This window comes from Populus alba, chromosome 10, assembly GCF_005239225.2.
Source record: "Populus alba chromosome 10, ASM523922v2, whole genome shotgun sequence".
Taxonomy (NCBI): domain Eukaryota; kingdom Viridiplantae; phylum Streptophyta; class Magnoliopsida; order Malpighiales; family Salicaceae; genus Populus; species Populus alba.
Genome location: NC_133293.1, coordinates 12,716,565 through 12,772,150, shown reverse-complemented (window position 1 = coordinate 12,772,150; position 55,586 = coordinate 12,716,565). Strand labels below are relative to the sequence as shown.

Genomic DNA, 55,586 nt, shown 5'->3' with positions numbered 1-55,586 from the left:
ATTCTCAATAAATCCCTGTCATGATGCAACCAACCATTTACCAGTCGAAGACTTGTGAAATGGAAACCCAGTACATAAGCACCATGACGGCATTTGAATTTTAAAATTTCTGTCCTTATTCAACTTTTATTTTTCTCATTTGGACTTATTAACAATGATACCAACCTCCTGTTTCCACTCCTCCATCAAATCAGTCGGTCAATAAAAAATAATTAAATGAGATGTTAAATTTATTTCTGCCCCTGTAAATCCAGCTACGTTACGCTTCTCCCAGGCTTGAAGTCTTCTAACAATATCCTTCTACTCTTCAAAATGATACCCTTGACCGTTAAATAATTTACCTTTTCAATTTAGATTTGTATTTATTTTAGATATTATAACCTGAATAAACCAAGAATATGCTTAACCATGATTACATTGTGCGCGTCATATGTTGCGAATGCGGTCCAAATATTGTTAGGCAAAAAAAATTAAAAAATTATTTTTTATGTATTTTTTATTATTTTAATATATATATATATATATATATATATAAATTTGTTTTGTTTAGATATTTCTATGATGTTAAAAGCACCATCATTAATGTTTTGGTATATATTTGACATCCTATTATTTCTATTTTTTTTTTTATTTTCTGGTTATTGTGCCCACCTCATTCTTTGTACCTATTTCATTTGGTCCCTTAATTTCAATTTTTATTTTTAGCTAATTTTAATTATAATATTATGGAATTAAACTAATCTTGTTAAAAAATAATTGAATAATCTTCCTTTTCTTTTATTAGTTTAAATAAAAAATAAGTTTAATTTTTTTATAAGAAAATAATGGATGAAATGATAATAATGATGGAATTAAAAAGGATAAATTATAACAATTTTTTTACGTATGATATTGTATACTAGCCAAATAATCCTAGTTTATAAACTCTTTTCTGGGAATTTTTTTTCTCCACTGTGCTGTTGGAAAAAACTTTGAATTAAAAACACAGTTTACCATATAAAAACATATGCCACATCAATCATCAATGCCACAATTTCTTGGAGCGCGTGGTTCATCTTTATAATCGAAGAAGGGTTCATACCCCCAAAAGAGACAAATGTTCTCCATTTGTGGTGCGTCATACCCACGCTCCAAAAAAAAAAAAAAAAACTGCTGTGCTCACACGTGAAAAAGATGTAAATTGTAACTTATAAAACATCAAATAATCTCGGAGAAGAAAATCAATCCATCGCGTAAAACTCCATTTTTATTTTTCCATTCATCACAAATCCAACCTAAAACCCTAACACTATTGAAAGCTTGTTCGACAGTAAATTATAAATTGTTTTAAAATTTGTTTTTATCTGAAAATAATATTTTTTTTATTTTTAAAATTTTATTTTTAATATTAATATATCAAATTTGTTTTTTAAAAAACAATTTAAAGTTCAAAAATTAAAAAAAAAAGGTTGTACCACATTAATAAATAAAGTCTAAGAGTTTATTGGAGAAAGCGATAAAAATTGTTTTTTAAATATTATATATATATAATATTTTTTTTATATTAACATATTAAAATTATTTTTTTAAAAAATTAAAAAAATAATGGAACCGTAATTCTAAACTGTGCCTGATAGTAACTCCTGCGAAAACAAGGAGCAGAGTAGCGTTGAGAGAAAAAGATTTAACATATTTATTAATGTTATTAGTCCATAGAGTTGTCTCTGTTAAAATAGGGTGAGGAATAACTTTTTTTTGCAGGTTGTTTATAATCCAGTGCTGGTCCTTTCTCTTTTTCCCCCAATATTTTTCACCGTCAGCAGTTTAACACCATCGTTCATTCATAGCTCAGAGCTCGCCATCAAGATCCCAACAAACCCATCTCTCTCAATCACTAAAGTCAATCCAATACGATTCATTTGACCGATACCCATCTCTCCATCGTGCTTCAAAACCCAAAATTTAGCTATAAAGCTCCAGTCTTTATTGATCCATACCCATCGATATATCTTTGTTTCCCATCTAATCTCAAGAAGTACAGTGAAAAAGACTTGATTTTGATGCACATCCATCTTTCTATTTCCTACCTATACCTCAAATTTAGCTGAAAGGTTTGAACTTGAGATTTGATTTGCACCACCATATGCCCCATCATAAGAAACAAGGAGCAGCTTCAACATTGGTAGTGTTGTTGGGATTATTATCATGGGAGCAGAGAAAAGATGGCTTTTCACTCTCTTCTCCTCAGCATTTCTTTCACTACTATTTCTCTTAGTCTATTCAATCTCTGCTTTCAGTTCCTCTAAACAGTTCCCTTCTATAATTCACCATGGAATCCACTACCCTCCTGCTTTTGCCTATTATATCTCAGGTGGAAGGGGTGATAAGGATCGGATCCTTAGGTTATTACTGGCAGTTTATCACCCAAGAAACCGTTATTTATTGCATTTGGGTTCAGAGGCATCTGACGAGGAGAGAATGAAGCTTGTTGGGGCTGTAAATGCGGTGCCTGCGATTAGGAGTTTTGGGAATGTGGACGTTGTTGGGAAACCTGGCAGGCTTACCTACATGGGTTCTTCTAACCTGGCCGCGATTTTGCGTGCTGCTGCCATTTTGTTGAGGATGGATGCTGGGTGGACGTGGTTTGTGTCTTTGAGTGCAATGGATTATCCGTTGGTAACTCAGGATGGTATGCTTTTTTTTTTTTGTTAATTTTGATTGTTGGTTTTGTTCCTTTCTGGATTTTTTTGGTTGAGTATGGAACTGTGACGAGATGCTGGAAAAATAACCTGGATTTAAATTCAGTGGTTCATTTAGAGTTTATCCATGCATCTATTTAAGTTTTGCTTTCTTCGTTTTGACTCTTGAATGAGGAATCTCTTGCATTTACATCTTAAAGCTCAATGGAAAGGACGCATGATGGCCTAGCCATAACCCTGAGGGTAACCATAACGCTCTGGTTAGACCAAGGATTGGGCAACTTCTGTGAGAAAGCCCTCACAAAAAGAAGCTTCTATTGAACCTGCTAGAAGGTGGTTCAGAATACAGTGAAGTAGGCTTCCATGCAGTTGTAATGAAGGTTGATTTTGCAAGAACAGAATTTTTCATCAAAGCTTGACTTAAACAGTATGCTGTTTACCAGAACAGATAAAATTATCAATATAAAAACGATGCAGCTAACCATAACCCTGCAGCTAACTGTAATGCTGTAGTTAGACCTAGGATTGGACAACTTCTGTGAGAAAACCCTCACAAAAGAAGCTTCTATTGAACCTGCTAGAAGTTGGTTGAGAATATAGTGAAGTGTCTTCCATGCAGGTGTAATGAAGGATGATTTTGCAAGAACGGAAGTTTTTATTAAAGCTTGACTTAATAATTATTGCATGCTATCCAGGACGAGGACCACCACATTATAACTTGTAACCATGGATGCACACTTATTTGTGACCTGAGCTAGAGTAGGTTGATGGAGGACCAAGTTCCAACCCCATTCTGCTTATGTGCATTGGCCTCTGAAAGGCTGTTTGAATTCTCAGTTTAGATGGAAGCTAAATACGATTTCTTCATTTGTCATTCTTGGTAGTGTAAAGCAGTTTTTTTTTTGGTGCCAGGATTAGGTTTACTTAAGTAAGGATATTTGCGTATTAGCTAAACCAGTGGCCTTTTGGATATTGCAACTCACTCACAGCACATGTTGATGGATACCATTGTAAAAAGTTGTTCCAAGATCACAAGAATTGCAGGTTTACATTTACACTGTCGTATTTACCGTGAATGGACTTTAGTGTATTCCTGATGTAGGTCTTTTGATCTCGTGTTACAAAATGCGTGCTTGCAAGGGATTTTTTTGTTTTTGGAGGGGAAGGGGTGGGGTTGACTGGTTGCTGGGAATGTAAAGCACCGAGTTGACTAACAAAAGTTAAATGAGAGAAATCATGATTTGATATTTAGGTTTACACAATTGTTTTAGTCTCACCTCCTGGATGCCCTCAGTGCATCAATTATGCTCTTTTTCTGATTCAGACCAAGATATCATTATAGGACATGCCTTAACTGGTACTCTTTTTTCATTTTCACTACCGAGGATGAGGGTGTTCAAATGACTTGTGCAAGCTTAAAGTTGCTTACCTTTTTTCAAAGAGGACTTGTGCATTTTTTTTATCTAGGATGTTATTTGAAAAGGGATTGAATAAAGGCGGTTTTGAAAATGCATATTTGATGTTTTCATCAATTTTTAGATTCATAGCTATGTCTAGACGGGCTAGTGTGTTGAATATTGCGAGTTAAGCTAGGTGACAAGAAGTGAAGGGGCCTTAGCGTAGGCTTCTTAAAAATCAAGTAGCTCTTTTTTTTTTTTTTTTTTTTTTTTTTTTTTTTTTTTTTTAACTAAAGAGCTTTTATTTTGAAGAGGCACGATAGAGCAAAGACTGATTAGAGTTCTCGTAGTGGTTTTTTGAATTTTTCAGGTTAGAGTGTTGACAGGGCATCAGAGCTATTTGGCTATGACAGAGGAAATATGTACCAGAAGCAGGTTTCAAAACAATTATGTGATTGGATAAAAGACTATAAATACTGTTTAGATTATATCCATATTTTGCATGATAATTCATACTTCTGGAATGGTTGGTGACTTCATGTCCCATGAAATCTAATGTTTAAAAGAGTTTATTGGAATCCGATCTGCGTAAAGCACATGCCTGAGGCCCTGTCACAGCTGCATAAAAGCATAATACAGTCCCATCCTTTATCATTGCAGAAATAAGGGTGTCCTTAGCAGTTTTCATTGGTATGAAGAGTTGCTGATGAGCTGTCTATACCTTTGATAACCCCTTGCTGATTTGGAGTCTGGTTCTTTTCTGGTGATACAAATATGTGGGTCAGAGAGGTTCTGAATGCATCAATGTGATGCACATGCCCTTTCATAGCTTTACAAAAGAACAATACGTTTGAAATGTGTTAGAGATTTTGTAGCATCAGCTTTATGTTCATGTGTGTGGCCTTGCCTGCTCTGTAAATCATAATGCAATGTTGTCCTTGGCCATATTGCACAATTGAATGGTTAGGAAGGCTTAAGAATGCAGATGATTGCTGTGTAAAAATTGAAGCTGATTTAACTTGTCCAATGCTTACTTAGAAACTCATCCAAGTTAGATGGGAATCTCAGCTCATAATTAATAACTGTCTCTATTTACTAACAGAATGGTTTTGAATCTGTTTTCTCCTATGTGCTTTGTATTTCACCAACATGCCTCTAGTATCAGATACACTGAAGTGTTGGAAATCTTTTAGGCTCTTGGAAAATAATTCCACTCATTTCCACTTATGACCTCACCGTGTGGTGTCATGCTGGCATATGATAGAATTCCGAGCTTCCAATATTTTCTTGTGTTATCTTGCAGACTTGTCCCATGTTTTCTCCTCTGTTAGCAGAGACCTCAATTTCATAGATCACACCAGTGACCTTGGATGGAAAGAGTAGGTCTTCTTACTAAATTTTATTGTAATTCTGCAGCACAAAGATTTAGTTATATCTGAGTTCAATTGGTTTGACTTTGTTGTAGATCTCAAAGAATTCAGCCTATTGTAGTTGACCCAGGGATTTACCTAGCCAGGAGGAGCCAGATATTTCATGCTACAGAGAAGCGGCCAACTCCTGATGGTTTCAAAGTATTCACAGGCAAAGTCTATTGTCCGCAGCGTGCTGTTTATGCAACTAAAATTAAAGTTGTGCATGTGTATGCTTTACTTTCATGAAAATGTTACGTGTGGTAACAGATATCTCCTATTGCAGGTTCCCCGTGGGTGATCTTGAGCAGGTCATTTCTTGAATTTTGCATTCTTGGTTGGGATAATCTTCCTCGAACCCTTCTTATGTACTTCAACAATGTGGTCTTATCCGAAGAAAGCTATTTCCACTCTGTCATTTGCAATGCACCAGAGTTTAAGAACACAACTTTAAACAGTGATCTAAGGTATATGGTCTGGGACAATCCTCCAAAGATGGAACCACATTTTCTCAATACATCTGATTATGATCTCATGGTTCAAAGTGGAGTGGCTTTTGCAAGGCAGTTTCAGAAGGATGACCCTGTGCTAGACAAGGTGGACAAGAAGATCCTTAAGCGTGGGCGTGATCACGCTGCCCCAGGTGCATGGTGCACTGGCCGGAGGACCTGGTGGATTGATCCTTGCTCTCAGTGGGGTGATGTCAATGTTGTGAAGCCAGGTCCTCAGGCTAAGAAGTTCAAGGAGACCATTAAAAACCTTCTTGATGAATGGAACTCACAGATGAATCAGTGCAAATGAAAAATGCATATATTAAAGGTTTATTGTCTGAGACTCGGTGCAGTTTTTTCCGCATCTGAATTTTGTCAACCACTTCGGAGAATTAACATCAATAGACGTTGATTCTTTGGTGTTTAGGTCCATTTATTGGGCTACTCCGCTCGCAGGCTATGATAGTGTTCATGGGAGTGGCAGAGTCGAAGGGAAACAAGTGAATTCACCTGGAGGTTCTTCTGAATGGTGTCCTGTCATGGGGGCTGGTAAACAGTGCGAATCAATAAGAGGACCTCCCTCTTTACGCTGCCCACAGCACGCCCTTGTATGTTCATTCTGTTCTCAGTAACTCTTCAAAAGTTGTAACAGAAGCTCATTCATTAAATTCTTATTCGCATCCTCTCTCTTTATATGCGCGTGCGCGTGTTTGCGTTGGCAATAAAGGTTCAACTCTGGAAAATTACAACTCGTTTAACCAGTTGATTTTCGTTGAGTAGGCGTAGTCCACAATCCAAACCTGATGTTTGTGCTCAGAAAATTGAGTGCATGTGAAGGAGAAACGGTGGCACTAGATATATCTGGAAATTATCTAATTTGATGCGGGGCTAGGATGCATATATGTAATAGATTTATGAGTAAATTATAAATAAGTTTGTCTAGTTTTGCAAAACGAATTGAATTAAATAGTCATTCTAGGTTTAAAATTAGTCTCTCTTTCTAAATCAATTTTGTATCCTTGTCTTGTCAATTTCATATCTTTTTTAAATTTACTTTATTTGTTTTTTTGTTTTAAGAAGTATAGATAGAAACAAAAAAAAAAAAAGATAATATGGAAAGATTATGGAAAAAAAGAAGATATTTTTCTGAAGCAAAGAAGTATTAAATTAAGCACGATCAACAACATTGACTTGGTGATTAATTAATTATTTTTTAAAATTATGTAATTTATTTTAAAAAATTAGAGGAAATAATTTACAATATACTCATGTATTTAAAGATGCCGTTTATCTGAGAAATAATTTAAATAAGTTATTTTATGCGGCCCCAGGAAGGACAGCTGTCTTAAAGAATCCGTTAAATTCCAGTTCGCCACCATAAACCCTAAAGATCTCAAGTCTCTCTCTCCCAGATTCTCAAAGTTCACTCCTTTCCTTTTGTTGTTTCACTACACTCGATTCTCTCACGATGGCTCTCTCTCGATTCTCCAGTTTTCTATCAAGAACACCAAATAAACCCTCTCTTCTCTACTCTTCCTCTCCTTTTGTCCTAAGATCACTTATAAACATCAAAAACCAAACTCTATCTCTCAATTCTACACCCAATATTGAGAATCCATTTGGGTCTATGTTAAACCCTCATTTTATCGTCCACAAGTCAACCCATACTGATTTACAACAAACCCTTGTCCTTACTGATGCCAGCAACCAAACCCCACAAGTTTTGGCTGATAAAATCGTTGAAGACGCTGAAAATATCTGCAAATTATTATCAAAAAATCCTAATTCTAGCGTTGAGGCTTTGCTCAATAAGGCTTCTATGGAAGTGTCACCAAGTTTGGTTTTTGAGGCATTGAAGAAGCTAAGCAATGCAGGTGCTCTTGCGTTATCGTTCTTTAGATGGGCAGAGAAGCAAAAAGGGTTTCAATATAGCACAGAGAGCTACCATGCCTTGATTGAATCACTAGGAAAGATCAAGCAGTTTAACGTTATATGGAACTTAGTTACTGACATGAAGCAAAAAGGGTTGCTGAATAAAGAAACTTTTGCACTGATTTCAAGGAGATATGCAAGAGCAAGGAAAGTTAAAGAGGCAGTAGATGCATTTATGAAAATGGAGAAGTTTGGATTGAAGATTGAATCATCCGATGTTAATAGATTGTTTGATACTTTATGTAAGTCGAGGCAGGTAGAGAGAGCACAATTGGTGTTTGATAAAATGAATAAGAGAGGATTTGTGGCTGATATTAAGTCATATACGATATTGCTAGAAGGGTGGGGTCAAGAGAAAAACTTGTCGCGGCTGATGGAAGTCTACAACGAAATGAAAGATGAGGGCTTTGAACCGGATGTTGTCACTTACGGTATTCTTATCAATGCCCACTGTAAATCTAGGAGGTATGATGATGCAATCGAGTTGTTTCATGAGATGGAAGCGAAGAACTGCAAGCCTAGTCCTCACATTTATTGTACTTTGATTAATGGATTGGGAGCTGAAAAGAGGTTGAGTGAAGCGCTTGAGTTTTTTGAGCTATCAAAGGCTAGCGGGTTTGTTCCAGAGGCACCTACTTACAATGCTGTTGTGGGGGCATATTGCTGGTCAGAGAGAATGGATGATGTGCAGAGGACGATTGATGAGATGAGAAAAGGTGGGGCTGGTCCAAGTTCGAGAACTTATGATATTATACTTCACCATCTGATAAGAGCTGGAAAAACTAAAATTGCTTATTCAGTTTTCCAGAAAATGAGTTGCGAGGGATGTGAGCCATCTGTGAGTACCTATGAGATTATAGTGAGGATGTTTTGCAATGAGGATAGAGTGGATATGGCAATAAAGGTTTGGGATCAGATGAAGGCCAAGGGAATCCTTCCTGTTATGCATATGTTCTCTACATTAATCAATAGTTTGTGCCATGAGAGTAAGCTAGATGAGGCTTGCACGTACTTTCAGGAGATGTTGGATGTGGGCATTCGGCCTCCAGCACAATTGTTTAGTAATCTGAAACAAAATCTTCTTGACGAGGGCAAGAAGGACATTGTTGTGGTTTTTGAACGGAAGCTTGATAAGCTAAGGAAAGCTCCATTAGTTAGTTGAGGCCAGGGAGAGAAGCTATGGGGTGTTGGAAATTGATCTGTGTCAAGGTTTTAACACTCTTATGGACATGTCTTATCTAGTGCTGATTAAGAAGATTTGGGTTGTGTATGTGGTATTAGACTGGTACTGGTATGAAATGCACTCAATCTTGGCTGAATTTTATGAAATATTCTCAACACGTTTTTCCTGATATTGAATCTGTTTAGTGTTTTATCTGCTCAAGTTTTTCTGTTTCTTATCAAATCTGTTCATGATTCACTGCCAGCGATTGTTTTATCATGCAGATGACTCTGAATTCACTATTTGATCGGGAGGAACAGTGTCCAACGCTGCTATAAATGCATCCATTTTTATGAATACGTGCACACTTAGTCTTAATGGTTTCCAAACTGGTCCCATCACTCTTCATCTTGCTCTCTTTAGTGGTTTATGCACTAGTGCTTCCTGCTCTGCTCTTCCTATATGATATCATGGTTGGGGGAAATTTCAGTTGCTCGAGTGGAAGTGAAGGCTCTTTTTTTTCAATCATTCTCTCTCTAGTTTGCGACTTTTGCAAGCTATTCTGTCTGTGTCCATGAAAACATACGGGAACCTTTTGTACATTGCAAAATGTACAACTTTCTGTGCTGAGAGATTTGCAGAGTTTGGATACTGTTGATTTTCTGGGTTGACTTGGATTGTGTACACAATATTTTGGAGTAGCCTCGAAAGAATCACTGAGAAATTCAGGAGGTTCAGTTATTATACCAGTTGGACCGAATTTCTGTCTCGTCTTAACTTTCTGAAGCTGCCAAATTTGCTCTATTTTGAGGATGACAAAATTCGAACCATTCCGTTTTTCATATTTACTGAAAGCGGGTGCAATGTCCAGAATCTTGCAAATTTTCATCTTGATAGCTAGGCTTCGGCGAGGCTTTGACTGCATCTTTCTGAGAGCGTATGGCGTGTTACTGTATTTTAAAAAAAATATAATTTTTTTTTTAATTTTTTAAATTGTTTTGATATGTTAATTTAAAAAATAAAATATTTAGATGTATTTTAGTATAAAAAAAAATCTTTAAAAAATAACTGCACTCAAAGAGAAGCTCTACTTGCCATGTACCAGCATCTAAGAAACAAAATAACAGGAGGAGAACTATGTTGCCGCCATGTTTCTTGAATATAAGACTCATCTGAGCTCCTATTCTTTAAGAACTTGCAGCACTTGATTTACCTATCTGTCCAGAAACTCCAGCTGGCCTTTTGTGGGGCGCGCTTATTTTTCACAATGGAGGTTGGATCAATGCTGGTTAATTAGATTTTCCCGTGGCTGTGGCTTACTTGTCAAGTTCCAGCTGCTCACTGCTTTTGCAGTTCTGCTTCGAAATGCAATAGTTTATGGCATAAAATTACATTCCAATAACCTTCCCTAGCTACCCTCAGTGATGAATATCTAAATTTTTATCTAATAAATAATATGTAGATAAGTAGAAATTCTATATGTAAATATCTAACCATCTATGTCAAAGAGTGGGATTTTAAAGACGTGTTGCCAAGAACGAACAAGCAACATACGTGTACAGATAAAAAAACAGTAATAAAAGAAAAAATGTGTGTTACATTGCCACATAACTGGTTTTATTTTGTTTTATGATTTTTTGGTCAGACAATATTGCGTTGAAGTAGTTTTTTGTACATAAAACTCCCTGGAAAATCCTAGCCAGCCCTCCAAACTCTTGCAGACAAGACGACATAGTTGTTTAATTAACACCAGTTGTGTAAATTTCCAGCTAGCTATTATTAAAGTGTGGGGCAGGAAAATGATTGTATAGTCTTGACACTTGACAGTTGCAATCCGCAGTGGTACGAAGAAGAGGTACAAAAATCGGAAACTCTTGTGTGTTCGGATAAACCTGTTTATTTTTTTATTTTTTTTAATTATTTTAATATATTAATGTAAAAAATAATTTTAAAAAAATAAAATATATAATATATTTTTAAATAAAAAATATTTTAAAACACAATCCTCAATCACACTCTTGAACATTTATAAGAAAGTGTTGAAAGTCACTGATGAAATGGTTGAACTGGTCAATTTATCCAATATAAAATTTTAATTTTAATGTTTATTACTATTTAGAAAACAATCATCTTCAAATGTCGAGGGTGATACTGTTTTTTAGGATGATAATGAGATTGGCTTAATGATTTTCCATCCCTTATGAAGCCCAGGATTAGTGGGCTTTTTTATGACCAAAAAGCGATTTGCCATAATGTTAAATATCTCGTGTGTGCAAGTCCACTTGTTTAAGCCACTTTTCAATCTTTTATATATATATATTATGCAGGAAGGCTATTCTTAAATCCGCTGATGTATATTAAATTAAAAGTGCATTCTCATATTATAAGAATTTAATAAATTCTACTTACCTCAAGATTTGAATTAAAAAATAAAATAAAAGAGCAAACCTTCATAATTAGGCTATAAGATTTTATTTAATAGATGATTAACTAGCCTTGACATAAATAATTTTTGAACTCTAAATCTCGAATGATAACCAATGTATTCAACAATCTTAATTGATAAATTTGAAGGGATGTAGTTAACTGATTATACTCAAAATTTATATTTTAAAGATTATTAGTTCAAGTTTTACAAACCTCAGGACTACTGGAAGCTTTATATGGTCATTAACTTCAGGAGTCTATAAATTAATTAAGATACGTGTAAGCTGATTTGGATAGACACATTAATAATAATTAGAAAAACAATCTTAATTGACATCTTATTCCGTCACAATTAAAAAATAATTATTAAACAAAGGAAATAATTTCCCATAATTTAATTTCAAGAAACTAGTGAATATCTTGTGCTACTCGCTTGATCACGGCTGTAATTAACTTGTTTTTTCACTCCGCTTTACACAAAAAAAATAATAATAATAAATTGGTTTTACCTTATATACCCACCAACATGTCAATATACAATCCAATCAATTCGGTTAAAAATTCAATAAAAAATCTTAATAAATTTTTTTAAAATATAAAAATATTATTTTAATATTTTAAAATAATATTTGACTAACTCATTCAATCCATTCAATTCTAGTAGACTCTGAAATCTTGCTTAATAACTATACGCTAAACACACATGGGATAAAATGTGCTAGAATTGTTCTACTACTGGTTACTAGTTAGAGTATAGATAGTTACTGGGTAAACTATATAGTTCCTGGATAAATTTTAAACAAAATTGAGGGTTTAAAAATGCTTTTTTTATTAACTAAATTTAGATTATCATCTGTGTCAATTCAAGAACGTTGCTTTTATTTATGATTTTACTTAAATGCCTTAAGGAACTTGACCCTATCTTTTTTTATTTTATTTTATTATTGATGTCCAGATTAATTTGCACACATTTCAATTAGTTCCACGAGTCTTCATGTTGTTTGTAATTAAATGAAAACTTAAATTTAGTTAATAAGAAATTAAGATCTGATTAAACTCTGAATTTTGTTTAGTAGCTGTTATCGTTGAATGGTTTTCCTTCTCTTCCGTCTCTCTCTGTGATAACTCAAAACACACTCCAGCGAACGAAAAATTACGAGATTCCTGATCTGTAGAAATGGAGGGCATCTGGAGGTTAATCGGTTACCATTAACAAATGTAATGATGCATGGAGTGGATCCCATGGTTGACTGGTCGTTTTGTCTAGTGGCTTCTCTCACTCTGCTAACCAAATTCATGGCTAATTATACAATTTCTTCCACGGCTAGATTAACTAATAATATATTGCATGTTTTTCAGGAAGACGTGGCATTTGTGATAATAACCCTAGAATTTTATTGTGGTTTGCAGCCCTGCCCTTGATACTGGGCAAGCTTAATGAAATCTCTTACGAATCTCATTTATTATAAAATAAATTACAGTTGCAAGTCATCTTGATGGGGATGTCTATTATATGCTCTAAAACATCCCATCTTATTTTAAACATAATGGGAGCTTGTATAAAAAAAGACTACTATATTGTAGAGTTTCTATAAGAAAGAGCATTTAAAACATATTTAGAGTTTGATTTATTTTTTAAATTTAATCTTTAAAATCGCCTTTAAAAAAGTCACATATATTTACCATATATTTTCCATCCATACCCCAAAGCCCTCTACCAAATCCCCGACCAACTCTCCCTACAATAGCTGCCGCTGGCTTCAATCACGCACCCCCTCTGCTTCCAACTTCCAAGGCCCGATGTTTCCCAACGAGATAGATTTCTTGGATCTAGCTAGCGAGAGCTGTGATCTATAAAGAGCTGTTTGGTTTGTGGGTTCAATTTATGTTTGGTTAAATTTAAAATTTTTTATTTTATAAAAATTAAGTATGGTTTGTACTTTTTGGAATCGTTTTGATGTACTAATGTTAAAAATAATTTTTAAAAAATAAAAAAATATCATTGTTATTATTGCCTGACAAGCCATTTCCATTGGTCGTGGTTTCCCTTTCATGGTTTTAAGTCACCGTAACTTCGAACAAATTCAGTTTATTTCCTGGATTACATAATTTAAGCAATTTAAGCATTTTACTTACTTTTCTGTGATAAAGAAAAGGATGTCGTAAATGACTAGGAAGTCACTGTAACAATCACCGAAGGGGCCATACATGCTTGGTGTCAATAGTCAATACACGTGATAAAGAAAACGACGTCGTAAATGACTTGGAAGTCATTGTAAGTTTGTAACAGTCACCGAAGGGGCCATACATGCTTGGTGTCAATAGTCAATACGCGTGATAAAGAAAACGACGTCGTAAATGACTTGGAAGTCATTGTAAGTTTGTAACAGTCACTGAAGGGGCCAAACATGCTTGGTGTCAATAGTCAATACGCGTGATAAAGAAAACGACGTCGTAAATGACTTGGAAGGCATTGTAAGTTTGTAACAGGCACCGAAGGGGTCATATATGCTTGGTGTCACTACATTAACGCGGTACTATACAGGAGTTAGAATTCAAATCTGTATCAGTGTGTGTGTATGCTCGATTTTTTGTGTTACAAAAATTATTCATGAATATTTATAGAATTCTACAATTATAAAATCACTTAATTTCATACATACAAGTAAGAGATTTGAATTTTTTTACGGAGCTTCGTAAGCTGCTTCTTCTTCTTCTTCTTTTTTTTTTTTTTTTTAATTGAATTGTTTTATGCTCTAATTAGATGAAATTAAACTTGAAATTATGGTGAAAATATTAATTAAAAAATAAAGAACTGATATATAAAAAACAGAAAAATATTTTCATTTTGATTTAAAAATTCATTTTATTTATTTTTCTATTTTTAACTTTGAGAAAAGAGGGAGAAAGTTGCATGGAAATAGTGAGAAGAGAGAAAATAATTTATCAGGTCATTTTATCAATTAAATTCATTATTTTTGTTGTTAACAGATTTTATTTGACGAAAGAGAAGTCCGATAATAATATATTGTTTCCTCTAAATATCATTGAAAAAAAAAATCATGTTTTGTTAAGATTTGTTTATTTGGTTTATTTTTATTTTTTAGATGTTTTTTAGAAATTTTAGAGTTATTAGTGGTTTTGGAAGGCTTTTAAGATATTTATTATTTTTAAAAAAAAACTTTTGTTCTGAGTAAAAAAGCAGGTAGAGAATTTTCAATTTTGATCCACTACCCTGAAGTTTAATGAGAATAAATTTTTTTTGTAAAACTTAAATATTATCTTTTTATATTAAAAATTCTTCAGTCAAATCCGGGAAATAACCTAGTAAAGTCTAGAGAAGTTAAAATCTCCAATAAAAAACAAAAATTACCCCCAACTAATTCATCATTAACTGATCAGTAGGTAATACCCAAAGCTTATGTAACTCATGACATCAACAAAAGACCCCTTGTTTTTTATTTCTTTTTTCCTCTACCATAAAATTGTATCTGGTGTTCTGGGTTGTCATTTTCGCAAGAAATTTCGTGATATGTGCGACTGTCAAGTGTGGGTGGGTGTCCATAGTTTATGTGAATTCTAAAATTAATTAATTGCATAAATTGAAAATCAAAACCAGTCTACCTCCGCCCATAATTGGTGGAAGAAATAATTCAATACTAGTAGAGCAAAAGTTTATCCCTGGAAAGTTCAACCATCCATACAAAATTTGACTAAATGAAGTATAAAAAAGCGTTTCACGATCGAGTGTGGTAGTGACATATTTACCATCATTTATCTGCATGCACTGTTACGTGCATATTTAATCTGCAGTCATGGTCTCGGGGAGCACTAACCAAACCTTTCTTATTGAAAGATATCCGATAACATTGTATATATTTATTTATTCACTCATGAAACTACCGAGATGCATAACTAGAAAACGACTTAATTATATACCCTTTCACAATAAATCTAGATAGGTATAGCGTAAGTAGTTAGTTTTTGAATTTTATTATTGAAAAATGGGTTAAAGTTTTTAAATCTTAAAATTATTAAAAACTTACTTGATTATTAATTTTTAGAGTTCGTAAAATTAGTTAAGATATGTGCAAACTGGTTCAAATATTTATATTAATAAAAAAAAAAAAAAAAGAAAGAAAACGACACAACACTGCTACCATGACTGAAGGTAGAGCCCGTTTGGTTAGCAGACCATAGAAATTTTCTAGAGTGGATGCCATAATAATTAATACTGTATGACTTGCCAAGAGATTGATAGGAAGAGCTGCCATCTGGGAGAGGAGTTTCACCTACAATTCTTGAATATCAGACCCCATCTCATTAAATACCTTCTCCATTCATCTGAGAAAAATCTTAGATTTATTTCGCACGCCATTGTATATATCTCTAAATTAAAGCCGAGCTTGAATTTGTTAAATATCTGGGATGATCGCGTGGGGGGTCAAAACATGAGAAATATTAACGTAGCCGGCTGTTTTTATCTTATTTTATGACACAGATCGATGGAATCATGCATGTCCTGCAGAATACCATGTTTTACACCTTGGATACAACCAATCAAAACCGTGTATGGGGGCTGTGATCGATGTAGGGTGGAAGAACCTGGCTGGATCAACTTGTTTCCATCGAGATTGCAATGGTGGAGGACAGAAGGGCTCCGATGATTAAATGTTCTTTGATCCTTTTGGAGCCCTTGCGCTTGAAAACCGACTATCTCTATCAGTACAGCAAGTGTTCATTATATCTCGAAGAAACTTAACCACGAGAATAATACTAATAAAAAATTACAATGAGCATTGATATTTTATTTTATGACAGCTTATTTGTAAGATTGACCAACGTCTACTGATAGCAGCAATAATTGTAGGTTTTAAAAAAATATGCAAAGTACATATGTTGTGGTCTGGCTTTGCGGCAAGGAGGACATCAGAGCAGTACCGAGTATTGATCGGTGCGGCTCCATAAATATCTGCCACGTGCTCATTACCTGGGGACCCCTTTGATATATTAATGATCATGATTCGCTGATCATCTCTGTGATATTGAGCGATGATTAAAATTTTTGAAGCCTTTTTGGAATTTCGTCCTATTTTTCTTTAATCTAATGCTTCTTAATATTTATTTTGTTTTTATTTTATTTTTCTCATTTAATTTTATTGGATTTTTATATCTAATTTGAAAGTAATTGTTGCTTTTTTATATCCTTTTTGTAATTTATTTTTTGATTTTATCCTTTGAAAATTTAATATAAATTTATTTGGTTTTTAATTTTTGTCCACATTTTTTTTTTATCCTTTCTTCGTTTATTTATTTTTTTAATTTAATCACTTATTAGTTTCTTTTAATTTTTATTTTTTTTGCATGGTTTAGTCTCATTATTTTAATTTTAATTTTTTATGAATTTAAAATTTTACTTTAGTAGTTTTTTCATGTTTTCTTCTACATGATAATTACAGTCATTCATGACTCGATCCACCTAATTTGATAATAAAATCAGTTTATGTTCAGTTTTTTTTTAAAATCCTTTCAAAAAATTTTTTTTTTTTTTCATCAATTGACATTGATTATTGGATCTTGAATTTTTAATTTAGTTTTTTTTTTTTTTTTGTTATCTCTATCTCATATATCTTGAGTTGCAAGTTAGTTGAAGTTAATTAGGTTAACTCGGGTTTTTTTAATCATTTGCAATAAATTATTGATCTTTGAGCATGTTTAATTAAATATTATTTGAAAAAAAAAAGATGCACGCGCTAGCGCGTCTGAATGGTTTATCCCAAATGCAAGTTGATCAAGTTAACCTAGGTTAGCTTGCATTATTTCTTACTAAGTTTTTTTTTTAGCTTTGGTCTTTTTTACTAGGTGCTTCTTTTGAAAGTTTTTCTCTTCTTAATTTTTTTAGTTTTTTTTTTTTTAATTTCATCATTTTGCATTAAATAATTTGCCATTGAAAACTTTGTCATTTTTCACTTTTCTTTCAATTTGGTTATTTTGATAGCGATTAGAAAAATTAACCCGGGTTACCTCAAGTTTTTTTTTTATGTATTTTATTGAACTTTTTTTTTTTCTAGATTTTTTTTTTTTTTAATCTTAATTTCATATAGGAGGTCTTATAAGTTTGTTAAATTAACTTTAGTTGACTTGGATTTTTTTCTTGAAATTATATTTTTTAATTTTTTTAATCTTTAACATTAGATATTAGGTTTTGAATTTTATGATCTCTTTTCACTCTTTTTTTATGTGAGTTGTTTTGATCTCAGAGTCGTGTTTTAGTAAAATTAATTTATTTTGTTTTTGTATTATCATTGCCTTAGTATTATATTTTTACATTGAAAAAAATTGAGCCAGCTCACGGTATATCGCGTGCCACCAATCTAATTTTTTATGATATTATCTCACGCATATGTTAGTGTAGACAACTGTGGAGCAGCTGTTAAAAGCAAACAGCCACACTTAACAACATTTTTCTCCCTTTCTTCGGGCACAAGAGAACATTTCCCCTGTTAGCCCATCATATAAGCAAGCCACCAAGACAAAAACTCATTCAAAATAATTTTTATAATCTAATGCAGGTTAGTATTCTCCCTCAGGCGCCAAGCAAAAACCCAAATGTGTCCAGTTGCGTTGTGCGGCCATGATTTTGAGGAGAATGGCATGATTAAGGGGCACAAGTCATTGTCATTTTTGTGTTAATTCAATTTAATAAAGACAACTTGCACAAACACGGTTCATCTCAAAATCCATCACAATTATTTTCTACCTTAGTATAAATAGATAAATATCACTACATAAATTCCCATTCTTGCAAGCCTCTCCTGCATATCTCTCTCCTCTCGCTCTCTCTCTCCCTGTCTCTCTCAAAACTTTCAGCTAGCTTTGTCTTTGAGAAGCAAATGGGTGCTCTTGACGATCTCTCAGATTACCTCTCAGACTTGTTTACTGTTGCCAGGAAGAAGAGGAAAAGAAAACCAATGCAGGTACTGATCATTTACAACAATCTGGTCTATCCCTCTCTATGTGCGTTATTGGTTTTTGGTTACTGATTTAAAGTAAACTCTCATGCTTTGTTTTTCTTCTTTTCAGACAGTTGATATCAAAGTGAAGATGGACTGTGATGGCTGTGAAAGGAGGGTTAAAAATTCTGTTTCCTCCATGAAGGGTACGAATCTTAAACTTTTAAGCTATGTTCTTCATTTTCTTTCCCCTACAAGCTGTCCATGCATAATACAAATATACAAATAGAAGAGAAGGGATTTGCCTGAAACCTATCAAAGGGTAGCTAATGAAACGATACAGGCAAAAGGCCTCTTTTGATCTTCTTTGAAAAGAATACAGTATAGAAGAGTACTTCTTTTCTTTCAATTTTCATTAAGCAAAAGGTTCAAATCTGTATATCATTTCAGGGCGTTCTTTGTGGCTAAAGTAAAGGCATGCAAGAAAAGATCCAAGCCCTTTTTAAAAAATTATATATAATCAAAACAAAGAAAAACAGAAGTCAAAGAAGCACGATCAGACTTTCTCAGCTTCCTCGTATGGGAAACTTGAAGAAACCTAACAAGTCTTTTTTGACTCTGTTCTGTCTTTGAAGTACTCTGACATGCAATTTGTTTTGCAGAGAGGCTGCTATTTCCTGACATCTTTTTGTCACTTCTATTCACTTGAAATAAATGTTTTTCTAATATGTCTCCAGGTCAAAATTTATGGAGTATTTTTTCATTGTGCTCCAAGTAATGGTATCCCTGAAATAAGCAAAATTATTGTTGGAAACAGCAGTAGTATTTTCCCTTTAGAGATTCTGGAAGCCTTTTTCCATCACTTTTACTCACAGAAAAAGACATCATTTAGAGCCCACTTTTGCAGCTCAGTGCATTTTCCATATTAAATGCCACCAACCAGATGCATATTTGTACTTTTAACTGCTCAAAAGTTCTCACCAAAAGAAGAAGAAGGAGGAGAGGTAGAAAACCGATCATAAGGTTCTAAATGAACCAGCCACATAATTTCTAGTCATTTGAGACAATAATTATGAACTCTTAACTACAATAAGTACACCTATTATTAATAGTTACTCAATTAATTACCTCATAGTAATATAATTATGTTTTTCCTTTTAAATTTCAGGTGTTAAATCAGTAGAAGTGAACAGAAAGCAAAGCCGGGTGACAGTCAGCGGGCATGTTGAGCCAAACAAGGTCTTGAAGAACGTGAAGAGCACAGGAAAGAGGGCTGAGTTTTGGCCATATGTCCCATACAACTTGGTGGCTTATCCTTATGCTGCTCAAGCCTATGATAAGAAAGCACCTGCAGGCTATGTGAAGAATGTGGTTCAGGCACTTCCGAGCCCCAACGCAACAGATGAAAGACTTACATCCATGTTTAGCGATGAAAACCCCAATGCATGTTCCATTATGTAGGAAATCTAATTTCATGTGGCCAAATGAAAGAGCAAGAGCTAGCATATATATATATATATATTATATATATATATATAGTTTGTTTTTTGTTGTAATCTTTGCTGTTTAATTAGGGCTAGTTTAGCTAGTTAGTGTAAATAGTTAAGTACGTAGAAGGGGCTTGGGTTTTCACTGAGTTTAGGTTATATATATATATATATATATATATACAGGGCATGTAGGCTCTCCTAATTGTGAGGGATATCTATCGATGTGCTGGTCATGCTTCGTTAGATAACTTCTTATCTTGCAAATCTATACTTGATGTTGATATCATAGTTTATGACGATCACATCATCAAGTTTCCAATTTTCATGAAAATTAACCAAGAGATGTAAATTAAACAGAGATGCATCAAGAAAAAACTCTGTAAATTTGAACCCATCTGATCTATATTCTGTATTTATTTGATATGGGACAAAATTACACCATTGTCTACGCCACAAAAAAAGGAAAGAGCCACTAGGCGACATCAGGTTTTCTAATTCAACGAAGGCGAACGTCATTGTACTTGCAAATTGGGAAGGAATTGGACAACGAGGAAGGCTCTTTGTCATTTTTTAATTAATAAATATTATTCTTTTTGTTTTTATTTCATGGCTCGGGGTATTTTTAAAACAGGATATTTTTTGGTTGGATCATGAAGCACTGTTGAAATCATATTAATAAAGGAATTCATGGGAATTGATTTTATGTTTCACAACTTAACATATGATCACTAAAACAAATATATATACGTGTTCCTTTGCCGTCCTCTCCGGTTAATTAGTGCCCAATATTTAATTAAGCAATCTATAATATTCTAATCAGAACCAAATTGTCAACCTATATAGTAATATAATATGAATTTAGGAAATCTGTCCCGTAAAAGAGCGCATGGAGGAATAATTGTTTGGAGGACAGGGCTAGTAAATTAAATCCTGTATATATCATCTTTCCAATAAACAAAGGCATACGTGTCTTTAGCCACACTCGACTTGTATATATTTAATGTTGAGATTTGCTAATTACGTAAGAATTGATCTGGGAGGACGATGACGGGCACCTCAACTGATCCATGCGCTGTCCAGCTTCTATTGGTACAAGTGCTTCCCATTCGGGATTTTCTTGCTGCTCATGCATATATACAAGTCTAGGCCATTTAAATAGCAAAAAAGCGCGGTGCTTGATTCGCACAGCAAAACAAATCTTATTGATTACTTTGTTTATGATATGTCTTGTAATGTTTTCCCCCCTTTACTGGGTCTAATCTAAGACTTGAATTCTGATGATTATATATAGAGAGATCACACTCTTAATCATACCTTAATCTTATACTAATAATTTAATTAGCAAAGGCTGGAAAGGAAAGCAAGATGATGATCCAATGGCCACCTGTATGTTCGTAGGTGTTAGGGTTTGAAAAAAAGTACTTTTGGTTCGCCCACAAAGATGGGACTTTATGTAAGTTTCACTGTCTCTGATCTTCTTTGGTTGCCTGTTTACTTGAAATAGTTCACTGCATGACGACGAGGCAGAGGTGTTTTTTGACACAAATACAATGCATTATCGTAACGAATTCATCAGAAAGTTGTACTCTGGTGTCGTGTGAAAATTAACCAGCGGCCACTTTCTGAGGTAAAAAACATATTTTCTTTTATACAATATCCCTGGATGATCATCAAGTTATACAAGCAAACTATATGTGTGACGTTTGTAGCAATTAATATGGTTAGGTGAGGTTTTACTTGTATGAAAAAAATATTAATTTAATGTGCAATCACGGCTCTCCAAGGGGAATGTATGGACGTCAATTGCCCACCTCTAAACTGCAAAATCAATGGACTAATATCTCCAAGACTTTTTCATCGAGGAATTATACGATGTCACTGATTTATTGTATGAAATTGACCTGGTATGTTAACTCTTTTTGTTTAAGGTGATTAGAGTCCCTCAGAGACAAGCATCAATGGCTATATTCCGATGAGAATCTCTGGATTTGTAATAATTGAAAAAGAAAAAAGGTCGAGGAAACTTGCAAGGCAGGACTCTAATTATGATTTTATATTAGAATTTCTATCATAGCCAGCTTTCTTTCTTTCTTAGGTAATTGTTTTTTGTTTTTGTGTTTTAAAAATATTTTTGAAAAAAATTAATTTAATTTAATTTTTATTTATTTTAAATTATTTTTTATATATATTTTAAAATCATTTTGATACGCTAGTATCAAAAATAATTTTTTTAAAAATAAAAATAAAATTATTTTGATATATTTTTAAATAAAAAACAATCACAACTATATTCTTAAACACTCTCATGTCATATTTATCTTGAGTCTAATTGCTCTTTTATTAATGAACTTAAACACCATTAAATAAACAACCATATCAATCCAGTTAGAACCATTAAGCAGAGCAATAATGGCTGATAGTTGCGTTTCGGTAGGCTCATTCTGGCATTTTATTTTCCCACGATGTTTGTGCTTCTTGATGAACAAAATAAAAAAGAAGAATTCATCTTATAATTACGGATAAATTAATATAAGGGTGATTGTTTTTATTTTGGTCGATAATCCTACAAGGATATCATTCAACCTATGAATTTAATTAGCCAACGTGGCATTTTCTTTAACCCGCGCAGAAAGAACATGACAACAAGGCAAGGAAATAATTATATCATCTCTGAATTAGAACAAAGAAATCTTAACCATTTGTCGAAAACTTATAAGACCACTTTTTTAAATTTAGCCCCGTGTCCCTAACAAGGTGCATGCTGTCATGTTTTCTACCATGATTTAAATTTATTAGATTTCAAAAAATAATAATTTTGATTAACATGCAATATATAATATAGTTCGAGAATATTTTCTTCATAAGAGAATATTAGAATACATAAAGCAAAATAAAGGAAAGGGAATTGACAAAGTTGCCAAGAATTTGGAGCGTGTTATTTTGCGTTGGAATTGTTAGGCTTCCCCTTTCTGGAGACTTGGAAAAGGAACCCAGAAAACAAAAGATGCTTCAATTCGTGTCGGCGAACATTTATATATTCCCCAAATAATTAAGAGCTTGCCAGCGACAGCATGGAGGGTTTCTTTTCTTAATTATGCTTACCCTTTTTTTTTATTCGTTAACTAGAATAAAAGCATCTTAATCACGATTAATTCAATTGGAAAGTACTTCCATTTTCTTTTTCGAGTTTAAAACGAAAGGATAGAAATTAAACGCTGTATAATTCGTGTAATCCAGTGGGCTGTGAGTATTGGAGGCTTCTTGTATGGGCTTGGTTTAGGGCTCTTCTCAATTGACCCATTGAGCTACATAGACTTCGATAAAGAAACTATATTTACATTTGGCTTTGATTAATATCAATTATCTGTTGCTTTCATGAACTTGATTTAAAGAAAAAGGGAGGGGGAGAGAGGGAGAGAGAGAGAACTTCAAACATTCTATTGATCCATTGATAAAAAGTATAAGAAACCAGATATAACTTAACGAAAGGGACTCCGTATAGGGTTCGTCGTAGCCAATTATGAAGAATAAACTCTACTAATGGATTCATGGATCTTTCCTGTTTTTTTTTTATCATCTATCAAAGCTTGCCTTTATCTGGACTTTTGATCGCATATTGTAAGCATGAAACATCATGATAGATGTTTCACGGGCATTGGGATATCTGCATTACGGTCGTTCAACACCCATTGTTGGCCGTGATCTGAAGCCCAGCAACGTACTGCTAGAAGAGGTGGTTGCCCATTTAAATGATTATGGCATTGCAAAGCTCCTAGGTGAAGGAGATTCTACGACACAAATCCAGACTCCTTCAACGATCGTATACATTGCACCAGGTTGTTCTTTGCTCATTGTTGCATTTTATTTTAACTTTCTTTTATTTGTCTCCATTTCCATTATTCCGTCTACAGGTTTTTTCTTTCTTTATTGGATCTTAGGGTTAATGTTATGAACAGATTATGGAAGAGAAGGAAAAGCATCAAGAAAGGGTGACGTTGACAACTATGGTATAATGTTTAAACAGAAAATTGCCAAAAGAGGTTGGTAGGCACCATGGACTTAAAAATAGAAATGAAAAAGTGAAATACGCAGTACGATCAATTGAGATGAGAATATTTAATTATCTGGGTAACTTGTGACTCTTTTCCAATTTTAAGGTGAAAAAAAAAGGCTTTCTTGAGCATAAAAGCGATACTAGAATATTATTAATTTGTAAAATCTCTAAAATACGTTGGCCTGCTTGTACATTCTGCCGACAAACTGCAGGAACTCTCAACAACAGAAGATATGCTAAAACATTGAAACTACCGTACCGGGGCTTGAAACACTCTGTTGACCAAAAACGACGAGAGAAATGCTGAAAGTAACTCATCAGTGCCTAAAGTGCCTCACATTGGTGAAAAGCAGTGAAACTCCATACTTGTTGCAGCATTCTATGGCGTCCTTATCCCTGATGCTACCACCAGGCTCTGCAATAACACCAATGCCAGCTTCACATGCCTCCTCCACTGCATCGTTCCAAGCTGTGGACAGAATATGCATGTTATTAGTATAAAAAGACACCGCCACTGCTTTTGTTTTACTAGCAAATGGATACTACGTTCTTCAAATAAAAAAATTAAAAGCAACCATAGCACTATGCTCATGCAATTGCCAATTTCTATTTCATTCCCAAGATCAAAAAATTTTAAAACTACTGTTAATTTATTTAAGCATTATTATGAATGATGTCAAACTGCAATAAATCTGACAGAAGTAGTACCAAAAGGAAAGAATGCGTCACTGGCCAAAGCAGCTCCCTTGACCTCATCTCCTGCTTTCCTCATGGATATTCTCAAGCTTTCTAAACGGTTTGGCTGTCCGCTTCCCATGCCTAGCATGCAGTTATTCTGCCCAAACAATGACAAGGATGAGATATTCTTTGGAAACTTGTCACTGGTACATTTGCAAAGAATTTTTGAATCTAAGCATCAGAGAAACACAAACCTTTGCAATTACAATGGCATTGCTCTTAACATGCTTCACGCACAGCCATGCAAACTCTGCATCATTAAGCTCACTTTCTGCTGGAGACTTGTCAGACACAACATTAAATTGGATGTCTTGGGGGGTAAGATCATCTGAATCCTGAGCTAACCATCCACCACCGACTTGTCTTAGTGAAAGCTTTCCTTTCTCATTACTTTTTGCCTCCAAGATTCTCAGTGTCTTCGATTTGCCACGGAGGATCTCGAGTCCCTTCTTTGTATATTTGGGAGCAACAACAATCTCATAAAACATCCGGGTTTCACCATCTGTTGGGCTTCTGAACTCCCTGATCTCCTTAGCAAGGGCCTATGGAAATAAATAAACAAATAAAAACCCAGACAAAATAAGGTGGTAGCTCCTTGCTATGGTTCTCATGGCTGTAATTTACACATAACTAATCAAATTCTATCTTTGTGAATGTGAAAAAGCATGCATAACCCAGTGATATTCGTAATTTTCATTGTTGCTAGTTCCATAAAAGGTTCAAGCATTGGTAAGTAATTGACCAATCAAAACATTAAGAAACTACAATTTGATTAATGACCAAACACTCGTGAGAAACTCATATTAACTGGAGTTTTTCAACATTCAATGTTGAACCTGAAACCTGTAAACACAGCTTACCTCATCAACTTCTATGTTAAAGGCTACAATACCACCAAATGCACTCACTGGATCTCCTTTCACAGCCAACCTATAAGCTTCAAGGATATCACCACGAGAAGCTACCCCACAGGGATTTGTATGTTTTACAATTACACATGTAGGGTTCTGAAACTCTGACACACAATTCCAGGCTGCATCAGCATCCAAGTAGTTGTTATATGACATCTCCTGCACCAAGAGTAATTCCATAAGCTATGTCGACTTGTTACCATAAGCCTGCCAGATGAGTGATTAGGTGGGGAAATGCAAAAAATAAATTCTGTGAGAACAAAAAAATAAAAGCCAAGGAATATAACTTGTGAACACTGTGATACATCATATGATTTCTGACAATATTCCCATAACTACTTGAACAAGAATGGTACAATAAGAGGGGTAAACTAAAGATCCAGTAGTTATAAATATCAAAGAACTTAGCCCAAAATGCAGCTGAACATCCATGTAAACATGTGACCACAGGCACAAAAATCTTGATATGGAGAAAAGATAAAGAAGTGATAGGTAACTTTAAAACAAATCAAGGCTTGTAAGTAAAGCTCCAGTGTATAAAAGCAAGTAGAATTGGAGCCAGTATAATTTTTTACAAGCCAGGATTACTGATTGGAGCAAACAATATAATATTTAGAAGCAGGAATTACTGAATACTAGTGTCCTTAATTCTCTATGAGCTTCCCTTCAGAACTTTTTACTGCCATTGATTCTCATGTCCACATTAACAGCAACAATGACGACACTCAATGTAATCTTGCTCCCAGCTACAGATATCCGAAACACAAGTATGTTTTACATGTGCCCCACAAAATTAAGTTTGACTTCTACATTAATGAAAGCAAGTGACAACCAATATACAAAGCTGGTGTTTTTTAGCAAGTTTCTGGGACTTTCAGTCAAGGAGTCATTGGTAATATAAAAAGAAATGGAGGATACTGTTCTAGAACTACAATTTGTAGAACAAAATAAATGATCTGATTGTTATCACCGGATTCAAATCTCAATTCTAGACGATAATAGAGGTTAACACGATAGCTGTAGATTGCCTCACCTTCCCATGATGTTGGATAGCTGTTGCAATACCACCGGCGTTTACTTCAGAAATACTCTTGTCAACGTAAAATGCAGCATTTTGATGAGGATTTTCACCATAACGAAGCGAACTCTTAAGCTCGAGAGGCACTGTAAAGCTGGGAGGGAATTTATCTTCAAATGTATAAAAACAACTATGTCAATCCATCTGCCCAATCATGGACCAGGGAAACACAATCGAGTGAATTCACAACATCAAAAATTTTGAAAAAAAAATTCCAGTTCTTATTTTCTTGAAACTTGCAAAACTAGCCAAGATAACTCGAAGTTGATCCTTTCTGTTTTTATCAAATTATTTTAGTAATTGATAGGACTATTTTCATCTGGATGATGTTATTTAAATCAGATTGGATAACTGCTGATGTTTATTAGCTACATAAACAAAAAGTGCATGACTAAAGACTGGTGGATCAAAAGAGTACCTCCCATTGTTTGTTTCCATAGCCACTCTGAAACTGCAGAATCATAGGAAGCACAATGTTGAAAGGCCTTCCAAGCAAGCTTTCTTCGGAACTGTTGATCATCCCGATCAACTTTAAGAAATTCCAGAAGTTCAGGGTAGTCTTCATTATCAACAACAATTAAGACATCCTTATGGTTCTGTTCAGAAAGCAAGTGTCAGCTGGAATCTAAAATAACAAAATTTGTACATTACAATGATATGCACCATTATACAGTAATTTTGACACATTAAGCATTGAACCTAAGATGGAAGGGAGGTATCATATTGGTTTTGCAAATGGCATGCTGTTGGAAGACTATTTCAAAGCACTATACATTGATTGGCAGCAGATAACTTTTGGATATGTTGTATGTCACTGGCCCAACAAGTCTCCAAAATTTCTGTCTCGCTCAACCAGTAAGTAGTAAGCAACAGAGCAGGAGGCATTCATAAAATGCTTCTATATCCTCCGAAACTGAGCCAAATTTACTTTTACAACTAAGTGGCTTTCAACCAGAGCCATGATGAACAACCATCAATAATTTTATTGCCATGTCAATCAAGAACCTGCCATATATTATAGGCCCACTCACGCATCAAGTTATCTCCAGTTCTTTATTATTTTTTTGGTCGTGACAAAGAGGCCAACAGTGTATGATCAAAGAGCAAAACATAGCAAGTTTACTTAAACCTGACATGTTACAAATTTGGAGACGCGCAAGAAGATGTTGAGTTTGGTAGTATCAATAACAAATCAGCAGGCATTCAAATCAAACCTTTGCAGCAGCTCTGATCATGGCAGGGCCACCGATATCAATGTTCTCAATTCCATCCTCAAACTCAATTCCTCCAGTTGAAGTAACTTTATCATAAAAGGGGTACAAGTTCACCACCACCACATCAAAGCTACCTGCAGTGCAACCATATTAGCAAAACATTATTGTATGGAGCTGACATCAAATGGAAAATTTACTGAAACAATATATTACAGCTATGCAATTACAGAGAAAAAAGAGTTTTATCACAATTGACCAATTCCATGTTCACTGAGAGCTTCCATATGATGTTTTTGGTCCCTTCTAGCAAGAATACCACCATGTATATTGGGGTGTAAGGTTTTCACACGACCATCAAGCTGTAACAAGGTAGCAAAGATAACATCAGTTTCAACATAAGACTTCAGCCATAGAAAATCTCACAGGGAACCAATTTCTTGATGAAATGTAGCAGTGTTAAGAGGTGCAAAAGACATAAGCAATCAGCAAGGGCATAAGTTCATCACTTTCAAAGGGCAAAATACTAAACTTCAAATACAAGCTTTATGATTCCAAATACAAGCTTTGTGCTGCACTTTACAACTTCATCTATTAAAGCTATGCATTTGGGCATCGGAATAATTAACACAACATCCTCATAACCACAAGATTTCACCAACACAAATAAGCATGTACTAGGTACGTTTTCAATGACCAGTAACTGACTAAAATCAACTTAGGCTAGAGTGGCTGTTAAAATATAAAGCAGACAAAAATAAGAACTCCTTTACCATTTCGGGGAAATGGGTAAGCTGTTCTACTTTAGTGACAGAAACTCCAGCACCTTCCAAAGCAGATGCTGTTCCTCCTGTTGAAACTATCGTGTACCTTCAGATTACAAAAACAGACCACCATAAGATGCATAAACACCGATAGCCTTAAAACAAATTACCACCTAAATGCAGATTTATGAGTATCTTACCCTAATTGTTGTAACCCAGTACCGAGAAAAGCCAGGTCCTTTTTGTCTGATAAAGATATCAGTGCTTGCTTCTTGCCTGCAACACATAAACATAATATACTACATTTTAAAGCTGATTTTAACACTTTTTTCACTAAAAAATAAGATCAAATCTGCACTTTGATATATAAATACAAACCCGAATCATCTACAAAACAGAAAATACAAAAAAATATAAACAAATAAAATTGAATTTGATAGTAGGAGTCACCAGAAGCAGGGGATTGTTGCTCGTTCTTCGGTACTGAAATAGTTTGAGAATCAGCCATGGATTTGATTGCACTGCAGCTCGAGCGCAGCGAGTTCAGTTGAACCTGAAGTATTTTATGTTTTGTTAAGATAAAAAAAAAAAAAAAAAAAGCCACAACGGAGAGGGAGGCAGGAGTTGAGAGATGGTCTTTCATTAGGATTTTGCGTTACCTTTTGGGAGAAAAAATCAGCGGAAGTAGTTTTTTGGTGAGGTGCAGCGGAGGGGACACGAGAAAGCTTGGCGGCGGCGGCGGCGGCTGTGGAGGGAGAAGCAGACAAGCTTAACATATCTCAGGGTTTACGAGTGCCCGCAACAGGAAGTAGTGGAGTACCACGGTCCGTAGTTATGTTTTTGTGGACGCTGATATTGCCTCTCCAGGGTGTTATTACCGCGGTCCACCTCTTTTTTTATGTATAGATTGACACGGCTGCCCCTGAATAGATAAACACACCAAACGGCATGTCATCCACATTGTACAGCAAACTAAAACGAGGTCTTGGACATTTTTGTCATTCTATCGTTTTCTCCGATATGCTCGTCCGGGTATCCAAGAAGACACCCTCTTCAAACAAACCTACCCCTTGCATTAGTGCTATTTTCGTTTGTGCCACTAGTGGGTTTTCGCAGTGACTTTATTACCTTCCCTGATTTGAGATTTCGTTCGTGCCGTTGAACAAAACGTCAAAACCTTCTCTTCCCTCTCGTTTGACATTGTTTATTTGCAAATTTTAGCAATTTACGAACAATATTCCGATGTGTTTCAGGCTATCATATTTTTCTACCATTCAAATTTCTGTACGAGAATTTTATACATGTATTTAATAAAATAAATAACAAATTATATATACTAATAAATTATAATAAATTTGTTGATTATAATCAAATATTAAATTTATAAATCTAGATGAATATATTATATTTTTAAGAAAAAAATGAATACACATTTCATTTTGAAATCAGAATTAAAAGTTTTAATTGGTTATTATCGTGTTAAATTAAAAATCAATTTGGTATTAAAACTTTATTCCTAACATTGTGAGAATCTTGTATAAAGTTAATTGAAACTAAAAAAATCAATTTCACGTTAATGATTAAACTGAAATTTTAAAAAAATCAACTGGCAAAAAGACATTTTAAAAAAATTGTGAATAACAATTACAACTCACTATAGATTATATTTTTTTTATGCTGTTTTTTTTTTTTTTTTTTTTTTGCATTGTTGGCATATTCATGATTAAAAACATTATTTCATAATTTATGGAGTCTCAATTTTTCAAAACCACGTTGCATTGGTAAATGGGAAGTAAAATGACCAGTAAAAGGATGCTAATGGAAAAAAAGATTGAGGTTGTTAAATGGAAAGAGAAGGTCCAATTAAAAAGGAAATATTTGAATAGAAAAAAAATCCAACGAAAAATAAAAGAATAGAGTTAACAAAAAGATAAAGCTGAGGTGATTATTTGTTCATACAAACAATATTTTATACCTCAAATATTATAATGTATTTTTTTATATATAATTTTTACCTTTTCTTTACAGAGATTTCAAATCCACACCTCTCTTTTATAAAATAAAAATAAAATGTCATGATGCCTGGCGTGATTATTAGTTTCCTTTTCATCATGGTGGTGATGCTCAATCAAGCCAAGTCAATCTCCTTTGCTGCTTTGATTCGTGCTGCCCGGAAGTTAATAGAAGCAGAGGGGATTAAATTCTCGGGCCCCCTTCCGAGAATTACACTTGCTGGGCTTTCCAATTGAAGGCTGGATTAAATTGAAGAAAGGGGGATCCAGTCCAACCGGATGCAGAACCTGGGCTATTCGGACTCCCTGCCGGGTTCAAGGCTGGTTTCTCAGCAATCCTCGGCCCAGAACCTCGGCTATTCGGACTCCCTGCCTGGTTGAAGGCTGGTTTTCCAGCAATCCTGGGCCCAGAACCTGGGCTATTCAACTCGGGCTTGAGTTAATTTGGAATGGGAGCTTTAAGTCTCTGTCAATGGAAGTTGACTGCCAGTCTGCTAAGCTAAACAATTAATCCCAGGCAGCAAGTATTCCATGCTTATCAGACACGTCAGCAACCTGGTGAATGGGAATATGAAGGTAGGCAGTTATTAACCATATTTACAGGGAATTGACTGGTTGTTACCTGACGTTGTTCGACGTTAATTTTTTTCTCCAACTTTAGCCTTGAATTAATTTAATAATGAGAGATCTTATTTTAAACCAATATATTCCGAAGAAAAAAACAAGCTCTGATAAGTAGATCGTATTGCCTTTTGAGAAAATAGGAATGGCTTGTAGGCCCTGGTTCAAGGAGAGCCCATGAGCTCCTGCGCATAAAGTCCTTTCTTTGAGTTTTGTTGTATATATTGTGAATACTCCTTGAACCATCGCTTGATACCATAAAAACCATCGCTGATCTTCGATGGTATTAAGCACATTGCAAAAACGCTTTTAAATTAAAAATATATTTTTTTATTTTTTTAGATTGTTTTGATATTTTTTGTATCAAAAATAAATTTTTAAAAATAAAATAATATATTATTTCAATATATTTTAAAAAATATCACAGTAACAAACTATTTATTAAAGTCTTGTCCCAACCCCTATCATCCAATCTGTACCACACATTTTCTTTTTAATTTTTAAAGTGTTGGAAATTATAGTAATAATTATTTTTTAAAATATATTTTACTTATAAATATATTAAAATAAATTTTTTATTTTAAAAAAATTTATGTTTAATATCATTTATTAAAATATTTTTGAAAATACAAAAAAAAAAACCTAAATTGAAGCAAAGAAAAAAATATAAAATAATCTTATTTAAAAAAAATATTTTTTAAGCATAAAAACAAACTAGTTTTTCATAAGCTAGCAGAAAATTTTACCGAGAATATGTGATTATTGGGTAGATAGGTACAAAAGGTGGACTTTTAAATATTTTTTTATTTAAAATATAATAAAACATTTTTATATTTTTTAATATAAATATATTAAAAAAAATAATACTTTTAAAATAAACCACACTTTCAAAATTCACCGTGAAAACAAGAGCTGCTTTTATCTCAAACGCTCTCTTTTAAAAATAGCTCCACAATGTCAGAAACACCAAAAAAGTTAGGAGCACTTGAGGTAATTATTATGGTAGATTAAAAAAATCAGAGATTTTAGCTCTGAATTATTTATTTATTTAAAATTGTATTAAAATGATATTTTGTTTATTTTTAAAAAATTTATTTTTAATATTAATATATCAAAATATCTAAAGGTATTTTAAAAATTAATTTGAAAAAAAAATGATTTTTTAAAAAAAGCATGGTTAAAAAAAACAAAAAAACACGCTGCCTTGAGACAGAAGCGAAGGTAATAAATAAAGGCAGGTAAAGGGAAAGGTAGCCTGGTTTGGTTTGGGCAGCGTGCAGAGAGATATGCAGGAGCCGGGGAGCAAGTAATGATGGACCTGACACACACTTCCCTAGCCTCTTTAGACCCTATCAAATTCTTACACATTTTTTCCTTCTTCGCTTTAACCTTCATGCGATTGCGTGCCACCCTCTGATCATAGCGTAACAAGATAAAAAGCCTTAAACAATGGAGGTTTTCATTATAAAAATAGCACCTGCTATAAAGTTATCTGATAAAATATCACAAGTAATAAAATATTTACAACATAGAAAGTCTTATTGTTTCAATTTTTTTAAATATAAAGGTACACTATTCCGAACAGAATAATATAATCCATAGGTCACAGTATCCCGAACGGTGTGTTTATTCTTGCTTTTAAATTTATTTTATTTTTTTATTTAAAAATATTTTAATATTAAAAAAAAACTCTAGAAAATAATCTCTATCATAATTTTAAAATATTCCACAACCTCAGTTTAGGTTTGGAGTTTGAGGTTCACACGACACAGTCAGTAGAATGTATAAGAACTAGGATCATTAAACTTTAAGAATAAAGTTCTGAATTGTAGAAAAATAGATAGAAAAAATTATGATAGTTTTTAGAAAGTTGATAATTAATTTTAAAAAAATAGCAAAAAATAACATTCTTTTGTTGTTTATTTTTTAAGATATTGACTCGGCACAACTCACCGTCCTATACTAAAACTAGGTATGTAGAACAATTTGAATTTTTTTAAAGTATGATTTAGCCATTACGTATTAAGCCATGGTTATTTTTGTTGAATTGCATGTTTAATGCGTTTAGGTTTTTTTCAGCTAGCTTTACTTTGTTTATTTGCTATATAAATTAGAACATGCTGCATGGAACATATGATTTTGAAGTTTAGATATAAAATTTAATTATGATTTACTTTATTAAATTTAAATATTAAATTTAATAGCTTAAACTATTAGGTGAGGTCATAAAATTTAATTTATATTATTATTTAATATATCACATCAAGTGAAAAATATTTAGGCTTTAAACTTGCAGAGATGTAGATTATATTTTATTTAATTTTTATCAAATAAATATGGATGATGAGATTCGAATTCATGATTACTTGGTCAGTAAGGTTTTAATACAATGTCAAAGAATCATCTCAACCCAATAATTTAAAATATTAAGTAAAGTTTTAAAATATAATTTATATTATTTTATAATAAAAACAACAAACTTGATAAGTTTCATTTTAAGTAATTTATTGTGTTATGCGTCCTCAACATTGCAAATTATTGTGACATGATTTATTATTATTTTTATTTTATTAAAAAAAAATTTTAGCTTGTCAAATATTTTTTTTATGGAAACACTAATTATTATTATTATTATTATTATTATTATTTGAAAAAACACCAGGAACCATCATTCATCAACCCATTGTCGTGGTGAGCATGGATATTTGCACAGAAAGGGTTAAAATAGGAGGAAGGGTGTTGGGAATTGCGTGCCAAAAAGATTAAAAAGCGGACCTTGTCTCCTCTGCTTTTGTTTTTTCCCATTACAAAACCAGAAAATAAAGACAGGCTCCCTTATGGTAAAAAGTTCAAAAGGTCACATTCCTTTATCTTTTTGCATAGCTGACCCGCGAATCTTTTCTATTTTTATCCATGTCACCAGAAAATAAATAGTTAAAATGAGTTTTTTTATTAGGGTGCTTATAAAAAAACACACTAACCCAGTATCAATAATTTAGTTTTTTCAAATATTTTTTACCATTGAAGGTGCTCATAGCTCTCCAAGCAGGGTTAGAAGAGAAAAGGAGCCCCCTCACGGTGGACGAGTATTTTTATCATCTTCTTGACATGTCTTATCTTCACGGGAAAAACGACGAACCAGCAACATTTTGTACATTCTTAGCTGTTGAAACGGTTCTCGAATGACCGACACCGTGCAAAAAAGTATGAATTAATGCTATAAAAATTGATTTTTGATTGATAATGTATTGAATAAAAATATTATTTTATTTTTTAAAAATTTATTTTTAACATTAATAAATTAAAATAATATAAAAACATACGATAATAATTCAAATCTAAAAAAAAATAATTTTTTTAAAAAGCATGGTTTAACACTGAGAATCAGGAAAGTAAACAAGGTAGAGGGGCCACTCTGTAAAACAAGCAAGAGTTCGGAGGTGACAATGACAAAAAAAGATATTTTCCTCGAAACTGAAACCCTATTTGTCGTGCACTCGACAATAAGGTGAGGTAGGCCCCAGCGGGACAGGGGCATCATTATTGACAATCTCTTTCTATCTCTTCTATTTCTCGCATTTCTTTTCAACTTCTCGGTTTTTATGGGCTTTCAATAGGCCGGGCCAGGCTCCTCCGAAGTGGAGATTTTATCTTGTTTAAATAGTTAGTAAAATAGTGCTAGCGAGTCCCGCTGTAAATTAACTCTATTATATTTATTTTTTAAAAAAAATTTTTAAAAATACCATCAAAACAATTCAAAATATAAAAATTATATTTAATTTTTAGAAAAAAATTTAATTTTTTTTAAAAACAGCACAACCACGTTTTTAAATATTCTCTAAACCAGTGAGCATTTTTTCTTCATTTACCAAACACATTTTTTCTTCCTTTACCAAACACTTGGTAGTGTGGTTGCGGGTGAACCTCACCCGCAATCACACTACCAAACAGCCACTTAATACTTTAAAATTCTTAAATCAGTAGTATTTCACCCATGACACTAGGCTACTAGTGAGCATTGATACTTTAAAATTCTTAAATCAGTAGTATTTCACGTGATACCTGACCACTCCTTCGTATGTTTTATACACTTTAATTTTGATTAATGTTGAAAACTAATAAGTAGAAACGTGCAAGTTGTCAAGATTATTTCGATTTTATTTAAGAATTGATAAATACGTAAAAATTAGTAAGAGTACATTCCTTTTAAGAAATAAAGATAAGGTCAATGAAAGCTTGTCCACGACTATTATTGATTTCTCAATTGGGTCACCAAACAAGAATAACTCTCAATTTGGATTGTTCATCTATTAAATATTACCCTCTAATCTTCATTGTTGAAATTAACGTAAAAAATCATGTCCTCCTAATAAACGGGGTGTTTGGTTTTGGGTTTTAACTTGATTTTTATTAAAATTTAACTGTTTCAGATTATTTTATTAATATTTCATATTGTTTTAATGTGTTGGTGTTAAAAATAAAAATATATTATTTTATTATATTTCAAAGTAAAAAATATTTTAAAATTAAGGTATTAAAAGAAAAATAATTTTTCTGAGCAGGATTAATTGGGAAATATCCAATAAAAGAGTGATCTAATTTAAAAATTAACTTGTCTGGGGAACTGGTTGGAACAGGCAATAGCTTGGGAACAAATTTGTTCTCTTCCCAAAAAAATAAATGAACAGAAGCACATTTTTACTCATCCGAATTCCGAGACATCAGACGGCTAGCAACTGTAAGCCACCCTAGAAACAGTACTGCCAGCATACAGATATCCTCAAGATGCAGCAAGGATGTCTCTGTCGTTCGAATCATCAACACAATCAAGTAAAAAAGAAAAGAAAGCCCGATGGTGTCGGGTCCAAGAATCAATGAGCTGACTCTATCCCTTCAAACCACTCCTGATTTGTTTCCTAATCAAGTCAGTATTGCTTGAATGTCATTATAGGTTTTTTTTTTAAATATTTTTTTTATAAATATATTAAAATATTTTTTTTATTATTCTAATTTTAATATTAACCATCCAAACAGTAAAAAAATATATAAAAATTATTTTAAGAAGAAAAATTAATTTGTTATCCACTTTATTTTAGAGTATAATTGTGGTTGTTTTTTTACTTGAAAATACTTTAAAATAATATATTTTTTATTTTTTTAATTATTTTTAACATTATACCATCAAAATAATTTAAAAACATAAAAAATATTAATTTGAATTTAAAAAATTAATTTTTAAAAAAATATTTTTAAAATATAAAAATAAACAAGTATTTGAAATCCAAAAACAGGGCTTGAACTTTGAAAAACATTTGCTTTCTTTGTTTTGCATAAAATATTTTTACACATGTTCCCGTGATTTTCTCGTGTAATTCTTTTTAAAAAATATAAAATATTTCAAGTTAGTTTTAAATTTCATTTTATTTATTAAAATATATACATTCAACTTTTAAAAAATCCCAATATTAATTAACTCACGATATTATTTAATAATTTCAATTATAAGTGACATGGTCTCATCACCTCGACCTCCAAACAGCCACCATCATCACTATCTTAATCACCCACAAGTTCCATTACATCCTTTGCCTCCATTATTATCATCACTGTCACTGTCTCTTCTTCTACCTTTATTCACTGTTTCATTATCGGAGCACATAATTATTGTTTATTATCATTGAATTTTCATATCCTTATTTATTCAGTATCCATTTTTTTTTAATACATTGTCATGTTTGTAAGCTATTTTCCACATTTTCTCCGAATACAGATGCCGATTACTACTTCACTTCTCACTTCCAAAGACAGCTCTCTCTCTCTGTATTTATTTATTTATTTATTTGCGCTTCCAACAATAAAAATGAATAACAAACCCAGCAACAATAAAAAAAACGCAAAAATTTAAATGAAAAAAAATTTGCAGACATAAACCCAAATTTACATATGTTTTTTTTAGAATAACAATCTTCAAGTGCCTCTTTCTAGAAGATTTACAAAGTTTTAAAATATGCTAGAAACTATACTCTAATTAAAAAATAAAATAAAAATTTAAAATTATAAATGAAAAAAACTTAAAATACAAAAATAATAAAATTATCAAAATTAAAGCCTCAAAATAAGATTTTTAAAATGTAAAATTAACATTCAGGTAACAATAATTGCTCTAAAAATCCCCATCTAAAACACAGTTGAAAGCACGTTACCATATAATATATATTTTTTTTAACCTTTATTCATAAATATATCTATCAATTTATCCATAAAAAAACGTGTTTGAAAATATAATTATTGTTACTTTTTAAAATATTTTTTCATTCAGAAAAACATGCCAATAATATTTTTAATATCAACACATTAAAATAATTTAAAAACATAAAAACTATATTAATTTAAAATAAAAAAAATTAAATTTTTTTTAATTTTTTTTAAAAATACTTTTAAAAACACTCCCAAACACCCTAGAAATCCATAACAAATTCTCATCTGGTTATTTACGATCGATTCGCGCATAATCACTCAGTAAGGACACCAGTCTCTCTATATTTTTTGTCTTTCCAACGATAAAATTGAATACGGACAAATTGGACAGGGAAAGAAGTCGGCCTGTCAAGTCGCTGTTCTACTTTTATTGTTTTCTCCCCTTCAGTATTTAACGTTAAATCACATCACCTCGGATTTCACATAGCAGAGCATCCCCTCCCTCCTCCTTATCTCTCTCTCTCCCACTTCTCTCCCTGCTACGCTGCCATATGTTTCATGTCCCGATTCTGACTTTTATTCCCTCCCGCGCCTACTTTATCTTCTCCTTTTCGCTTTGCTTGTCCTGGCATTGTTTGTTTTGGTTTCTGTGTTCTTTGGTTGTTCCTTTAAATTTTCGTGATGTCTGAAGAAGCTAAATCAATGCCCATGTGCTTTTATTTTGTTTGCTTTTGAGAACTGGAAGAAGAAGGAAAAGAGAGTAAGAAATGAAGAATCTATATTCTCTTACCATCCTTTTATCTATAATTGGTTGTGTAACTTGAACCTGTGTTAACCACTTACGCTCACTAGCTTATATACATGGATGATATGTGCTAACTTTTTCTACTTTATTTCTTCCCCTTTTTTTTAGCTGAGTGTCTTGAGCCTCTTTCATTACAAAACACTGAAGAGATGACCAAAGAAGATGACTTTAAGCTCCTCAAGATCCAGGTCTCTCTCTCCCCCTCTCTTTCTTTCTTAGCCACATTCTTCGTGTCCTTTCTTAAAGTCCCACTTTTTCATTGTATTTTTTTATATCTGCTGGTAAAGTTTGGTGGTGGCCTCTTTTTCTCTAGCATCTGTCTTCTTGTTTTTGTTGTTTGCTTACTTCTTTTCTTCTTCTTTTTGTACAGACTTGTGTTCTCAAAGTGAACATACACTGTGATGGTTGTAAGCAGAAAGTAAAGAAAAACCTCCAGAGGATTGAAGGTGCTCAGCTTCTTATCATCATTTCTATACTATATTATAATGTTCTTGCCTTTTCCTTTTTGATGTGGGATTTTGGATTGCTTTGCTTGCTCTTTTTCATTTTTATAGTGCAGCAGAGTTTCTTGCAGTTTTTTTATTTTGCTGCTAATAATTGGTAGCAAAAGAGGAATGGTTTTGCTCTTGTATAATAGTTTGAATTCCAGTTGAAAACCAGAGCACGATATGAATGGATGAAATAAGAATTAAAAAAATTATCCTTCAAATTTTTCCAGGGACAAGCCAGAACACTTGTGTTCTTCCATTTCCCATGCCATGAATAAATTTGTGATCTCGTTTCATTTTGTCACTTTATTGATTTTCCTGGCGTCGAGCTACTAATTAATTTTCTATGACTTTTTTTTTATATTTAAAATGGAGATAATTAAGGAGTCAAAATGTAAAATCTCTGCGTAAAGAGCATACTATGTAATGATCGGTTATCAGAATTGACGAAATTTACCTTCATACGAGGAATGATCATTCTACTAGCCAGTGATTTTGAGGTATTTGTACTTTAGAAAGATAAGGTGACTTAGATTTATATGTCAAAAATAAAACCTGCCTTGTATTTTGTGATCAATTTCTTCAGGCTTTTATTTATATATGTTTTCTGAAACCCTTTTGTTACAGGAGTTTACCAAGTAAACATAGATGCCGAGCAACAAAAAGTCACCGTTTCAGGTACTGTAGATACCGCAACTTTGATCAAGAAACTAGTCAGAGCTGGGAAACATGCTGAGGTTTGGTCCCAAAAGTCCAATCAAAAACAAAATAACAACTGCATCAAAGATGACAACAGCAATAAAAGTCAAAAGCAAGGCTTGGTCAAGGGCCTCGAGGCCTTCAAGAACCAGCAGAAATTCCCTGCATTCAGCTCTGAAGAAGATGATGACTATCTTGATGATGAAGAAGATGATGATGGGGATGACCTCGGATTTCTTGGACCAAGCCAACTGGGTCTTCTCAGGCAGCATATCATGGATGCAAACAAAGCAAAGAAAGGTATCGGTGCCATTCATCCAGCTTCTAACAATGGTAATGAAATGAAAAATCTTGTAAATGGGAATGCTGGAAAGAAAGTAACCCCAAATCAGAATATGGGAATGAAGGTCAATCCAGGGGGGATAGATCAGAAAACCATGGCAGCATTGCAAATGAAAAATGCCCAATTAGGTGGTGGAAACATGAGTGCCGGGGAGGGCAAAAGGGGAAATGACACTAGCACCATGATGAACCTTGCTGGTTTTCGTGGAAATGATGCTAATGTCAGCAATGCTGCAGCTGCTATCGCTGCATTAGGAGGTAATACCAACGGTCTAGGGTTGCAAGTTCAATCCAATAATATCGGGCATCAAGGACCTTCTGCAGCAGCGGCATTTCCGACTGGTGGATATACCACAGGTCAGTACCCATCATCCATGCTGATGAACATGACTGCGAAAAACCATCCAGCATCAATGATGATGAACATGCAAAACAGGAATGGAATGCAACAACCCCAGATGATGTATCACAGGTCTCCTTATAATCCACCGAACACTGGTTATTGCTACAACCCTCACCCTCACCCCTACGCTGACCCTCTTGCAGCTCTCCCCTACACTGACCCACACCTAGCTCACCCCTACGCTGACCCTCACCTAGCTCACCCCTACGCTGAACAACCTAATTATAATGGTGACTGCTCTGCTGCAGCATCAACAGAAATGTTCAGTGATGAGAGCACTGACAGCTGTTCCATAATGTAATGAAAGCATGTAGAAAGAGTGAAAAAAGAATGGTGTAATGTTTAGGGGAGTTGCTTGCTCTTGTCAGTATTCACCGGTGGTGTGGTCTAGAGGAACAGGTCGGATTGAGAATTGAGATGCAGGATGTCTCTGTAGTTAGTTCTGAATCTTCTTTTTTTAGCAGTGTATCGTGTAGTCGTTAAGATGTTTGTTTCTAAATTAGTCGAGCTCTCTCTTGTTCTTTTATTTGTTTGAAAGAAAGAGAGTCTTGGTTTGTGGATTGTGTAAGCCACGCTACCAGCAAGTAAATAAACAAAAGGGAGTGAATTATTGAGTAATATATAAATGTTGGTGTATAGCTTTGAGGAGCATTGTCAAATTTTGAGCGCCTTTAAATTTCCCCCATGACAGCCAAGGTGACGTTGGGTACTGTATATAGTACAAGAGACACGATGGCCCCGTTCGCGGAGACCAGTAGGAAGAAGAGCAGCTGGGTGGACAAATGCATCTCGCGTCGGTGGTTCTGGTATGGTGCAGGTTAGGAACACACGTGCTCCTCACGTGCAAAGCATGTATAATGTGGTTCAGCTGACACGACAACTACAAGGTATGGTTAACACTGGAAAGTGGAAACCTAACATAGTTGGCCCTTATTCACTAACACCATTTTCCTCTGGTGATAGCCGCTGATATTACGTGTTTTATGATATTTTGATATAAAAAAGGTATTTTAATATATTATCAAACAAACTATTTTAAAAATGATTATAATTTTGAAACACCTTTATCATCAAAATGTGTTTGGCTAGCTCTAACTAGTAACTAGAGGTTCAAGTACGATTTCAAATACAATAAGCAGGCCGAAGTGGACCAATTTATTGCTCTGATCCAAAACAATCAACCAGAATGAACGGGACCAGCCCATGATTAAAAGGAGGATGTCACTAGCTGTGCGGCCATTGATTCAGAGCCGCAAGAGGGATCCCGCAGGTAAAAATTTCGCACACCAGTAGTTGTAGGGCTGCTTATATGTTTTTAAAAAATAATTTTTATTTTATTTTATTTTTTTACTTCAAATTAATATTTTTAAAATATTTTCAGATTATTTTGATGTGTTAATATCAAAATTAATGTTTAAAAATTAATAAAAATATTATTTTAATATATTTTTAATCTGATAATACTTTAAAAAATCACTGTCCAAACACCCATGAAACTTATATCTTAGGGAAATAATTGAAGGGGAAGGGTAGCAGGGTGAAACACATTTCACTCGTGTATCAAATAACTCTCTTTAAGAGAGGAAGTTCGATGGATTTGGATTCCAACTCTTTCAATGCATGTATTTATGAAGCCTATAAATTTAAATAATCACATTATTAATAATGATGTTCTACATGCATGTATCTCGAATAACTAAAAGGACACTTTAAATATACGCTTCAAAATTAATTCTTTGAAGCTGGTAAGATTAGCAAGCAATCCCTTTAAACAGATGCCTAAATGATCAATCATGATTACTTTGAAGTTCAACTTAATATTACTTGTCAAATGTAAGTTAATGCATGTTTGTTCAAACCTCCACCACGAAAACAATGATTCAAGCGCGCACCTTGTAAAGAAGTGGGGGTGAAAGTGGCGGCAGAATTGATGAGGCCATCACTGCAAAGCCTACTGTCACCAAGCCCGGTACTACGAATCAATGTAGGTTACGACTTACAAGGGCTCGGGCTTGCCCCAGAATGGCCCCAGTAGTCCACCATCCCTTTTATTTCAAGGCTATGTTTTTTTATATATTCAAAAGTGTTTTTAAAAAATTTGAAATTATTTTAATTTTTTAATTGCTTGAAACTAATTTATATATAATATATATTTTTAGATTATTTTTAAATATTTTAAAAATAAAAAGAATATTATTTCAATATATTTTAAATAAAAAATACTTTAAAAAACAATAATTATAATTACAAACACACCTTACCAGAGTGGGGTTGAATTTCCTTATAAAATTTCTGTGTACGTGCGCCCATTGGAGAGATGCCTCACGTCTGATTGGTATAAAATTTGGACCCTAAGCATCACATTTAATATTGAGCACGTTTAATTAAAATTATTTTATTCTGCATGTTTTCTTTCTCGTCAATCTTTACATAATGTCTAATCATTGTTCAAAACAAAAAAAAACAATAAAGAAATATTAACTTATCAAACGGCCCCCGCTTGATAATATTCCACGCGATTTATATAAGATTTATTTTGATAATATTCCACGCGATAAATATTCCTCTCATTAATTTATCATTATCATAAGTGGTTACACGTTGGAGATCACATGACCGAGCTGATTAATTATACAGGAGGAAACCTCGAATGTGAAAGCCCTCTATTTTCTTGACTTGCTACGTTTCTTAGACGGGGAAGACAACCCCGCAAGAGAATATATGGCTATTTGTTTTTGTATTTGTTTTAAATTAATATATTTTTTATTTTTAAAAAATATTTTGATGTGTTAATATTAAAAATAATTTTTTAAAAATAAAAAATATATTATTTTATTATATTTTTAAATAAAAAAAAATACTTTAAAAAATAACCATTACCATACTATAAACATCCCAATATAAATATTATCGTCAAAGTTTCTGATGGAATCTGTTGCTCTATTCATCTTCAGGGAATTTGTAGCTTGTGATAATTAAATTTCTTTCATAACAGGCATTCTGGCATATGAGGACATGCCGCATGCTAAATAAATTATGGACACGAAAATATATTTTTTTTCCAGCTAGAATAATAATTTGATGTTTCCTATCAAACTTTTCAGCCAATCTTCCCAGCCGAGAGACAAGAACAAGCTAGCCCATTTAGTATTCATTTTCCACCGTAAAGTCTATTTATTATTCAATATTGCCCCTTTTTTATCTACAAGTCAAAATTCATTAATAAAACGTGTCGAGAAAAAGTAAACGCAAGTAGTTTCGAATCCTACTTGGGGGAGATTTGATTCATTCCAAATTTTTTAATTCAGAATGAAAGGGTTTACTTAGACGTTAAGAGTAACCTTTTCTTATTGCACAACAAAATAAAGCCGGTAATTAGTAGCCACCGAGGAAAATAAATCCTGCCTTTATCTTCAGTATAATAAATCCTGCCTTCACTAGTGATCTCATAATTAATTTGAAATTACAAGGCTAACGGGAACAAAGCATTTGTAATGTCAATATTTTTCTTTTCACACTTGAATTATCCAAATTGTAAGGCAAAGGAGAGCAGGCTGATTTTTCATTTAAATACTAAAGAACTTGTTAGCCGGCAAGATTTGTGGGTTAGCTGGCGAGATATGTGTGGATCCCAAGATCGTAAGAAAATCTATTTGTTTCCTTATACATATTATTTTCTTACCTAGAGTAGGAGTCTAGGTAGACTAGGTCTTCCTTCTTCCTTCTTCCTTGTATAGATATACTTCCTGAAAAGATTAATAAAATGTGTAGCAGAGAAATATTCAGAGAACAAATTTAGGTTCGTTTGTATGTTTGCCATATTCAACATGATATCAGAGCATGCTTAAAAAAAAAAAACTCCGCTTCTTTCCTGCATTCTCCATGAACTCTGTATTTTAAGGACTTCCTCCTGTCAATGAAATTACAACGACAGAACAGAAACGAAATCTAATTGTTCAAGCCATCTGGAACAATCCTCTGTCAAATCCAATTATCATTTAGCAGGATAGCTCTGCCCCAGCAGTCCAGCATCCTTTTGTTTCAACCAGGGTAGGTTGCATTTCCTTATAAAATTTCTCGTGCACGTGCGCCTCACGTCTGATTGGTATAAAATTTGGACCCTAAGCATCACATTTTTATGTGTCCCGAGCTTATAATCTTTGACCAATGAAAAACCAATACCTCAGCAATGCGGTATCACTGCTCAATCCATTGATCAGTGCTGTGCGCGTTTAATTAATATTATTTTATTCTCATCAATCTTCACATAACATCTAATCATTGTTCAAAACAAAAAAAAAAACATTAAGGAAAAATTAACTTATCAAACGGCCCCCGCTTGATAATATTCCCGGTTCCTCTCATTAATGTATCATTATCTAACTAAGTTAGTAGGTAATTTTGTATCTACGCGATTTAAATAAGATTTATTTTGCCTCCATTCATTAAAAAAAGAGAGGAAAAAGTTGGAAGATAATGCCGAGCCGAGCATGTAATGGTCACTCTCACACCACTCAAGCCAAGTGGTTTACACGTTGGAGATCACTTGACCGAGCTGATTAATTGTACAGGAGGGAACCTCGAAAGTGAAAGCCCTCTATTTTCTTGATTAGCCAGCCATGTTTCTTGGACGAGGTGACAACCCCGCAAAGAAGTCCGAGACTTTAAATGTAATCGTTGAAGTTTCTGATGGAATCTGTTGTTCTATTCATCCTTTGGGAATTTCTTTCGCAGCAGTCATTCTAACATTTGAGGACAGCCCGCGTGCTAAATAAATTATTGACACGAAATATATTTTTTTTCCAGCTAGCCTATCAAACTCTTCAGTCAATTTCCACCATAAAGTCTGTTTATTATTCAATATTGCCCCTTTTTTTTATCTACAAGTCAAAATTCATTAATAAAACGAGTCGAGAAAAGGTAAACGGAAAGTTGATTCAAATTCTACTCGGGAAGATTTTATTCATTTCAAATTCTTTAATTCAGAATGAAAGGGTTTGCTTTCACGTTAAGAGCAACCTTTTTCTATTGCACAACAAAATAAAGACTCGGTAAGTAGCAACCGAGGAATCTTCAGTATAATAAATCCTGCCTTCACTAGTGATCACATAATTAATTTGCTAAGCATGATGTAACGGGAACAATGCATTTGTTGTGTCACTATTTTTTCTTTTCACACTTGAATTATCAAAAGGCAAAGAGAGCAGGCTGAATTTTCATTTAAACACTAAAGAACTGTCACACTCATTTGAGAACGTCAGGGCTCACGCCAGGTCCAGCAGAATGTGGAAGACTTGGTGGTGATATGATATATATATCCGAGTCACACTCATTTTTCGCTGTGTTTATACTTTACAGAGGAAAAAGACCTCAATCATTGAACAATTCTCGAGTGGAAAAAAGAAATGGTCCAATGATGAGATTTTTTTAACATGCTATGTGGCCTATATTCATTGATGCTGTATAACGAGGGGGGTTGATATCCACACACATATTTTTATTATTATTAATATATGTGTTCGGGTTAGCTTGGATGCATTCGATTAATTTACGGATTTTAAAATTAACGATTATATAAGTTTTCCAATGACTCTTAAAATTTATAAGAACTCGAACTGGTGACCTCTTTAAAATTTAAAAAGTAAATCTAAAATCTGACCAATTAAAATATATATATATAAATTTTTAATGTTACATAAGAGAGTATACTATTGCAAAATTGGTAGGTGGGATTTCCCCAATTACTTCCTCCTCCTCCTCTTCTTTTTCACTTTATAAGGACTGATATAACTTTATATATTTATATATATATATATATATATATATATATATAATCTTCAAAATTAAAAAGAAATAAAATAATCCCTTACATGTGTGTGTGTTTTAAAGATTTTTATTTAATTTTCTTAAAATAGATAAGGGCGAGCACCAAATATATCACCAAATTATTGAAGTATTGCTAATTTTGTGCCGTTTTTACCATCCCAAATTATTTTATTTTTCAAACAAGGACTTATTTTAAAATACTTAACAAAAAATGTTAATTAAATTCTCTATAAAAATGACTTTGTTTTTTTTTTTTTTTAAAGTACAATTTAAATGAGAGTATTAACAAAAGCTTTAAAAAATCGATGGAGGTCCATCATTAAGAATTTAAAAAATATTTAGCGATAAAATTGATAATAAGAATTATTTGATGGTAGTATTAAAATATCTATATCTATATAATTTGAACTATCTTTTTAAAGTTTATATAATAGATAACTTTGACTTTTGCAAAAAGGTAACAAAGGTAGCGTAATGGTGATCACGAGGAGACATGTACGAATGGGTTATAGACTTATGGTTGGAAAACTGGTGGATGCTCCCCGCTCGAGCAGAAGGACCGAGAAATAAGCCGAACAGAGTGTAAATCATATGGTCGTTTGCAGTTTTGGGTGTGCATTGTTGTTGTAACTGGTGATGTATACGCAGTCTCATTTTTTTTTTAAATTACACTATCTTTTTTTAAACAAATAATTTTAATTTTAGAGGGTGTTTATGAGTGTGGTAGTTGTTCAAAATGTTTTTTAATCTAAAATAAATTAAAATAATATATATTTTTTATTTTTAAAAAATTATTTTTAATATCATCATTTCAAAACGATTTAAAAATATAAAATAATAAATTTAAATATATATATTTTTAAAAATAATACAGTTCTCAACCACATTTTCAAACAGTATATTATTTAAAAAAACGATACACAAATAAGATTTTAGTATAAAACTTACATGCTAACTCATGATAAAGCATGAATTTCAGATACAGTAAGACTTAATTTTTTAATTAATACAAGTGGATATTCAGGTCAGTTGAGCATATCTCGACTAATTCTATAAGTTCTAAAGTTAATGACCATGTAAACCTCAAATAATCTTTGAGATTTATGAAAACTCGAACATATAATTTTCAATAATAAATTTAAAGCATAACTAGTTAAGCTACACCTATCATAAAAAAAAACTACCAGTAAGACTTATTTGCTCGAATTACAAAATGACATGTACTTACAGATAAATTATTGTTATGGTCATTCGTCACTAAAGAAAACTTCAAATATGAATGTTTTATGTGTTCCGAAAAATATAAACGAAAATATCTTCTTCTATTTTGAAACAGACTCTCTTTTGGAGAAATTCTTTAAACCAAGTTAATGCTAATTAAGAAAAACATTAAATGCCAAGGTTAGGTATGAAAAATGATATAAACAAAGACAATTAATATCGATTTCTTTTTTTCCTTTCTAGTGCCCTAAAAAGGCGAAAAGCCAGCGTCACTCTTTTTAGTGAAGTGTCTGTTCAGCAGTTTTTTTTTATAATTATTTTTTTGCTGGGAAAGTTATCAAATTAGATGTTTCTTGATGGTTTTAAATTAAGTGAAGGAAAAACACTATCATGTCTGTCAATGGCGAACCTGCGAGAATTTTTATCGAAGAAACAGATTTGATATCCCGCTCTAGCTAAAAATTCAACGTTAACATGGGGAAACCGTGGGAGAGTCTCAAAGAGGGACCAGAAAACAAGGTAACCCTCGCATTTAGAGGAGAGGATGGATATAGATTTGACTATATTTAAGAAGACGAGATGATCGGTGCACCGACATACTGGTGGTTTTTTATTTTTTAAAATAAAAAACTGTCATCTTATTTTAAAAATCATCATCTAATATTATAATTATTAAAAATTTTAACTAATCAATAAAAATTCTATAATATAATACTTATTACATAAAAAAAAATATATATACTATAACTCCTTAAAGATTCTATCTAAAATAGGTTGCATCTCTGATTTTATCTTAAATTGTTAAAAATTTATTATATTATACTATTGATGGTTTGCTAATAATATGATGGTTTGCTAATAATATTTCTAATTTTGATGTCATTGAATATTTAAATACAAATATTTTTAACTTTGGTGCTAGTAAGTGCTACATGAAGAACATGTATGATATTCTTGACCATGACATTAATGGATATTACGGTTTCAAAAATTTTTCTAATTTTGGTGTCAATGTTCATAATCTTGAAGTTTAGTAGATATCGAGGGTGTTAAATTATTTCAAATTAAAAAAAAAAAAACTACCATAAAAGAGAAGGATGGCTGAAATTCTCAGTTAATCTGTTTATTCCAAAGTGCTTGAATTAACCTGAATATAAAGAGATTATATATAGATTAAACTGAAAATACTATTTTACTCTTAATAAATAAAAAATAAATAAATGTATTATTTACATCTCTCCTCAAACTCACAATGCAGTAGCTACAAATATCAAGAGTTTTTCCAACTAGAAAAAAAAAATGAGAGATGTAATAAAACTTTGTAAAGAAATTTGCAATCTGCAAGGAAGAAGAAACAACAGGCAAAGTAATGGTGTCATGCTTAAGATGATGACGGGTAAGATAACAATCGATCTCAATGTGCTTAGTTCATTCATGAAAAGACGAGTTATGAGTAATCTAAATAGAACTCTGGTTGTCACAATACATAGGAGCATGATGAGAAAGGAAAACTCTCATATCATCAAGTAACGAACATAACCAAACAATCTCTTTGATAGTAAATGTTATAGCACGATATTCTATTTCGGTTGAGGATTAAGCTCTTCCAAAAAAAAAATCACTTAGAAAGATACAGAAACCGATAACAGATTTGCGATATATGGGATAACTACCATGATCAGTATTAGAGTATGCATGCAGCTTCAAAGAAGAAGCAGATGGAAGTAAAAAACTTTAAAAGATTGTACCCCGAAGATATCACAAGATATAAAGAATATCTGCCCAGTAAACAGTTGTAGGAGAATAAACAAACAAACTAATAACATGAACAAAATATGCTATATTTGGACGAGTAATGATGATACATACCAAGCTTTCAACAATAGTATGATATAAAGTAAGATTTGTCAAAGGAAACCATCAGAAAAATAATACATTGTGTTAACCTTAATGAAAGTATCTACGATCTTGTTATAGTAAGTCTAGCTCGCTCAGGAATATCTATAACATATTTGACTGGGAAAGAAGATAACCTTTGGACAAGGAAGCTATATCAATATCCAAAAAATATTAAAGATAACCCAAATCTTTCATTTCAAACTGTTTAGCCAACTCTGTCTTCAAAATTGAAATACCATCAATGTTATCACTAATAATAATCATGTTATTAACATATAAATATAGAGTAATACGACCTGCATTAGTGCACTTAATAAAAAAAAACATAATCATGATTATTAGAAACAAATTTAAGAGATGAGATCACAATAGAGGATTTTTGAAACCAAGCACGAGATGCTTATTTGAGACCATATAATACTTTCTTAAACTTACAAACTTATCCAGAGTCATGGAAAAAGCAAGCATCACTCTTTTTATTGAAGTGTCCGTTTAACACTTCTTCTTTTTAAGTTATTTTTTATCTGGAAATTTATCAAATTAATATTTTTAGGTGTTCTAAATAGTTTTAATATATTGATATTAAAAATTATATATAAAAAATACTATTTTAGTATATTTTCAATTAAAAAAAATTGTATATATCACAGTAACAAACATATAAAATATAAAGGACTGTCGTTTTCTTTTTTCTTTGGTCATTGCACCACTGGATTTTGTTGATGAAACCTGACTTCCCCACTGAATTTGCATAAAATGGCACTCATGATTATGACAAATTAATTAGGGGAGCAAACCTTGTCCAATTAAGCTTATTGTGTATTTATTCACTTCTAGCTCTATTAATAGAAAATTGTTTGTGTACTCGAAACATCGTTAAGGGAAGGAATAAAACTATCATGTCTGTCGACAATGGCGAACCTACGAGAATTTTTTCGAAGAAACAGATTTGATACCCCGCTCTAGCAAAAACATCAACGTTAACGCGGGGAAACAAAATTTAGTGGGTGGAATGGAAGTGGGAGAGTCTTAAGAGGGAGCAGGAACAAGGGTAACCTTAGTTCTAATTGAAGAGTTGCTTGGTATGGTGATATTGTTTTTTTTTTTTAAAATAAAATAAATATATGGAATATTGTTTAAGAAGTTACCGTCTAGTATTATAATTATTCAAAATCATAATTATTAATCTATAAAAATGCTATGATATAAAACTGATCATGCTAAAAATAATATTATCATCATTTAAATATCTTTCTGGATACGAAAAAATGCACCTGATCAATTGGGAAGACCTTATGCCAGCCAAAGCAGGGGGGTGGACTGTGACATCGCAGTTTATATGGTATGATCAAGGCTTCCATAAACAAGCTAGGATGGGGGATAATTCATGAATGTATCCGTCTTTGGGCGAGAGTTTTAAGAGGCAAATATATCTGTTCCAAGGATCATATCCCTCAAGTACAGGCCAAAGGCAAAAACTCCCCTTTATGTATCAGTATGGATGGTAAGAATGTGAGTTTTTGGATGGATATCTAGTTAAATGGTTTTGGCTCTTTACAGCATACATGGTAACTAATAAAGAATGCAAATGGAAGGCCCTTTCCCATCTTCTTCCCATGCAAGAACATTATTTTGGCAGGAGCTAGAGGTCTTATAAGGGATAGCTTTAGGACACAGGTAAAGGGCTTTGCAATCAACACTGGAGTTTCCATTTCGGCTACAACCGAATTCTGGGCAATTATTACGAACAAGGCTGGAAATGGCCTCGGCGTTTAGAATCAGGAAACTAGTGATGGAATCGGATTTGACAAATATTGCATTGTCACTTATTACACAGGATATGTACTCGTAGGGTGGACAATAATCATGCTTTGATCACCATAGCGAAATCTTTGTCGGCAAGAGATAGGGAGGTCAAGCTTCAATATGGTTGTCGTGAAACAAATGCATCAACAAATTGGTTGGCTAACTTCAGTCTAACCAAAAATCCCTTGGATAGGGAGCTTTGGATGCTAAAATACCCTTCCATGAGTTTGTATTCTTTAGTGTCCTATGACTTTCAGCTTACCCCAATTAATTTAATTCTCTCAGGGCATGGAGCACCAATTTAAAAAAAAAAAAAAAAAAATGTTAGCAATGGAAAGGTATGAAATCGCAAATTAAAGAAATGGGAATCCCAGGTAAAATTAATTACACTTTTTTTTTCAAGGAAAGAAGTTAATTACCTCTTTAATACAAGTTAAGAAACCCGACAAAATGCGATGTATAACGAAATCCCAAGCATGCCCCGCATACAACATGTCCTTGTCTATATCTTTCTTTTTCAAAGTCATCGGAGCCCACGAAATGCCAAAGAAAGAGCAACTCCTGTCTTCTTACTTTCTATCACTATATATTGCCTTGGATATTTTTTCACTCACATATTCACCAAGCTCTCTCGCCCTCCTTCAAAAAGTCTCTCTCCTTATCCAGTGGCTAGGTTTTTTATCGCTTCCAGCCATGTGTGTGCAGTTTTTAATATGGAGAGAATCTGGTGTTCATCATCTTCTGTTTAGCCCTGCTTGTAGTGCTTCCTACAATATGGGCCGAGGACAATCTTATTAGTCCATCTAAATTGGAGAAGTTCGTCGATGAACTTCCAGACATGCCCAAGATCCAGAGTTTTGAAGTAGTGAATGGTGTTTTCAAATCCAAGCCGCTGGAGATTGGCATGTTCAAGAAGCTATGGGTAAGATCACTATGCCTTTATTTCTTTTCCGTACGTGTTGAATTGATTATATGGCCTGTTTCGATATCATAATTACTTAACTGCAGAATTCCTAGTTTTTTTTTTATACATACACATGTATTTCTTTTCCATCCGATGTGTGAAACTCTTGTTCTTTTTGGTGAATTGAAGTTTTTAGTGAATTACATAGAGTCTCCTTTTGTTTATAATCATGCCTACTGCTTATGAGGGTTCTAAAAGCATTTTCTTGCCTCTGAGATAATCAAAATCCCCAGGAAAAAAAAAATTTATTTCGACGTGGATGGCTGGCGAACAATGTTCAAACCCTGATGAATAGAAGAGGAAATATATAAAAACATCCACTTCCCGGTCTGAAATCCAACGTCTTGGAGCCCCTATATATATATATAGAGTACTACTGTTCTTTGTTTTGTTGGCTATCCTTTTTGCATCGTAGGCTATCCTTTTCTCATGATACTATGTATAAATTAAAAAAAAAATCACAAAGTTCGTTTTCCACCACAAAGTTTCGATGCGCCGAATACAGGCATCATACAATGCTAATTTTTTTTTTATTTTCTGGAAAAAGAACCGAATTCGATGCTTATTAGAATGCTCCTAGTTGGCACCGTCCCCAGTGTGTGCTAGAATATTTTTTGCATTGCTGTATTCTTGACTATCTTTGGTGGCAGAAATTCCACAGAGACCTCCCCCCTACACCAGTGTATGCTTATGGTACATCCAAGCGCAATGCAACTATCCCTGGTCCAACCATCGAGGCCATTCATGGAGTCGATGCCTTCGTCACGTGGCAAAATCATCTCCCTTCAAACCATATACTTCCGTGGGACCCAACTATACCAACCGCTTTACCTAGAACCAAGAAGGGCATTCCTACAGTGGTGCACCTCCACGGTAGCATTGGTGAGCCTGAGAGTGATGGACATGCGCACTCATGGTTCACCCGTAGATTTAAAGAGGTAGGACCCACTTGGACCAAGAAGGAATATCATTACCCCAACTCGCAACATCCAGGAAACTTATGGTACCATGATCATGCCATGGGGTTGACTAGAGTCAACTTATTAGCTGGCTTGATTGGGGCCTACATTATCCGTGATCGTGATGTTGAGACCCCACTTAGACTGCCGTGTGGTGATGAATTCGATCGGACGTTGATGGTGTTTGATCGTAGCTTTCTCACTAATGGTTCGATATACATGAATTCCACAGGAAATAATCCCTCTATACACCCGCAGTGGCAGCCAGAGTATTTTGGTGATGCAATTATCGTCAACGGCAAAGCATGGCCTCGTCTGACCGTACGACGTCGTAAATACAGATTTCGTATCATCAATGCCAGCAATGCAAGATTCTTCAGGTTTTTTTTCAGCAACGGTCTGAAATTCATCCATGTGGCAGATGATTCAGCATACCTTGAGAAGCCAGTGATAACCAATGAGACCCTCTTAGCTCCATCTGAAATCGCTGACGTGATAGTTGACTTTTCAAAGTCAAAGTCAGACAGTGCAATTCTAGGCAATGATGCAGTGTATCCCTACCCATCTGGGGACGCCGTGAATGAAGCCAATGGCAAGGTCATGAAGTTTATCATCAAGAAGGAGCCAGAGCATGACACTTGGAGAGTACCCAAAACCTTGGTAAAATACCCTGATGCTGATTTATCCAGTGCATCAAAGACACGGTACATTGCCATGTACGAGTACACGAGCGACATTGATGAGCCAACCCATCTTTACATCAACGGAAAATCGTTTGATGAACCAGTTACCGAGACCCCAAGAGTGGGGACCAGTGAGATATGGAACGTGATCAATCTGACAGAGGATAATCACCCGTTGCATATTCATTTGGGATTGTTTAAGGTGATTAATCAAACCAAGTTGGTCAAGGAGGAGGAGTTCAAGGCGTGCATGTTGAAATTGAACGATGCCATCAAGTGCAAAATAGATCATTATGCACGTGGAGATAAGATAGAGGTGCCGGCCCATGAGAAGGGATGGAAGAATGTGTACAAGATGACACCCGGATGTGTCACCAAGATTCTTGTCAGATTTGCTTTTATACACTCAAATGAATCCTATCCGTTTGATGCAACTGCTCAGCCTGGTTACGTCTACCATTGCCACGTAAGTCATATTTCTCCTGAACAAATCTTGTGATTTTGCAGGTTAGCTTTTCTAAATTTTGATAATTTATTAGACATTAGGAGAGCTGCGTTCCCCTCCCTTATATAAAGTAATTCATACATCTCAATTTTTCTCTTATGGGTGAGAAGAGAGCATAAGAAATTGAGTTATACCGAATAATCCCCGGTGATTGCCCGTGCTCCATTGTTTTTGGTGGTTGGCAAACCAACAAGAAGCTAAATTGTCGAATTGTGATCGTCGCTGCTCCACTGTAATCCAGTCGTTTTTATTGCCCGTTTCATGAGAAAGTGATTCATCTTTCTATTCAAGAAAACACATTGCAGTCTAAGTGGTTGATTAGCTTCCTTGTGAGTTCTGTAAAGTATTTGTCTGAGCCACTCAGTACTCGTCTATAGAATCCAGGATCTGTCTATAACAAAACAAAATGCAGGAACGTGTTGCACATTCCAATGTGAACTTTCTTGTCCACTGGTATCCCGAGGTTTTGAGTTGTCTCCATCATGCTTGTTTCTAGCTTTACAGAGGCCGGCCATATAAAAAACCCTAGAGCCATCGAAACCAGTAACATATACATACACTCTGCTTTCAAAAATGGTTCTTTTGTTTAATTAAAATTTTACTTGTGCATTGAACTGATGTTTTTTCATATATAGCTACTTCTTTTGTAGTGAGAATGAACATGGCCTTTCTATTAATGCAGATCTTGGATCATGAAGACAATGTGATGATGCGACCATTGAAGCTGATAAGTTGATCAGGAGGCGAACTGAGAACTTCAAAATGTCACTACCTAATCCGGTGATTGTTTCATTAGAGGAGGTGTCATCAAGTATAAAAAATATATTTGGGCTTGACCGAATTCCTTCTGGGATTTCTACCAAGGATGTCAATGCTCTTGTATATATGAAATTTGAGGTGCTCGGTAAATAATTTTTAATTAATAAAATAAAAAATCTCAGAATCAAATAATAATTATCCCTTCAAAGAAAAAAAGAGACACCTTTCGCTTTCTATTACTTTTTTTTCCCTTAGACTTTCTACTTACGAATCATTGTATGAATCTAGATGGTCGGAGAGATTATGATGCGTGGTTAAAAAGAAAGCAAATCAATACTTTGGCTATGAAAATACGTTGCTATGAGAAACACTTAGTTTTTCATGCTCTTGCTACAGTAAAGCCATGTTTGTAGCAGCTAAATAATATATTCTTACCCCTCCGGTCGATTGATGATTGACTAATAAAATTATCCGTGAGGTTAACAGATAAAACCCTGAACTAGCAACTGCCTATGAAATATGAAGTATGGAAAGAGATTAAATTTGAATTTCAAGAGATGGTTACGTTGTAAATAGTTCATCATAAGAAGAATTAAGCTATATATTTAATGAAGATGGACTCATCCTTTTCACAGAGGTAAATCTTTGCATGGTTGAGGCCCTATCATTTCGATTTATTAATTACACATAATAAATCAATT

At 33.5% G+C, this 55,586-nt stretch overlaps 6 protein-coding genes across 8 annotated transcripts; 5 read left to right on the top strand and 1 right to left on the bottom strand.

The window, feature by feature from the left end:
• Nucleotides 1–1,692: 1,692 nt before the first annotated feature.
• On the top strand, nucleotides 1,693–6,753 carry LOC118046361 (beta-glucuronosyltransferase GlcAT14A). Of its 2 annotated transcripts, XM_035055229.2 has the most exons (5): nucleotides 1,693–2,668; nucleotides 5,379–5,454; nucleotides 5,541–5,656; nucleotides 5,771–6,303; nucleotides 6,403–6,753. In XM_035055229.2, the coding sequence occupies exons 1-4, from the start codon at nucleotides 2,185–2,187 to the stop codon at nucleotides 6,283–6,285; spliced, it is 1,191 nt and encodes a 396-aa protein (XP_034911120.1). In that variant the 5' UTR covers nucleotides 1,693–2,184; the 3' UTR covers nucleotides 6,286–6,303; nucleotides 6,403–6,753. The 2 variants fall into 2 exon arrangements, with proteins under 2 accessions (XP_034911120.1, XP_034911119.1); XM_035055228.2 differs by having other exon boundaries at nucleotides 1,694–2,668; nucleotides 5,771–6,753.
• Nucleotides 6,754–7,300: 547 nt separating this feature from the next.
• LOC118046362 (uncharacterized) lies at nucleotides 7,301–9,815 on the top strand. The gene is made up of 2 exons (XM_035055230.2): nucleotides 7,301–9,198; nucleotides 9,354–9,815. The coding sequence occupies exon 1, from the start codon at nucleotides 7,444–7,446 to the stop codon at nucleotides 9,067–9,069; it is 1,626 nt and encodes a 541-aa protein (XP_034911121.1). The 5' UTR covers nucleotides 7,301–7,443; the 3' UTR covers nucleotides 9,070–9,198; nucleotides 9,354–9,815.
• An 8,472-nt stretch (nucleotides 9,816–18,287) lies between these two features.
• Nucleotides 18,288–19,967, top strand: LOC118046363 (heavy metal-associated isoprenylated plant protein 20). Its single transcript, XM_035055232.2, has 3 exons — nucleotides 18,288–18,473; nucleotides 18,580–18,655; nucleotides 19,618–19,967. The coding sequence occupies exons 1-3, from the start codon at nucleotides 18,390–18,392 to the stop codon at nucleotides 19,908–19,910; spliced, it is 453 nt and encodes a 150-aa protein (XP_034911123.1). The 5' UTR covers nucleotides 18,288–18,389; the 3' UTR covers nucleotides 19,911–19,967.
• Nucleotides 19,968–24,111: 4,144 nt separating this feature from the next.
• On the bottom strand, nucleotides 24,112–29,571 carry LOC118046364 (uncharacterized). Its single transcript, XM_035055233.2, has 12 exons — nucleotides 29,355–29,571; nucleotides 29,146–29,248; nucleotides 28,896–28,971; nucleotides 28,705–28,801; nucleotides 28,191–28,293; nucleotides 27,935–28,068; nucleotides 27,139–27,316; nucleotides 26,676–26,830; nucleotides 25,592–25,801; nucleotides 24,926–25,273; nucleotides 24,702–24,828; nucleotides 24,112–24,462 (listed from the first exon to the last, which is right to left on the bottom strand). The coding sequence occupies exons 1-12, from the start codon at nucleotides 29,469–29,471 to the stop codon at nucleotides 24,311–24,313; spliced, it is 1,800 nt and encodes a 599-aa protein (XP_034911124.1). The 5' UTR covers nucleotides 29,472–29,571; the 3' UTR covers nucleotides 24,112–24,310.
• An 8,436-nt stretch (nucleotides 29,572–38,007) lies between these two features.
• Nucleotides 38,008–40,922, top strand: LOC118046365 (heavy metal-associated isoprenylated plant protein 37). Its single transcript, XM_035055234.2, has 4 exons — nucleotides 38,008–38,286; nucleotides 38,440–38,519; nucleotides 38,702–38,777; nucleotides 39,447–40,922. The coding sequence occupies exons 2-4, from the start codon at nucleotides 38,481–38,483 to the stop codon at nucleotides 40,562–40,564; spliced, it is 1,233 nt and encodes a 410-aa protein (XP_034911125.1). The 5' UTR covers nucleotides 38,008–38,286; nucleotides 38,440–38,480; the 3' UTR covers nucleotides 40,565–40,922.
• A 10,777-nt stretch (nucleotides 40,923–51,699) lies between these two features.
• On the top strand, nucleotides 51,700–55,124 carry LOC118046366 (multicopper oxidase LPR2). Of its 2 annotated transcripts, none has more exons than XM_073412144.1 (3): nucleotides 51,700–51,937; nucleotides 52,641–54,087; nucleotides 54,809–55,124. In XM_073412144.1, the coding sequence occupies exons 1-3, from the start codon at nucleotides 51,885–51,887 to the stop codon at nucleotides 54,860–54,862; spliced, it is 1,554 nt and encodes a 517-aa protein (XP_073268245.1). In that variant the 5' UTR covers nucleotides 51,700–51,884; the 3' UTR covers nucleotides 54,863–55,124. The 2 variants fall into 2 exon arrangements, with proteins under 2 accessions (XP_073268245.1, XP_034911126.2); XM_035055235.2 differs by having other exon boundaries at nucleotides 51,702–51,937; nucleotides 52,630–54,087.
• The last annotated feature ends 462 nt before the right edge of the window (nucleotides 55,125–55,586 follow it).

Coding starts and splice junctions, on each gene's coding strand:
- LOC118046361 (XM_035055229.2), top strand. CDS start 2,185: ATGGGAGCAGAGAAAAGATGGCTTTTCACTCTCTTCTCCTCAGCATTT. Junction 5,455..5,540: donor AGTGACCTTGGATGGAAAGA/GTAGGTCTTCTT, acceptor ACTTTGTTGTAG/ATCTCAAAGAATTCAGCCTA. Junction 5,657..5,770: donor TGGTTTCAAAGTATTCACAG/GCAAAGTCTATT, acceptor CTCCTATTGCAG/GTTCCCCGTGGGTGATCTTG.
- LOC118046362 (XM_035055230.2), top strand. CDS start 7,444: ATGGCTCTCTCTCGATTCTCCAGTTTTCTATCAAGAACACCAAATAAA.
- LOC118046363 (XM_035055232.2), top strand. CDS start 18,390: ATGGGTGCTCTTGACGATCTCTCAGATTACCTCTCAGACTTGTTTACT. Junction 18,474..18,579: donor GGAAAAGAAAACCAATGCAG/GTACTGATCATT, acceptor TCTTCTTTTCAG/ACAGTTGATATCAAAGTGAA. Junction 18,656..19,617: donor TTCTGTTTCCTCCATGAAGG/GTACGAATCTTA, acceptor TTTAAATTTCAG/GTGTTAAATCAGTAGAAGTG.
- LOC118046364 (XM_035055233.2), bottom strand. CDS start 29,471: ATGTTAAGCTTGTCTGCTTCTCCCTCCACAGCCGCCGCCGCCGCCGCC. Junction 26,831..27,138: donor ATGGAAACAAACAATGGGAG/GTACTCTTTTGA, acceptor ATACATTTGAAG/ATAAATTCCCTCCCAGCTTT. Junction 24,463..24,701: donor TGACGCATTCTTTCCTTTTG/GTACTACTTCTG, acceptor TTCTGTCCACAG/CTTGGAACGATGCAGTGGAG.
- LOC118046365 (XM_035055234.2), top strand. CDS start 38,481: ATGACCAAAGAAGATGACTTTAAGCTCCTCAAGATCCAG. Junction 38,520..38,701: donor TTAAGCTCCTCAAGATCCAG/GTCTCTCTCTCC, acceptor CTTTTTGTACAG/ACTTGTGTTCTCAAAGTGAA. Junction 38,778..39,446: donor AAACCTCCAGAGGATTGAAG/GTGCTCAGCTTC, acceptor CTTTTGTTACAG/GAGTTTACCAAGTAAACATA.
- LOC118046366 (XM_035055235.2), top strand. CDS start 51,854: ATGCCCAAGATCCAGAGTTTTGAAGTAGTGAATGGTGTTTTCAAATCC. Junction 51,938..52,629: donor GCATGTTCAAGAAGCTATGG/GTAAGATCACTA, acceptor CTTTGGTGGCAG/AAATTCCACAGAGACCTCCC. Junction 54,088..54,808: donor GTTACGTCTACCATTGCCAC/GTAAGTCATATT, acceptor CTATTAATGCAG/ATCTTGGATCATGAAGACAA.